The following is a 72,089-nucleotide window of genomic DNA, read 5'->3' on the forward strand; positions in this document are numbered from 1 at the left end:
TCACCACCAGGTGTCACTGTTGTTCTACATTTTACAAGGACAGGCGAGCATGCACAGCTTCGCACATTCAGATTACCAGGTCTGACTTCATTTCAGTTCAAACGTGGAATGCTGTCGTGCAGAACAAGATCAGCTTGAATAAAAAGTTGCGATGGCTGCAGTGAAGTGAAATGGGGTAAAGGAGAGCCACGTGCGATACAAGCACAGTCAGGTGTGCAGAGACACAGCGGTTGCCCATATGCATTTACCACAGTAACATTCAGAACAGCAGGGCTTGCTACAGACATTCTCCACTGATTGTCACTATGCAGCATCCTACTGTTACTCCCTCTTGCCTTGGATTCTTCAGGAGTAATGGATTGGATACATCCTCCATTCAGGGGCCATTCCATCACACTGCAATGTTGCTATCAACGCCGCAGTAAACAATGGGATGCCATATTTGTGTTTGTAGATTTCATGCATTATGTTATTTCTGTTGATTTGCTGATTTCATTTACAGTGCAGCTGGTTACAGTAAATACACATTGCATGCATTAATAACAAAATGACTTGGTGTGAATATTGTGCTGTACTTCACACACAGACATTACTCCAGGCTGGAGGGATGCTCTCTCGGAGGGTTGAGGCACGGACTGCGCTGTGCTTCACACAAAGGCAATGCTCCAGGTTGGAGGGATGCTCTCTCGGAGGGCTGAGGCACTGACTGTGCTGTGCTTCACACACAGGCATTGCTCCAGGCTGGAGGGATGCTTTCTCGAAGGGCTGAGGCACTGACTGTGCTGTGCTTCACACACAGGCATTGCTCCAGGCTGGAGGGATGCTCTCTCGGAGGGCTGAGGCACTGACTGTGCTGTGCTTCACACACAGGCATTGCTCCAGGCTGGAGGGATGCTCTCTCGAAGGGCTGAGGCACTGACTGTGCTGTGCTTCACACACAGGCATTGCTCCAGGCTGGAGGGATGCTCTCTCGAAGGGCTGAGGCACTGACTGTGCTGTGCTTCACACACAGGCATTGCTCCAGGCTGGAGGGATGCTCTCTCGGAGGGCTGAGGCACTGACTGTGCTGTGCTTCACACACAGGCATTGCTCCAGGCTGGAGGGATGCTCTCTCGGAGGGCTGAGGCACTGACTGTGCTGTGCTTCACACACAGGCATTGCTCCAGGCTGGAGGGATGCTCTCTCGGAGGGCTGAGGCACTGACTGTGCTGTGCTTCACACACAGGCATTGCTCCAGGCTGGAGGGACGCTCTCTCGGAGGGCTGAGGCACTGACTGTGCTGTGCTTCACACACAGGCATTGCTCCAGGCTGGAGGGATGCTCTCTCGGAGGGCTGAGGCACTGACTGTGCTGTGCTTCACTCACAGGCATTGCTCCAGGCTGGAGGGACGCTCTCTCGGAGGGCTGAGGCTCTCTCGGAGGGCTGAGGCTGACTGTGCTGTGCTTCACACACAGGCATTGCTCCAGGCTGGAGGGATGCTCTCTCGAAGGGCTGAGGCACTGACTGTGCTGTGCTTCACACACAGGCATTGCTCCAGGCTGGAGGGATGCTCTCTCGAAGGGCTGAGGCACTGACTGTGCTGTGCTTCACACACAGGCATTGCTCCAGGCTGGAGGGATGCTCTCTCGAAGGGCTGAGGCACTGACTGTGCTGTTCTTCACACACAGGCATTGCTCCAGGCTGGAGGGATGCTCTCTCGAAGGGCTGAGGCACTGACTGTGCTGTGCTTCACACACAGGCATTGCTCCAGGCTGGAGGGATGCTCTCTCGGAGGGCTGAGGCACTGACTGTGCTGTGCTTCACACACAGGCATTGCTCCAGGCTGGAGGGATGCTCTCTCGAAGGGCTGAGGCACTGACTGTGCTGTGCTTCACACACAGGCATTGCTCCAGGCTGGAGGGATGCTCTCTCGAAGGGCTGAGGCACTTCAGGCTTCAAGATCTTCCAAGCCTCGGCACTTCTTTTTGCCATTTGTACCAAACGACGGTTTCACTAAAGGCTGGTTAAACCTCTGAAGCACAATTCCAAAGCATGTGCTGTTTAGCTGCTCTGACAGAATGCACAATCTTCTTTAAAGCTTAGTCTTCAAGTCCACAGCGTCCCCTACTGTTTTATGTCATGCATTTTCTGCTAATTAAGTGCAGCTGATGCAATGGTGGTCTGAAAACTGGATTGCAAAGCTGCAACATGCTTGCGACAAGGGAATAGCTGGATCTGGCTACCACTGTATATCCTTATTTATTCTCGTAGTCAGTTACAGACATATGAAACACAAAGCAAAAAGCTGCAGTTTTCTTAAACATTGGATTTATTTCAGTGCCAAATGCTAGTAGGCACAAGTCAGTTTAACAGACTGCCAGAATTCAAATGTAGAACAAACAAAACATGAAACCGAATGAACCTATAATCATTAATCACTGACAATGCAAGACACTCTCTTCCAATTCATGATTTGGAAAAAGACAAACTACATCTCACGAGCTGCAAGCTCCCTGTGTACTCCTTACTGTAACTCACTGCGGCGGCAGCCCGGACCAAAGAAGGCAGTCATTCTACTGCATGTATAATCTCAGCTATGTGCACTTCTAAAATACTAACAAACTCCTCTCCAGTTAACCATTCCTTAAACATGGCATTAAAAGAATAAAGAAGCTGCTCCTAAATGTTCAAGAAGATAAAACTAGGGTTAACATAAAAAGAGCAATACAAATTTAAATATGATAACAACATTTTAAAAACCCCAACAGGAATTAAAAATGTGAAGGCTTGATTGTAAAAGTCTTTGGTTTTTAAGGCTTTCCGTGTGAAGCTGTTTCTACTGGTCAATGATCATGATGTGTACGAAGATGGAGGAGGAAGCGATGGGGTTCCCTTCCTTTGTCAGCAGAGGAACGTGGCGGTATCCTGCAGAGAGAGAGAGAGAGAGAGCCACATCGAGACCCAGCTTATAGAGAAGTTTTGAGGACTATGTAAAGCAGGGAACCTGGAGGGCCAATCCACTCCAGGTTTAACAGGTACAACGAGATCATGAACTGCTGCAGGGTTTCAATTGGTTCAATTAAACAATCCAGAACAGGGTTGGAACAAAGACCAGGAGTGGAAGTAGAAGGGCCACACCTGCTGTAAAAGCATACCCCAAGACACAGGGCTCAAAATCCTCAACATGCATGTTACCCAAAACCCCCTCCTGTAATGAACTCAGCGTTCTGTAATCTCATGAAGGGCAGTGTGTACCGCGCTCCCTCCTGTAATGAACTCAGCGTTCTGTAATCTCATGAAGGGCAGTGTGTACCGCGCTCCCTCCTGTAATGAACTCAGCGTTCTGTAATCTCATGAAGGGCAGTGTGTACTGCGCTCCCTCCTGTAATGAACTCAGCGTTCTGTAATCTCATGAAGGGCAGTGTGTACTGCGCTCCCTCCTGTAATGAACTCAGCGTTCTGTAATCTCATGAAGGGCAGTGTGTACTGCGCTCCCTCCTGTAATGAACTCAGCGTTCTGTAATCTCGTGAAAGGCAGTGTGTACTGCGCTCCCTCCTGTAATGAACTCAGCGTTCTGTAATCTCATGAAGGGCAGTGTGTACTGCGCTCCCTCCTGTAATGAACTCAGCGTTCTGTAATCTCATGAAGGGCAGTGTGTACTGCGCTCCCTCCTGTAATGAACTCAGCGTTCTGTAATCTCGTGAAAGGCAGTGTGTACAGCGCTCCCTCCTGTAATGAACTCAGCGTTCTGTAATCTCATGAAGGGCAGTGTGTACTGCGCTCCCTCCTGTAATGAACTCAGCGTTCTGTAATCTCATGAAGGGCAGTGTGTACTGCGCTCCCTCCTGTAATGAACTCAGCGTTCTGTAATCTCATGAAGGGCAGTGTGTACTGCGCTCCCTCCTGTAATGAACTCAGCGTTCTGTAATCTCATGAAGGGCAGTGTGTACTGCGCTCCCTCCTGTAATGAACTCAGCGTTCTGTAATCTCATGAAGGGCAGTGTGTACTGCGCTCCCTCCTGTAATGAACTCAGCGTTCTGTAATCTCATGAAGGGCAGTGTGTACCGCGCTCCCTCCTGTAATGAACTCAGCGTTCTGTAATCTCATGAAGGGCAGTGTGTACTGCGCTCCCTCCTGTAATGAACTCAGCGTTCTGTAATCTCATGAAGGGCAGTGTGTACCGCGCTCCCTCCTGTAATGAACTCAGCGTTCTGTAATCTCATGAAGGGCAGTGTGTACTGCGCTCCCTCCTGTAATGAACTCAGCGTTCTGTAATCTCATGAAGGGCAGTGTGTACCGCGCTCCCTCCTGTAATGAACTCAGCGTTCTGTAATCTCATGAAGGGCAGTGTGTACTGCGCTCCCTCCTGTAATGAACTCAGCGTTCTGTAATCTCATGAAGGGCAGTGTGTACCGCGCTCCCTCCTGTAATGAACTCAGCGTTCTGTAATCTCATGAAGGGCAGTGTGTACTGCGCTCCCTCCTGTAATGAACTCAGCGTTCTGTAATCTCATGAAGGGCAGTGTGTACTGCGCTCCCTCCTGTAATGAACTCAGCGTTCTGTAATCTCATGAAGGGCAGTGTGTACAGCGCTCCCTCCTGTAATGAACTCAGCGTTCTGTAATCTCATGAAGGGCAGTGTGTACCGCGCTCCCTCCTGTAATGAACTCAGCGTTCTGTAATCTCATGAAGGGCAGTGTGTACCGCGCTCCCTCCTGTAATGAACTCAGCGTTCTGTAATCTCATGAAGGGCAGTGTGTACTGCGCTCCCTCCTGTAATGAACTCAGCGTTCTGTAATCTCATGAAGGGCAGTGTGTACTGCGCTCCCTCCTGTAATGAACTCAGCGTTCTGTAATCTCATGAAGGGCAGTGTGTACCGCGCTCCCTCCTGTAATGAACTCAGCGTTCTGTAATCTCATGAAGGGCAGTGTGTACTGCGCTCCCTCCTGTAATGAACTCAGCGTTCTGTAATCTCATGAAGGGCAGTGTGTACCGCGCTCCCTCCTGTAATGAACTCAGCGTTCTGTAATCTCATGAAGGGCAGTGTGTACCGCGCTCCCTCCTGTAATGAACTCAGCGTTCTGTAATCTCATGAAGGGCAGTGTGTACTGCGCTCCCTCCTGTAATGAACTCAGCGTTCTGTAATCTCATGAAGGGCAGTGTGTACTGCGCTCCCTCCTGTAATGAACTCAGCGTTCTGTAATCTCATGAAGGGCAGTGTGTACCGCGCTCCCTCCTGTAATGAACTCAGCGTTCTGTAATCTCATGAAGGGCAGTGTGTACTGCGCTCCCTCCTGTAATGAACTCAGCGTTCTGTAATCTCATGAAGGGCAGTGTGTACCGCGCTCCCTCCTGTAATGAACTCAGCGTTCTGTAATCTCATGAAGGGCAGTGTGTACTGCGCTCCCTCCTGTAATGAACTCAGCGTTCTGTAATCTCATGAAAGGCAGTGTGTACTGCGCTCCCTCCTGTAATGAACTCAGCGTTCTGTAATCTCATGAAGGGCAGTGTGTACTGCGCTCCCTCCTGTAATGAACTCAGCGTTCTGTAATCTCATGAAGGGCAGTGTGTACTGCGCTCCCTCCTGTAATGAACTCAGCGTTCTGTAATCTCATGAAGGGCAGTGTGTACTGCGCTCCCTCCTGTAATGAACTCAGCGTTCTGTAATCTCATGAAGGGCAGTGTGTACTGCGCTCCCTCCTGTAATGAACTCAGCATTCTGTAATCTCATGAAAGGCAGTGTGTACTGCGCTCCCTCCTGTAATGAACTCAGCGTTCTGTAATCTCATGAAAGGCAGTGTGTACTGCGCTCCCTCCTGTAATGAACTCAGCGTTCTGTAATCTCATGAAGGGCAGTGTGTACTGCGCTCCCTCCTGTAATGAACTCACCGTTCTGTAATCTCATGAAGGGCAGTGTGTACTGCGCTCCCTCCTGTAATGAACTCAGCGTTCTGTAATCTCGTGAAAGGCAGTGTGTACTGCGCTCCCTCCTGTAATGAACTCAGCGTTCTGTAATCTCGTGAAAGGCAGTGTGTACTGCGCTCCCTCCTGTAATGAACTCAGCGTTCTGTAATCTCATGAAGGGCAGTGTGTACTGCGCTCCCTCCTGTAATGAACTCACCGTTTTTTAAACTCATGAAGGGCAGCGTGTACTGCGCCACAAAGTCATTTCGGGTAGCGGTGTCGTGGTCTTCCACCACAAAGCGGATGAGGGCCAGCTCCGGGACCGAGATATCAAACTGGAAGCTCTTGTTCCAGCTCGGGTTAAACCCTAGAGTGAAGGAGAAGACGATAGCAATGGAATGAAACCTGCTGTACACCCGAGTTTCCCTGTCCGTGACCTTTCTAAACACTTTCCATAGTTATCCCTAGCAAAGTGGAATACAAGCACCGTGCAAAAAAATAAATAAGAATGGTGCAGCCCCTGATGAGGTATTGGTAGATCTAAAATCCCTGAAAAAGGACTTCTTTTGAATTGGTCCTCTGCCCCTTCGGTGATATACTGTGCAGGGATTCTGACAGTCAGCATCACCACAGGCATCACTGTTAATATCGCTTGTTTCTGTTTTTCATGAAAGAGAGAGGAACAAATCCATGATGCAGACAATGAGCGAGGCCTGGCCCCCAACTGATAGAACACCTGAATCAGTACAACACGTGACATTGGAATGCCTGACTCACGGAACACCTGAAATAAACTGAAGAAACTAAAGAATATGAATCTGTGCAAATGGACTGTATTGAGAATGTTAAAACCACGCACACACACACACACGTACAGTATTGATGATGCTGCTTGACACTATTCATACACTTTGCATGCGATCTTAACCAACAGGTAATTCCAGATTGCTGTACTGGGTGTTTAAACAGAACATGCCTTTATTTGTGTAAGATACGAACTGCTGATCACGAACCCTTCCAGGCTGCTTTGTGCAAACATGACCTGCAGCAATCTGAGAAAAGCACTTCAGAATGATATGCAACAAAGCAAGCAGATCCAAGACGGTAACCAGGAGCAAAGCACTGAGAACAGCCTGTGAAACACAGAGGCACGGGGCATTGCACTGGCTCCTGTGTGCAGCTTCTTATTCTACCTTCACATGTCAATAAAACAAAGCAGGTCTGCGAGTTACAAATCAGCTTTAATTCCAATACAAGATACGTTTGCATTCATGTGGTTTAGATAAGGTTCTGCATGAGGCCGATATGATTTGCATGTGGTTCTTTAAATCAGTAGAATTTACATCATGGTTCAAATTCCTAGTGAATCGTTTCAGGTTTTAATCTCAGTAACAGCAATACAAAGACAGCTGCAAAGATTTGCATCAGCCAGAACAGAAAACTGTTATCAACGTTACCTGCACACACAATGCAAGTCTACAGATGTTGTAAGGCGGACTTGAACTGCAAAACGTTGACCATTTTCATCACCATGATACCACCACACTTGTTGCTAAGCTTTGCCCACAGCACAGCTGGACCAGGGGATATTACAATATAGAATTTGATTACTCTGTTAGGGCTGGAGTTTCGAGACTGCTTGCAAAGTGAATGAGAACAATATTGTGTGCTCTCGTGAGTCAGGAGAACTGGATGAAGCAACGCAGACACACATGGACATGCACGTGTTTAAAAAGAGCGTCCGTTTATCCCCCACAAACCACACTGGCAAAGCAGGTACAACAGAGATCGGATTGGTGGTTCATTCGAAATGCCCTGCCTTTCCAGATTGGGACCCCAGACCGCCTCTCGACTAGCCCAGATCAAAGCAATTATTTAAGAACACAAGGAAACGCTATTAACTAATGCAAACTGTAAGGCAAGCATGTTGGAACAGAATGCTCTGTCATTTTTCTTGTTCCTATTCCAGATTGTTACGTGACCACTGGTGCGTTCCTCAGACTCTCTGGAATACTACGCGCAACATGAGGAAAAGCATCAGCGCTCTCTTAACTGTGTAACAGAAGCACAAACCAGGCTACTCTGTTACGACACGCTCGTACAACTGCCTGTAGTATAAACAGTGCATCAGTTATTAACTGAGAGGAATCCTTACCGTTATCTTCAATGTGTTCAGTCTCTTCTGAACACACGTCTCGCGGGACCCCGAAGATCTCGATTCGGACCAGTGGGTCCACAATGGAATTGTTCTTATTCTTGTTCACCTTGGGGAGCTGCTGGCCTGATATGATCTGTAAGATAACAATTCAAAAACACACAGCGTTATTTGTGACAAGGACTGTTGAGGAAGACAACCAAAGATCAGGCCCTTTTTTCCTCCCTGCAATAAAATCTTCTTTTAGTCAGTCAAGCCAAACGAATAAAGCCTGTTTTGGCTTTGTCCTCTTTTGATCTGACCACAACTGTAGAGTTCAAATGTATTGGAAATCGTATGCAATGAAACGTGTTGCTAATGATAAACCAGTTTGCTGGAGGGGACAGTGGGATAATCAGAGCTGCTAAGGCAGTGACTCACTTGGCATAGATGTAGAGTAATAAAGCATATGCTAAAATGTATGGGAAGCAGAAATATGGTAAACAATTAACCACAGTAAGCTTATAAAAGTTAGTGGTTGGTTGCACCTGAGTGGAGTAACAGCTGAATAGCTAATTTATATTATAAATTAGTAAGATAACAGAAAAAAACTGTAGTCACATATACTCTGATATACTAGAGTATAAATACTAGACAGACAGAGAAGCCCCCAGTACCTCCAGATCATCTGGACCATCGGGGTATCAGTATGAGGGCTCTCTCCAGGGGTTCAGGTGATCTCATTAGTTGCCTGTCTCTGTTAATACTAGTGGCATGTCTTGTATCTAAACAATAACGTTCAATGCAGAATGTAAACGTGGGGATTTGAAACTAATAAATGATAAAATTGTTAAGATTTGACATATGGTCTGGTTTCATCTTTATAGCCTAACAAAGTAGTTAATTTCACCTTTACCTCAATTCATAACACTGACACAGCCATTCCCCATGTGCCCCCAATGGAATCCTGTGCGGGACACTTCGCTTCCCTTGCTGAACAGCTCTTACCATCAAATGGAGTTTCTTGGGAGTCAGCCACTCCCCTTGCGTGATGGACGTGGGGTTGAATTGCGTCTGCCCATCTCGCATGAACCTGGGTTTGAGAAGGTAGCCGCTAAATCCATTCTGCTGGAACTTGCCCTGGTTCAGATCCATGCTTTTGTCAGAGGTCTGGAAGTTCAAGGCAACTGCGAGCGAGCGAGAGAGAGAGAGAGAGAGAGAGAGAGAGAGAGAGAGAGAGAGAGAGAGAGAGAGAGAGAGAGAGAGAGTGTGTAACACCATCGGAACAACCCAAATCAAGACACAAACCCTGGACTGTATTTATGATAACTATAAATGCTCCCTGCGCAAAGGCTAATGAACAGAGCTGTTACTGTAGTGCCTGCCAATTGATGCCTCTGTCTCCTTGGTTTAAAATGTGACCACAGCGAGGGAATCACAAGAGGGGGTTTACAGCACAGTCCTGTGCAGTCTGGGGTCTCGCATGTTCACTGTACCTATCTGACAGCCTGCGTTCCACAAGTCTACAGGATTGTAATTGGAGGAGTCTGTCCGCGTGCCTCTAGGATAGGTCCTGCTCAGCTGCCTGGTGTTGTGAATGACAAAGCTATTCGCTGAAAAGATCAAAAGAAAAACCAGTTCAGTTAACTATTTTTTTTTAAACTGTGCAAAGACATCAAACTTCATGCTGTACGGATTTTGTGTTATTTGTTTATTTAGCAGACTTCTTTATCCAAGGTGACTTAGAGAGATTACTGTATAAACTATGCATCAGCTGCAGAGTCACTTACAACGTCTCACCTAAAAGACAGAGCACAAGGAGGTTCAGTGACTTGCTCATTGCCACACAGTGAGTTAATATAACAACCACTGTATAAATAAGGAGTTTCTCACCTGACTCCTGAGCTAACTTGAATGCCTTGCTCTCTGCGAAGGAAGACATCTCGTAGAAAGCCTGTGTCTCCCTGGCAGTCTCAAAGCCAGGGAAATGAACGCTTTTGCAGAAAACGACCAAGTCTGAGAGCTCCCTGGCCAGTTTCAGTTTGGATTTCTGCAGGGAGAGGACAGACAGCATAAGAAACAGATCCAGGTGCAGAGTCCCTTCCCCAGTGGAGCGGGAGCGCACTGTACCTTGGGCTTGCCCTTCTCCTGCAGGTCTGCAGCCTCGTCCTCCTCCGACACATCCTCCTCCTCCCCCTGCAGGCTCTCGGGGCTCGTCATGCTGTGCTCCAGCGACTGCAGCTTCTTCCCCTTCACCAGGATCTTCCCCTTCAGCTGCTGCAGGGAATGCAGACGACATGCCCTTCATTCACATGTTCATGTGTGTATTGCGTGCACCAGCACTGCTGAACACATGCACAACTAGTCACTCGGAAACAAAAATGCCCTGTTTACCCCCACTCAGCTTCCTAATCAGCTGGGTTATCCCTCAACAGAAGATTGTCCCACTTCAAAAGCATGCAAATGATTTTAAAAGGCTGGGAAGACCAGTAAGTTCAGCAGCACCCCAAATTCAATCCATTTACTGTATATCTGCACTAAATAACAACACATTCCGTCAGAAATCACGTTGGAACCTCACAGGACTCCTAGATTCTAGTCTGAACTAATGTAGAAATATACGAAAAAAAAAGTAGTGTGTCATGTGTGCATGTGTACTCAATAAAGGAATCTATTCTCCAGCTCGATTATAACAATTCAGGACTGAAAGGGTTAAAGCTATGAAGTCCCCTGTGAAATGGACAGGATGGGACTGATGGGAGGTAGAGAGCAGTGTGAAAGTCATGAAGTCCCCTGTGAAATGGACAGGACAGGACAGCTTGGGACTAACACACTGCCAGCACCAACAAACTGGCAGGAGGAAAACAAGCCCTTATCAATGAACTGTCTGAGTCAACATCAGGAAACACATGTTTATCATGTTTCAGTGCTTTAAAGGCAGGTTCACACGGTACAGCTGGAGAGACAAGCTATTTACTTCAACTTCTTTGAGTGAAGGAATGTCCTTCCATTTAGTAAACTCCCCTGAGCTTGAGCATTTGGTTTGTTTGTTGAGAACATTGAAACATTGAAGTTGAAAACAGAAAAAATAAGGTATCTTTACTGTATATTGCTTTAAATTCCCATAGCTATTTAATCCATATTGTCATTAGCACATTTATTGTCTGAAAGGAAAAGAAAACACCAATTACTGTCCTGAAACAAACAGGAAACATTTGGAAAAAGTACTCTTACAGGAATGTTTGAAAAACATGTATTATCCGAGCACTGACCACACTTCAGAACACTGGTTCAGTCAGGAAACTCATGCAATATATTATTTATTAAAGCTTAGTCTAGACAGCACTGCTACATTATACACATTTTCACACTACATTCTTTGGCCTCTGCCAAAGAATACCCCTGCCCATAAATTAGCTCGCAGATAAGTAGAGAGACTAGCCATAGGCAAGCCATGGCAGGGGGGCAGTTACCCCCCGTTAGACAAAGCCAAAAGCAGGTGGAGGCTGGGGAGAGGGAGACGAGCGCTGCCGCATGGCAGGGACATGATGGATTGAGGTATTGCTGTTTTTATGATGGTGTTCTTGTCCTGAATCCTGAATGAATGGTCTCTTTTTGCCATTGATTTTATAATGTTATCTCTTGCTTATTTCAGGGGTTCTGGCCTGGTTAAACAGATAAGTGTGGTACAGTATATACAGGCTGTAAGGGTCTCACCTCGGGGGAAGGGAAGTTGGTTGGCATTTTACCATCCAGGGGTGCGGTCAGCAGCATGCTCCCCAGGATTGTCTTCATGTGATGGGCCATCACCTTCTGCTGGTCCACACTGCAGTGAGTCTCCAAGGACAGGACCACTGGGTACTCGGAATTCTATAGGAAGTGAGAAATCCGGGAAAAAGCTCCTCATAAACAGGAAACAAGCATGTAGGTGACAAAGCCCCCATCACTGACAATGCAACGCCAGATCTGTCTCAGCATCACGGAAACGCAGAGGACAGTACGACCTGCATCCACTGCGTGCACCTGACATACAGACAGGTGTACAGCAGGCCTCCATATACCAACACACTCTCATACTCCCAATAACTTGTGAAACTCCAGGTTTAACAGGTGCAGTTTGAGGAGGAGTACTTTAGGGTCTGGATGGAGGTTGAGCTGGGACAGTTAAGGTCAGGGTTAGAACAGGGTTGGAACAAAAAGCAGGAGTGGAAGGGCCGGCTTTGGTCACCCCTGCTCGACAGTGTGAGATCTGGATAAGCAATCCCAGCAGGGACAGACAGTAATATCATTCCATACATTCCTTCAAGGCTAGAGCTCAAATTAAAACACAAGTAGCTGCTAATTGCTTCCTGTTTTGCAAACAAAGAGATTACTTCATGCAGCAGCAGTGCTCTGAATCTCATAAATAATTCCAGTGACAGTGAGCAACACACACCGATGAGCAAAACAAACTCACTGTAATCTTCACGAAAGAACGAGAGAGAGATAGAAAGACACTGGAGTCACTGCACCAGGATGTCTCTTACACAGCGACCTGGAAGATAGGGACTAGTGTTGAGTTCATCAGTACTTGAAATTAAATCGCTCTCAAGTATTTCATTACTACATGTTAAACACATTACCTAGTAGCAAGTGATACAATGAGAATAGTAGAAATTGTTCGCTACAACCAGTGAACACGTAAGGTATTTCTTTGAGGGTAAGAATCTCAATCACTCACAAAACCCAGCCCCCTAATTGTCCAAAGTGTCTGCACTGACAGGTTATCCTCAACCCCAAGGAACGGAGCGTTTGTAGTTCAAACTGTTTATTTTTAAAACACATTTGAGAGCGAGTATCACAAGGAGGAAACTGACCATGTGGATGACTTTAAACATTTCCTAGTCTCTTCTCACCTTGAAAGCGTACTCCTTCACAGTCTTGATGACGTCTTTGAAGAGTATTTTGGAGGTGAGGGTGTACCCATGATAGATCACAGGATCACCGTTGGGTCCATCCCAGCAGTCCAGCTCAACACAGCGGCACCCTTTTGTAAGAGCCCTGGAAGGCACAAGACCAGGACAGTGATGACAATAGGAACTGAACACACATGAACCCTTTTAGAAGAGCCCTGCAACACACAAGACCAGTGATGACAATAAGAACTGAACACACAATAACCCTTTTTGAAAAGCCCTAGAACACACATTAACCCTTTCAGAAGAGCCCTGGAACACACAAGACCAGTGATGACAATAAGAACTGAACACACAATAACCCTTTTTGAAAAGCCCTAGAACACACATTAACCCTTTCAGAAGAGCCCTGCAACACACAAGACCAGTGATGACAATAAGAACTGAACACACAATAACCCTTTTTGAAAAGCCCTAGAACACACATTAACCCTTTCAGAAGAGCCCTGGAACACACAAGACCAGTGATGACAATAAGAACTGAACACACAATAACCCTTTTTGAAAAGCCCTAGAACACACATTAACCCTTTCAGAAGAGCCCTGGAACACACAAGACCAGTGATGACAATAAGAACTGAACACACAATAACCCTTTTTGAAAAGCCCTAGAACACACATTAACCCTTTCAGAAGAGCCCTGGAACACACAAGACCAGTACTTACTGTCACCGCCCAATATATGAGAATAGGCATTGCATAAGTATGGGAACACACCCAGGGCAGTAAAGGGTGAAAGCCAACCAGACCAGATACAGATAACATAACACTGCAACGCCTTCTTCTGAAGTACTGACATGCAATTACCTGTTCAGTGAAGTTCAGTTTGCCATTACAATAGTTTGCCTATATCCCAGATGTATTTTAATATTGACCTATGTTGGTAAATATCCAGCTGTGTAAAGTATTGGTTCATTAGATTTTGGAATACCTATCTTGTCTTTTTGCATCTCTATTTACTGTTTAGTAAGACGCAACTGAAAACCGAATTCAAAAAGTACTTTTGTTTTTTATCACTTAATGAAGGTCGTGAAAATGTTTGCGGGCAAACAAAGTATAGACAAAGGCAGCTCTCTGTGAAATAACTTGTTTCGATATAAAGCACAACGAAAGAAAGGGTTCCATTGATTGCAATCGCCGAGCTGAATGAAGTGGTCCCCGTTACCGTGGAAACAGTGTGCCGTGTGTGTGCTGGCTCCAGTACCTGACGTAGGCCTCGGTGCTGCTGGGTCCCTTGAGCTGGTCCTCCATCAGGTAGGTGTTGTGAGAGGAGGAGATGAAGTAATGGCTGAGAGGCTGGCTCATGTCCTGGTACACCAAGGTGTGTGTGGGGTTCAATATCAGCCCGTCACTGGACTGCAGGTACATCAGGAAGCCATCTCTGCTCATCAGCTTATTTTCCTTTGCTAAAAATTAACAAACAAGAAATAAATAAATAAAACAGCAGACTAGGATTATTACGAACTTGATCTTACTTATCAGAACAGGCTTTAAATGAAGCACACAAATGTGGGGCTGTAGACTCTAGACTGGCTGTGAATCTGTGAGTGATTGCACAAGGAATAACCCTCAGTGCACTCCCCAGCTCTCTCTCTCACCTGCTTCACCCAGCTCGTATTTCTCAATGAGTGTACAAGGAATAACCCTCAGTGCACTCCCCAGCTCTCTCTCACCTGCTTCATCCAGCTCATATTTCTCAATGAGTGTACAAGGAATAACCCTCAGTGCACTCCCCAGCTCTCTCTCACCTGCTTCATCCAGCTCATATTTCTCACGAGTGTACAAGAAATAACCCTCAGTGCACTCCCCATCTCTCTCTCACCTGCTTCATCCAGCTCATATTTCTCAATGAGTGTACAAGGAATAACCCTCAGTGCACTCCCCAGCTCTCTCTCACCTGCTTCATCCAGCTCGTATTTCTCAATGAGTGTACAAGGAATAACCCTCAGTGCACTCCCCAGCTCTCTCTCACCTGCTTCATTTAGCTCATATTTCTCAATGAGTGTACAAGGAATAACCCTCAGTGCACTCCCCAGCTCTCTCTCACCTGCTTCATCCAGCTCGTATTTCTCAACGAGTGTACAAGGAATAACCCTCAGTGCACTCCCCAGCTCTCTCTCACCTGCTTCACCCAGCTCGTATTTCTCAACGAGTGTACAAGGAATAACCCTCAGTGCACTCCCCAGCTCTCTCTCACCTGCTTCATCCAGCTCGTATTTCTCAATGAGTGTACAAGGAATAACCCTCAGTGCACTCCCCAGCTCTCTCTCACCTGCTTCATCCAGCTCATATTTCTCAATGAGTGTACAAGGAATAACCCTCAGTGCACTCCCCAGCTCTCTCTCACCTGCTTCATCCAGCTCGTATTTCTCAATGAGTGTACAAGGAATAACCCTCAGTGCACTCCCCAGCTCTCTCTCACCTGCTTCACCCAGCTCGTATTTCTCAACGAGTGTACAAGGAATAACCCTCAGTGCACTCCCCAGCTCTCTCTCACCTGCTTCATCCAGCTCGTATTTCTCAATGAGTGTACAAGGAATAACCCTCAGTGCACTCCCCAGCTCTCTCTCACCTGCTTCATTTAGCTCGTATTTCTCAATGAGTGTGACAACTTCGTTCGGCCCCACGTCTTCATGCTGTTCCAACCTCAGGAAGTTCCCCAGATCCTCCACACTCATCATCCCCTTGCTGCCGGCATATTTCGAGTAGATCACTTCGATCTCATTCCTGTGGGTCAGCCGCTTGTAGAACTCCTCGATTTCAGAGCCTTCCAGCGTTTTGGAATGGGATCTGTCACACTCCTGAAGGAGCAATGGCTTTCAGATTCTATTCATTTATCATTCAGACACCCAGCCCCCCAACACTAATAAACTCCAGTACTCCAGAGCCCAGTCTTTCATCACACCTTTTTTGTTTTTACTGCAATACGATTCAATTTGGATTCTAGAAACACATACCTTGTAAACATATAAAAATATGTTTACTTCTCAGACAGCCTTGTTATTAATTTAATAAAAGCAGGTCTGGTGAAAGCTATTGCAGGTTGTTGGCAGGAGTTCATTGGACTGTATGTGTACCTGTGACCTAGCACAGGATTGGACAGATACAGAGTTAATTACCTGCCTGTGTATGTGTACCTGTAACCCAGCACAGGATTGGACAGATACAGAGTTAATTACTTGCGTAATTGCTATGCTTACATTAAAAAGCTTCTCTGTAAAGAAATGAGACAAGGAAACGCTGTGCTTCTCTTATATTAAAAAGCTTCTCTGTAAATAAATGAGACAAGGAAATGCTGTGTTTCTCTTACATTGAAAAGCATCTCTGCGTAAAGGTCATCTATTTTGATGTTGATTTCGCCCAGGAAGTGCTTGAGCTCCTTGAAAGTCATCTTGTTGTCGTTGTTCGCGTCGGCCTTGCGGAGACAGCTGTAAATCCAGCTGAGTTTCTGATGTAAGAACAAAAGAACAGGCAGCTGGAACCAGGATCAACATCCTTTCTTACAAAGAAACACATCGTGAATACAGGTCATTCAATCCACATGAATTAACAGGGCTGAATGCAAAATGAACAACTTCACAACTCAAAGACAGAAGACATGCAGGTGTTATTCCTGTGTTACTGAGCAGAGTTCATTAGGAATTTGTAGCCATTGTTTTAAAGCGTTACATTCATTTGTTTTTCTCATTGATGTAGCTTGTTATTCACAGATTAAATATATCTTACTAAGCAGGAGCTGTGAGTAAATGCATTGGAGAGAAATCCTCTTTACACTGGCACTAGCCAAAACATTTGTGCACTGCATTTATCACTCCTAGACAATCACTTATTGTGATAATAAAAATCGCTTTCTACTCAGCTTGTATCGCATTGTGAAAAATCTTGTATCGCTGGACCCTATTGCATGGTACAGCCTGCTGCACAGCATCTGAGAGAGAGAGAGAGAGAGAGAGAGAGAGAGAGAGAAAGAGATGGGAAAGGATACTGCTCCTGCTTCTGCTTGCTGTTCAGTTTGTCTGACAGGTGGATCACTTTCTTCAGGCCCGTGACCCACTGCACAGCCTCCTCCTCGGAGCTGGCCACCAGATCCAGGTTCTTCCTGTGGCCTTTGAAGAAGATGGAAAAGCAGCAGCCATCCGGGGCGTCTCCAGCGTTCTTCTGCAGGCCCTCGGACTGCCGGCCTGGACGCACTTCCTCAATGTCCTGGATAGAGACTGGACAAGAACACAAACAGCGAATGTGAATGAGACAGCACGCATTCATCTGTGTGAAAAGACAGCACGCCTTTATCTGTGTGAATGAGACAGCATGCCTTCATCTGTGTGAATGAGACAGCATGCTTCATCTGTGTGAATGAGACAGCACGCTTCATCTGTGTGAATAAGACAGCACGCCTTCATCTGTGTGAATGAGACAGCACGCCTTCATCTGTGTGAATAAGACAGCACGCCTTTATCTGTGTGAATGAGACAGCATGCCTTCATCTGTGTGAATGAGACAGCACGCTTCATCTGTGTGAATGAGACAGCACGCTTCATCTGTGTGAATGAGACAGCACGCCTTCATCTGTGTGAATGAGACAGCACGCCTTCATCTGTGTGAATGAGACAGCACGCCTTCATCTGTGTGAATGAGACAGCACGCCTTCATCTGTGTGAATGAGACAGCACGCCTTCATCTGTGTGAATGAGACAGCACGCCTTCATCTGTGTGAATGAGACAGCACGCCTTCATCTGTGTGAATAAGACAGCACACTTCATCTGTGTGAATGAGACAGCACGCTTCATCTGTGTGAATGAGACAGCACGCCTTCATCTGTGTGAATGAGACAGCACGCCTTCATCTGTGTGAATGAGACAGCACGCTTCATCTGTGTGAATGAGACAGCACGCCTTCATCTGTGTGAATGAGACAGCACACCTTCATCTGTGTGAATGAGACAGCACGCCTTCATCTGTGTGAATGAGACAGCACGCTTCATCTGTGTGAATGAGACAGCACGCCTTTATCTGTGTGAATGAGACAGCACGCCTTTATCTGTGTGTGAATGAGACAGCACGCCTTCATCTGTGTGAATGAGACAGCATGCCTTCATCTGTGTGAATGAAACAGCACGCCTTCATCTGTGTGAATGAGACAGCACGCCTTCATCTGTGTGAATGAGACAGCACGCTTCATCTGTGTGAATGAGACAGCACGCCTTCATCTGTGTGAATGAGACAGCACACCTTCATCTGTGTGAATGAGACAGCATGCCTTCATCTGTGTGAATGAGACAGCACGCTTCATCTGTGTGAATGAGACAGCAAGCTCCATCTGTGTGAATGAGACAACACGCTTCATCTGTGTGAATGCACAGAACAAACAGAGAAGACAGGCAAGTCTATCTGCAGGAAGCCTGCTCTTCAGAACAAACAGAGAAGACAGAATTTATTTTGTTAACTTAAAAATGCCCAAGTTACCAGCTAGAGGACTGGGAACTTCATTAGCAATTTATTATATATATATATATATATATATATATATATATATATATATATATATATATATATATATATATATAAAAAAAAAAAAATTAATTTTGAAAAGTGCTGTATATATATATAAAAAAAAATGGGGCTCGAGACACACACAACACACATATATATATATATATATTTATATATATATATATATATATATATATATATATATATTATATATATATTAATTTTGAAAAGTGTCAGAAGAAATGGCTGGGATGCACCATTCTGGAGGGCAGACTGTGCTGTTGATCGTCACCCTTAGCTACTCAGAAAGGACAGTCCCAACAAAACATGCGACCAGGAGGCAATGGAGTGAATACAAAACAGCTCTAGCAGAACTGAGCATGAATACTGCAGTATGCAGGGGTATAAACCAGCAATGAACAGCTGGAGTGGAGAACAAATATGAAATGTGTGTGTGGTAGGAAAGCATGCAGTTAGAACAATGTTGGTTTGCTGCCACTTGCCACTGGAATGTAAAAAGTCTCTCAAGTAGAATGTGATGTACCAGTACATGTGATGTGGCATTGTAGTGTGATGTATGGGATGTGGCACTGTGTGATGTATGGGATGTGGCACTGTAGTGTGATGTATGTGGATGTGGCACTGTAGTGTGATGTATGGGATGTGGCACTGTAGTGTGATGTATGGGATGTGGCACTGTAGTGTGATGTATGGGATGTGGCACTGTAGTGTGATGTGGCATTGTAGTGTGATGTATGGGATGTGGCACTGTAGTGTGATGTGGCATTGTAGTGTGATGTATGGGATGTGGCACTGTAGTGTGATGTGGCATTGTAGTGTGATGTATGGGATGTGGCACTGTAGTGTGATGTGGCATTGTAGTGTGATGTATGGGATGTGGCACTGTAGTGTGATGTATGGGATGTGGCACTGTAGTGTGATGTATGGGATGTGGCACTGTAGTGTGATGTGGCATTGTAGTGTGATGTATGGGATGTGGCACTGTAGTGTGATGTGGCACTGTAGTGTGATGTATGGGATGTGGCACTGTAGTGTGATGTACGGGATGTGGCACTGTAGTGTGATGTATGGGATGTGGCACTGTAGTGTGATGTGGCATTGTAGTGTGATGTATGGGATGTGGCACTGTAGTGTGATGTACGGCACTGTAGTGTGATGTATGGGATGTGGCACTGTAGTGTGATGTGGCACTGTAGTGTGATGTATGGGATGTGGCACTGTAGTGTGATGTATGGGATGTGGCACTGTAGTGTGATGTATGGGATGTGGCACTGTAGTGTGATGTATGGGATGTGTGTAGTGTGATGTATGGGATGTGGATGTGTGCACTGTAGTGTGATGTGGCATTGTAGTGTGATGTATGGGATGTGGCACTGTAGTGTGATGTGGCATTGTAGTGTGATGTATGGGATGTGGCACTGTAGTGTGATGTGGCACTGTAGTGTGATGTATGGGATGTGGCACTGTAGTGTGATGTATGGGATGTGGCACTGTAGTGTGATGTATGGGATGTGGCACTGTAGTGTGATGTATGGGATGTGGCACTGTAGTGTGATGTACGGGATGTGTAGTGTGATGTATGGGATGTGGCACTGTAGTGTGATGTGGCATTGTAGTGTGATGTATGGGATGTGGCACTGTAGTGTGATGTGGCATTGTAGTGTGATGTATGGGATGTGGCACTGTAGTGTGATGTATGGGATGTGGCACTGTAGTGTGATGTGGCATTGTAGTGTGATGTATGGGATGTGGCACTGTAGTGTGATGTGGCACTGTAGTGTGATGTATGGGATGTGGCACTGTAGTGTGATGTATGGGATGTGGCACTGTAGTGTGATGTGGCATTGTAGTGTGATGTATGGGATGTGGCACTGTAGTGTGATGTGGCACTGTAGTGTGATGTATGGGATGTGGCACTGTAGTGTGATGTATGGGATGTGGCATTGTAATGTGATGTGGCACTGTAGTGCGATGTGGCACTGTAATGTGATGTGGCATTGTAGTGTGATGATTTGTTTTTTTAAGACTATGATGCAGCGGCACAATCGCTATCCTTTCACACACCACAGACAGATCCACTGTATGTTCTGAACAAGAGAACAGAACTGTCACGGACTCTTAAACACAACACCACCCATGATTGGGGCTCTGCTTTATTAAGCCGGTCTAGCCAGCTAAAGAACCAGGATCATACGCAAAAAAATAAAACATATGCAAGCTTGTAAAATTCCTACCTAGACCTGCGTAAACTGTTACTGTTATTAGGATGCCCCCCTCCAGTTGAGAACCGCTGCTATAGGGGTATATAGGCTGTCATGACTACAATGCATACAGCTGCATGATTAAAAGCAGAATACGGTATTTATTGTCATGCTAGTTCATAACCTCATAGAGACCCATGAATAGGAGAATAAAAGACTTGGAATCTATTATCAGAGAATAAAAAACAAAGGTGTTTCTCAGTGTTCTACAAGATCAAAGGTCACATGGTTTACTGTAACCTGAACCCCAGTGAGTCATCTGTTATTGCAGAGAAGGGTCTTCTCAAATAGCAGGTAGCAGATGAGCTGTCAATGCACACAGTGTCAATGCACACATCAGTTTGAGTCTTTCACGCTTTTTGTTTGTTTTTAAATTGACAAAGCTGATCTTAATATGTTGTGCACGCCACATTTAATTAAATCTCACAGGACCAAAAAAACCCCCAAAAAACAGGAACGGCTCACACTGCTGTGGAACTGGAGGCTTCAGTTCCACCCTGCAGTACTTATTTGGAATTAACCCTAAAACACACAATAGAAAGAAATGATATGAGGCTTGTGATCTGAACAGTGCCTGATCCTAATACTGTCACTGTAAAAGAACCCTTTTTTGCGACCCTTATTTCACTGTTTTTTATTGTATGTAGTAAATCAATCTTTATTTTATATGCGCCTTTCATAGTGGACCACCATCTCAAAGCACTTCAATGATCTACAGTAGTGGTGTTTGTGAAAACACCTGAGGTAAATACCAAGCTGCAAGTGTCCCAACAATCCTGCTCTAGTTACACAGCTCGCTGGAACTCTTACATAAAACTCACTAGGAGGCTGTGGGGTCCAGTGGCTAAAGAAAAGGGCTTGGAACCAGGAGGTCCCGGGTTCAAATCCCAGCTCACTCACTGTGTGACCCTGAGCAAGTCACTGAACCTCCTTGTGCTCTGCCTTTCGGGTGAGACGTTGTTGTAAGTGACTCTGCAGATGATGCACAGTTCACACACCCCAGTCTATTTAAATTGCCTTGGATAAAGGTGTGTGCTAAATAAACAAATAACTACACCATAAAAATAGATTGACTGTTTACCATCGCAGATGATACCACTGTGATTATTCTGATTCTCACAGACAATGCATGTTTATTGCATGTATATAAAACACACAGGCAGGCTTTTGTTCTGGATTATTTCTCTGGACGAACATCTCTGTTCGAGTTAAAAATAATACTATGAACTATAAAGAAAATCCTCAACTGCAGTACATTTAAAAATACTAAAAATTTTGTTCCACAATGTCTTCAAAATGTTTGTCATTGAACTTAAAGCAATGACAAAGTAGTATTTCTGAATTGTTATGAATAAGAAATAGGCTTTGATTAAAAGCACTGTTTATTCAATAAAATAAATATAAAAACAAAATGTTCTGCAGAGGTGGAATTGTAGATTGCTTTTTTAATGAAGCGTCAGCCAGTGTTGGGATAGCCATGAAGAGGAAGGAAGTGTCAGGATCACTTCCAGGTCACCATGCTGTGGATAATGTAAGGAAGTCTGCGTGGCATCACTCAATACTGAAGCTGATTTCCTTCTTTAAAACTGGTTGATCCCTTTCCCTTTCCAGATGGGACCCTGTACACTGACAGCAGGTCTGGCTGATCTAGTTCCACTATCACTCTAAACCCTGTGCACTGACAGCGGGTCTGGCTGATCTAGATCCGTTATCACTCTAAACCCTGTGCACTGACACCGGGGCTGGCTGATCTAGTTCCATTATCACTCTAAACCCTGTGCACTGACAGCGGGGATGGCTGATCTAGTTCCATTATCACTCTAAACCCTGTGCACTGACAGCAGGTCTGGCTGATCTAGTTCCATTATCACTCTAAACCCTGTGCACTGACAGCGGGGCTGGCTGATCTAGTTCCATTATCACTCTAAACCCTGTGCACTGACAGCAGGTCTGGCTGATCTAGTTCCATTATCACTCTAAACCCTGTGCACTGACAGCGGGTCTGGCTGATCTAGTTCCATTATCACTCTTAACTCTGTGCGCTGACAGAGGGGCTGGCTGATCTAGTTCCATTATCACTCTAAACCCTGTGCACTGACAGCGGGTCTGGCTGATCTAGTTCCATTATCACTCTAAACCCTGTGCACTGACAGCGGGGCTGGCTGATCTAGTTCCATTATCACTCTAAACCCTGTGCACTGACAGCGGGGCTGGCTGATCTAGTTCCATTATCACTCTAAACCCTGTGCACTGACAGCGGGGCTGGCTGATCTAGTTCCATTATCACTCTAAACCCTGTGCACTGACAGCGGGGATGGCTGATCTAGTTCCATTATCACTCTAAACCCTGTGCACTGACAGAGGGGCTGGCTGATCTAGTTCCATTATCACTCTAAACCCTGTGCACTGACAGCGGGGCTGGCTGATCTAGTTCCATTATCACTCTAAACCCTGTGCACTGACAGCGGGGATGGCTGATCTAGTTCCATTATCACTCTAAACCCTGTGCACTGACAGCGGGGCTGGCTGATCTAGTTCCATTATCACTCTAAACCCTGTGCACTGACAGCGGGGCTGGCTGATCTAGTTCCATTATCACTCTAAACCCTGTGCACTGACAGCGGGGCTGGCTGATCTAGTTCCATTATCACTCTAAACCCTGTGCACTGACAGCGGGGCTGGCTGATCTAGTTCCATTATCACTCTAAACCCTGTGCACTGACAGCAGGTCTGGCTGATCTAGTTCCATTATCACTCTAAACCCTGTGCACTGACAGCGGGGCTGGCTGATCTAGTTCCATTATCACTCTAAACCCTGTGCACTGACAGAGGGGCTGGCTGATCTAGTTCCATTATCACTCTAAACCCTGTGCACTGACAGCGGGGCTGGCTGATCTAGTTCCATTATCACTCTAAACCCTGTGCACTGACAGCGGGGCTGGCTGATCTAGTTCCATTATCACTCTAAACCCTGTGCACTGACAGCGGGTCTGGCTGATCTAGTTCCATTATCACTCTAAACCCTGTGCACTGACAGAGGGGCTGGCTGATCTAGTTCCATTATCACTCTAAACCCTGTGCACTGACAGCGGGTCTGGCTGATCTAGTTCCATTATCACTCTAAACCCTGTGCACTGACAGAGGGGCTGGCTGATCTAGTTCCATTATCACTCTAAACCCTGTGCACTGACAGCGGGGCTGGCTGATCTAGTTCCATTGTCACTCTAAACCCTGTGCACGAACAGTGCGTCTTGCTGATCTAGTTCTATTATCCAAAAACATACAAGAGCACTCAGCAATTTGTTAATTGCTATGAAAATAAAAATAATACAAATAACAGAATGCACGTTCACTCTAAATGTTTGCTCCTATAAAGTGATGTCCATTCATACTTGGTAATATCTACTGGAATTATTTAACTCCTTTAATGATTTTTGCTAAAGCCTGAGATTTTCCTCTCGTTCAGTTTGCACTTCATGTGAGCATCATCCTCGAACTTCTGCTTCTCATCAAGTCTTGGTGGTGCGCACTGTGTTGTGGTGCCCCGTCCCTGTGTGTATTTTAGGTTTTATGTTTTCTGTGGGGTGTTCTTGTTGGGTGTGTATGTACTGGTGCACAGGGTGTAATGTGGGCTGTGTATCATCAGTGGTTTCAAATATATATATTTGTATTTAGGCACAGGGATTGCACAATCACTTCACGTGCAGATTAAAGCAGGTATTTGTTTGGGGACACGGGGAGTGCACAATTAGTTCAGACTGTGCTGAGATTCAGTTGAATGATTAACTAGCAATCCAGTCTCGGCACAGCTGCATAAAAGAGTAAGTGTTTCATGCACACGGGTTGTTGAGTTCGCAGTGGAGAATGGGAGAGAAAACAAGAAATAAATAATAATTACAATAGCAATTGCTACTCGTGCTGGAAGGACCAGCACCATACTCGTGTGGGGTTTGTCCACTGCCTGTTTTATCTATTTATTTTTGCCAACGTGCCGTTTGTTTTGTTTAGTGTTTTGTGTAAACCTTTTATTTTAGAATAAATCCACGCATCAGCGCTTTCATTTACTTCAGTCTGGTGTGTGTCCATTATCCTTTCTGGTCTGATGTCACCTCAAGCCATCCGGCTCACACTAACCAATTAAAGAGGCAACAAAACAATTCCTTCATGTATTTTGTACGAGATGTAATAAACCACATGGAAAGCAATAAAGATTGGGTGCAATAAAGATTGATCAAGATAAAATATTGCTTCCTGATTTATAGCACAGCTTGTACTGCAGATGTAAATGAAGCCAAGTATCGAAGAGTAGTAGACAGATAGTTGTGTGCGAGACGCGAGTCAGGGCTGAAGCAGTGGCAAAGCCATTCCAGTACTGCTTTCTATAGACAGCAGCGTGCAGTGGAGATGAGACGCTGTTCCAGTACTGCTTTCTATAGATAGCAGTGTGCAGTGGAGCCGAGACGCTGTTCCAGTACTGCTTTCTATAGGACAGCAGTGTGCAGTGGAGCCGGGACACTGTTCCAGTACTGCTTTCTATAGGACAGCAGTGTGCAGTGGAGCAGGAGCTCACATAATAGGCAGGCTAAGTCACATGACTCACATCTCCCACATAACTGTGCCTAGACCTGACAGGACGCTGGCTGTACTAATGGGATACATATATTAAAAGCAGGTTATCGCAACTGCCCTGGGGCTTGTTTCCACGGCAGCAAAAGATTAAGCATGGCTCGCACTGGCAGATGTTGTTTTTATAGGATTCCTACAGTGTGCCTCGAGTACTGAGCTACGGGACACTGTTCCTGCTTTCTATAGGACAAGTGTGCAGTGGAGCCGGGACACTGTTCCAGTAGAACACTAGGCAGGCTAAGTCACATGACTCACATCTCCCACACAACTCTCTGATTCAGTCAGCAGTCCTTGTGATGCAATGGAATGAGCATGAGGAGCTTGTGTTGTGAACTAATTCTTTAACAAGGCTAACAAAGATACCAGCAACAGCACATCGACTACGGCTGTGGACCCAAACACAAACAAAAACACCGACACGTACAGTAAAGCACCGTGACAAACAAACACACCGACACGTACAGTAAAGCACCGTGACAAACAAACACACCGACACGTACAGTAAAGCACCGTGACAAACAAACACACCGACACGTACAGTAAAGCACCCTTACTGACCTTTACACAGTGATGGACCATGTAAAAAACACATAGATCTTCTTACACATGCGTACTGAGCTATATTTTAGTTCACTCCGCTACCTTCTAGAACACTAAGGAAAAACTAGGAGCTTCAGGCATTGCACTGCTAACAGGGATCTCTCGCACATGCACTAAAAGGGTCTGGCTGGACAGGTCTTATCAAACTGCGGGGCACCAGCTAATCTCAACACAACCATTTCAATTGTGTTCTTGTAGTAAAAAAACAACGACAAAATGAAAGCAGTGCCTGAATGAATCTATCCAGAACACCAGCATAAACCCTGGGGCTTGCTGTCCTAACCCATATGATAAAGCAATCTATCCAGAACACCAGCATAAACCCTGGAGCTGTCCTAACCCATATGATAAAGCAATCTATCCAGAACACAAGCATAAACCCTGGTGTTCTGTCCTAACCCATATGATAAAGCAATCTATCCAGAACACCAGCATAAACCCTGGGGCTGTCCTAACCCATATGATAAAGCAATCTATCCAGAACACCAGCATAAACCCTGGGGCTGTCCTAACCCATATGATAAAGCAATCTATCCAGAACACCAGCATAAACCCTGGGTTTGTCCTAACCCATATGATAAAGCAATCTATCCAGAACACAAGCATAAACCCTGGGGCTGTCCTAACCCATATGATAAAGCAATCTATCCAGAACACCAGCATAAACCCTGGGGCTGTCCTAACCCATATGATAAAGCAATCTATCCAGAACACCAGCATAAACCCTGGGGCTGTCCTAACCCATATGATAAAGCAATCTATCCAGAACACCAGCATAAACCCTGGGTTTGTCCTAACCCATATGATAAAGCAATCTATCCAGAACACCAGCATAAACCCTGGGGCTGTCCTAACCCATATGATAAAGCAATCTATCCAGAACACCAGCATAAACCCTGGGGCTGTCCTAACCCATATGATAAAGCAATCTATCCAGAACACAAGCATAAACCCTGGGGCTGTCCTAACCCATATGATAAAGCAATCTATCCAGAACACCAGCATAAACCCTGGAGCTGTCCTAACCCATATGATAAAGCAATCTATCCAGAACACCAGCATAAACCCTGGGGCTGTCCTAACCCATATGATAAAGCAATCTATCCAGAACACCAGCATAAACCCTGGGGCTGTCCTAACCCATATGATAAAGCAATCTATCCAGAACACAAGCATAAACCCTGGGGCTGTCCTAACCCATATGATAAAGCAATCTATCCAGAACACCAGCATAAACCCTGGGGCTGTCCTAACCCATATGATAAAGCAATCTATCCAGAACACCAGCATAAACCCTGGGTTTGTCCTAACCCATATGATAAAGCAATCTATCCAGAACACAAGCATAAACCCTGGGTTTGTCCTAACCCATATGATAAAGCAATCTATCCAGAACACAAGCATAAACCCTGGGTTTGTCCTAACCCATATGATAAAGCAATCTATCCAGAACACAAGCATAAACCCTGGGGCTGTCCTAACCCATATGATAAAGCAATCTATCCAGAACACCAGCATAAACCCTGGGGCTGTCCTAACCCATATGATAAAGCAATCTATCCAGAACACCAGCATAAACCCTGGAGCTGTCCTAACCCATATGATAAAGCAATCTATCCAGAACACAAGAGTAATACTTACTCTACTAAATACTAATACTATCTCAGACCTATGTAAGATGGCTGATGCGCTAGTGTTCCAATATATAGTTCTGTGGTGGAAACACCCTGTTCTGTTGCCATGGTAGCCGTAGTTAGGCGATCCAGGCAGTGGAAACAGGAAACTAGTTTATTCAAACTGTACCTGCTGTTGCCTGGAGAGAATGACAGAATTGCCACTTTTCCTGTAACGAAGGATATTGGTATATGATAGCTGGTGTGAACCAGGGCACTATGCTGTGAATGCTAGTATACAGTATGCAACACTACATGGTGATCCTGCAGCAGCACAACGCACTGCAACAACTCAGTCCAGCTTTATCACACACTGTGCTACCACGGAAACACACCCTGTTTGTTATTTCAGATTTAAGGAAGACAGTAAGATCTGGCTGGAAGAGAAGGGTGTGTGCGAATTCTTTGCTGTTTAGGGACAGTTTAGTTGTTCTCTTTGGTTCAAGAAGCATGTCTTCAAAGTGAAAATGGGCATTGCCTTGGGATGTTACATTAAAGAGGATGGGAATGAAAAAGTGCCTCCAGTTTCTCTACAGACAAAAAACAGGTGTCAATCATTGTGCTGTATGTAGCACCTACTGGCATTTCTCATAAAAATAACCTTAATAAAAGGTAGGCAAGCCTTGCCAATGCTGTGGTGTGTCACAGTCATCATGCTTGAGCCTCCTGAAGTACATGAAGCACCATTACAACAGCCTTCACTTGGGTGCTGCCCTAACGTAAAATCATACTGTACTGGAAACTAGAATGGTCAGCCTTATAAACGTCTTACCGACAAGTTTTAAAAGAAATATGTACTGGTGCCTTTTTTTCTTGTTGCCATTAAGCCTGGACTTGGATTTAGAGTAGAACAGGAAAAGAAAACCTGCTCCTCTCTGTTGTTTTGCATCTTGTTTACAGAATGAAGAGCGAAGACACTCAATCAGATCCTACAGGTAAGTAACCAATCCTGCTGCCAACCCCAATACTGGTGGAGACAGAGTATTAGTATTATTAGCTCTTTACTTAGCAGACACCTTTATCCAAGGCCACTTAGAGACTAGCTGAAGAGTCACTTACAACAACATCTCACCCAAAAGACAGAGCACAAGGAGGTGAAGTGACTTGCTCTGGCTCACACAATGAGTCAGTGGTGGAGCCATGATTTGAACCCGGGACCTCCTGGTTGCAAGCCCTTTTCTTTAACCACTGGACCACACAGCCTCCTATCCAATTCATACTGCGTCCATTGGAACAGCTATGCTTTGAATGCACTGCTTTTGTTATGAAGTCCCAAGATGTCAGATCACTGAGCAACCAGCTGAATTATCTAGCTCAAACATTTCTCATGCCAGCTCAGGAAACCTGGAAGCAAGACTTTTTGTATGGTATCTGTGATAAGGAACTTCACTGCATTATCTGTACTTGCACCAAATTGCAAACTGTATTTGATTTATAATAATAATAATCCCAGCCTAAGCGGACAGCTCGTTTCAAAGTGCATTCACAGCAGCTGTGCTACCTGTAAGCAGGCTGCTATAGGGTCAGCTGTGTTACCTGTAAGCAGCCTGCTATAGGGACAGCTGTGTTACCTGTAAGCAGGCTGCTATAGGGACAGCTGTGTTATCTGTAAGCAGGCTGCTATAGGGACAGCTGTGTTACCTGTAAGCAGGCTGCTATAGGGTCAGCTGTGTTACCTGTAAGCAGGCTGCTATAGGGTCAGCTGTGTTATCTGTAAGCAGGCTGCTATAGGGACAGCTGTGTTACCTGTAAGCAGGCTGCTATAGGGTCAGCTGTGTTATCTGTAAGCAGGCTGCTATAGGGACAGCTGTGTTACCTGTAAGCAGGCTGCTATAGGGTCAGCTGTGTTATCTGTAAGCAGGCTGCTATAGGGACAGCTGTGTTACCTGTAAGCAGGCTGCTATAGGGACAGCTGTGTTACCTGTAAGCAGGCTGCTATAGGGTCAGCTGTGTTATCTGTAAGCAGGCTGCTATAGGGACAGCTGTGTTACCTGTAAGCAGGCTGCTATAGGGACAGCTGTGTTACCTGTAAGCAGGCTGCTATAGGGACAGCTGTGTTACCTGTAAGCAGGCTGCTATAGGGACAGCTGTGTTATCTGTAAGCAGGCTGCTATAGGGACAGCTGTGTTATCTGTAAGCAGGCTGCTATAGGGACAGCTGTGTTATCTGTAAGCAGGCTGCTATAGGGACAGCTGTGTTACCTGTAAGCAGGCTGCTATAGGGACAGCTGTGTTACCTGTAAGCAGGCTGCTATAGGGACAGCTGTGTTACCTGTAAGCAGGCTGCTATAGGGACAGCTGTGTTACCTGTAAGCAGGCTGCTATAGGGACAGCTGTGTTATCTGTAAGCAGGCTGCTATAGGGACAGCTGTGTTACCTGTAAGCAGGCTGCTATAGGGACAGCTGTGTTATCTGTAAGCAGGCTGCTATAGGGACAGCTGTGTTATCTGTAAGCAGGCTGCTATAGGGACAGCTGTGTTATCTGTAAGCAGTCTGCTATAGGGACAGCTGTGTTACCTGTAAGCAGGCTGCTATAGGGACAGCTGTGTTATCTGTAAGCAGTCTGCTATAGGGACAGCTGTGTTACCTGTAAGCAGGCTGCTATAGGGACAGCTGTGTTATCTGTAAGCAGGCTGCTATAAGGACAGCTGTGTTCATGCTTACAGGTGTGCTTGTCAGGGCTGCTCAGTAACTTCTTGGAGTCATGCCAGATGGTTTTGCAGTCTTCCTGCAGCTTGTAGAAGCGTAGCTTCTTCCAGGAGCTGGACTTCACTTTCTGGAGCCTGCTGCCCTTCAGAAGGAACTGCAGATCCTCATCATCCTGTAACCCTAGAGAGAGAGACAGAGGGGGGGTTACCAGCGGTCTGGGCTGTTTCAAGTTATCTCTGATTTGGCTACTGCAGGGTGCAAAATAACCGATGGCACCGGTGACAATTGCCGAAGTGCCCAAGCTGCTTAAACGCAGTGCCTCTCAGATTTAAAAATACTTACGGCAAAAGTTGCCTGTAAGCCCGCCCGTCACTGCCGCCGGTGTCCCTCAGCACCAGCAATCTGATCACAAACCCTTCCACAAACCTGCTCAGCATCAGCTGGGCCGTGCTCTGTCTAATCTCGACCCGTGACAAAATGACTGTGAACAGGCTGGCTGTAGGGGCGACGTGAGGCCAGAAAGGAGCACACAGACAGGCAGACATTTCAATGACTGTTGCCGTTTTGTAATTTAGTGTTCTCCCCCCAAATATACCGATGCTAAAAATGAAAACACAATAGGTAGACAATTATTAGTTTTGCTCAAATTGTTACACCAAAAATGATTTAGTGTAATACATTCTCACTACCTTACATAGTTCTGCTTTGTCACTAGTAAACAGTGTTCTTTCAAGAAACAGGTTAGAACAGTTATGCTTTAAAACAGCATGCTTTTTTTGATAATGTGCATTGCTGGGGAAAAAAAGTAAATCCTTCACAACTGTAAATTTCCAGAAGAATGAAACTATATAAAGTCTCTCAAATGTAAAGCACTGTGTACAACCAGCTGTTCACCATTGTGATGCAGAGCACTCTCCATTGCCTGACCAAGTTTCAAGGTTTTTTTTTCACCCCCAACGTCGCGTTGTTTGTACACGTTTTGTAACGGCGGTTAGCAAAACTACAGTTTGTAAACAATACCCTGCATATTTATTTTTTGTGAAATTAGCATTTGTATTTTTGTAAGTTTGTTGTTTTTAAATTTGATTTTTGATACCATTTTATTTTTACAATGGAAGTGTAGATTTTATTTTTGTAACAATTAGTGTGTCAGTCACTCAGAACATGTTGATTTGTGTTTGTTTGAATTAATTCCATCAATATAATTGGCTCTTCGTGTTTCTTTTTTGTTGTTTTATGAAGGAATATGAAATCATGCCCTTGGGTTGGAGTTATGCTTTGTCTTTTTGCCCCCTGGAACTGCCTCCGTGCCCCAGAATCTTCATGCCCAACGAAGGCAGCATTGCCGTGCCCTTCATGCCCTGCTGTTGTATCTCCGAGTGGTGCAGCAGTGTGCCACGGCAGCTACTTTTCTAGGGTTGGCATTGTGGTTACCTTTAAGATAAGGGATAGGCCTTAGCAAACATATCAGGGCTGGGGTTAGTAAATACAAATCAGGCTTTGTAAATACAGGCTGTGTACAGCACTCAATGTTACAAACCCCTGAGGCTACCAGTTCATGACCACACTAGCTTGCTTTCCTCTCTGTGGCCTAAATAAAGTGGCGTACAAACATTCTCATTTACAGATGACCCTTTGTGACTGCTAGCTGTGCTTGAAATATTTCTTCATGAAAATCCCTTCCACACCCTGACCAAATATTCCAGCAACAGCCATGGAGGCTTGCACATTGAAAGCAGCAGAGCTGTAACCTGATGCATTGCATGCTGCAGCATGTGCTGCGCTGTCTGCTGCATTGCGTGCTGCAGCGTGTGCTGCGCTGTCTGCTGCATTGCGTGCTGCAGTGTGTGCTGCGCTGTCTACTGCATTGCCTGCTGCAGCGTGTGCTGCGCTGTCTGCTGCATTGCGTGCTGCAGCGTGTGCTGCGCTGTCTGCTGCATTGCGTGCTGCAGTGTGTGCTGCGCTGTCTACTGCATTGCCTGCTGCAGCGTGTGCTGCGCTGTCTGCTGCATTGCGTGCTGCAGCGTGTGCTGCGCTGTCTGCTGCATTGCGTGCTGCAGCGTGTGCTGCGCTGTCTGCTGCAGCGTGTGCTGTGCCGTGTGCAGCAGAGCAGCTGGTATCCTGGGGAGAACCTGCTCTACATGCCCTGCTGCCTCTCCATGCAGATGGGAATTGAGGAGGAGATACACCCAGGAAGCTGAGCCATGGAGCATTCACAAGAGTAGAGGAGCAGGTAACAGTGGAATTGACCAGTTTCAAACAGCCAAGAGCCATCGGAAACTGCACAGCGGTCTGGGTGATTGTGTAAGTCAGAGGGAAGGGGACCCCTTCCTCAAAACCAGGACAATCAGCAGAAACAGGGTCAGGTGGTGACCATAACGTGAACAACGACTTCAATTCCATGAACCCCAGCCCAGACAGACTCTCCACTGGAAATAGGATGCCCCTCACAGACAGAGACTCTCCACTGAAAATAAGATGCCCCTCACAGACAGACAGACTCTCCACTGGAAATAGGATGTTCCTCACAGACAGACAGACTCTCCACTGGAAATAGGATGCCCCTCACAGACAGAAACTCTCCACTGGAAATAGGATGCCCATCACAGACAGAGACTCTCCACTGGAAATAAGATGCCCCTCACAGATAGACAGACTCTCCACTGGAAATAGGATGTCCCTCACAGACAGAGACTCTCCACTGGAAATAGGATGCCACTCACAGACAGAGACTCTCCACTGGAAATAGGATGCCCCTCACAGATAGACAGACTCTCCACTGGAAATAGGATGCCCCTCACAGACAGAGACTCTCCACTGGAAATAGGATGCCCCTCACAGACAGAGACTCTCCACTGGAAATAGGATGCCCCTCACAGACAGAGACTCTCCACTGGAAATAGGATGCCCCTCACAGACAGAGACTCTCCACTGGAAATAGGATGCCCCACACTGTGCCAGCTCAATTGGGTGGAAATGCTCACTTGAAATTCTCCTTTAGCACTACATTAAAGGGTTTGACAGTCTTTTCAGCCCATAAACACTCCTGTTCCATCTGAGTCACCTGAGCAAATAATCATATGAAGCAACTGTCAGCATGTAGTAATCTGGCAAAAGCCCATAACAGGCTACTTAAAATGTTTTAGTTGTGTTGGGAGGGCGTCTTCATGTGAAAGTACACAACACACCCACACCTTCTGGAAGAATAATTCTGTCAAACAGGCATTAGCCACTGTAGTTTCTTATACTGTAGTTAACTGGAGTACAATCTTACTGGTCATGTTAGGATTTTCTAACAGTCTTCTATACCCTTCCTCAGTCACTGTGTGGAATTGGACCAGGTTAACTTTCCTATCCATGTATCTATTTTAGAATTAGGGCAGTCAAACATATTTTTAGATTTCAACAAACAAAACCCCAAAAAGGTGGTTATTATCAATAGTTTATGCTTAAACACATCTAAAATTAAAATACAAAAGCAAACAAAAAATTATAATTTAAAAAAACATGTAGAAATGCTTTTATTACAACAAATTTGATGGCCTTTCCTTCTCGGGGGCCATCGCGGATTTAACTTTTACACTCCATTGACTTTAGTGTTCAGAATTTAAAAATAAATAATGTGTCACTAAAATATTACAACTTCTCAAAAGGAAAACAATGTGCCCAACAATCACTGTGACTGAAACTCCAGGGGCAAACCCAACCCCAAGCTCGGGGCTTGCACATGCTCTCAGATGCATTGTGAGACACTTCATACCACTTTCAGAAGCAAATTTCAACTGCAGAAAAACAAATGCTGAAATGACTTCTTACAACTTGTCATTGTACCAGACGGAGCAACCTGACAAATAACACACGAGGGTAGTTAAGATGAAATGTTACTCAAACCTTGTACATGCATGCCCACTTCAAATATTAATTTAATAAAACCTCTCCTGCAGAAATAATGTACAATCTGTGCTTAACGCAAGCACGTGTGGTAAAGACCAGGCTCATAGCTGTTTGGATACAAACTTCAAGGACCTTCAGGGACCATTTTGGCAATTTTCAAAGACCTAAGGAGTTTGGCATCATTTCCAATGCTGATAACGACTAACCAACTGTTAAAATCAAGCTTTTCATGAACAGTTTATTTAACTGCATAATAACAAAAATCTCAATGATATCATCTTTCAAGTACAGATAAGCTCTAATCCAGTGCACTTTCTTATTCAGTAACACGGAGTCAGTTTTGGTACCTATAGGCGAGTGTTTCATTCTAAAAGTAGCGCAACAGCTCAGTGCGTTAATCCAAGTCCATGAATTGTGTCTCAATCACAGACACCTACATTTGTTAAAAAGTAAGGGTGCAAACTGAAGGACTTCTTTCTCTGAATAAAACCATTTCAACAGTATACCTTTAACAGTATAGACATAGTTGTCTCTTGTTTTATACCATTACAATGGTGGTATTCCTCCAAGAAATGGTGTCTTTGCCTTTGTGCTGGCAGCTTCTAAATATCATCCATTGAGTTACAGGGCAAAATCATAATAAAATAACTTCAAACAATAATGTAACCAAGTCATTTCTTGAAGTTTTAAAATATCTATGTTTTACTTTAACTACTGGGGCAAGTTTTGCACGTGCTTCGGATCAGGTACTTTAGTTTATATCTTTAACAAGGGTCGACAGCGAGCAGAACGACGAGGAGAGCGTTATTTGTATTTTTAACTTCCTTGCTATTTCAGGTACAGGGCGTGCCTTTAAAGTAAAATGACTGCATATACACAAGTAAGCTCACCTGACTTGAAAAACGTCTTCTGCAGATTCCTACTTGTTTTGATTGAATGAGTAAAAGGAAAAGAAGACGCTTCAATGTGAAACATAACCTGAACATGCATTTCAATAAAGAACGGCAAGTTTTTAATGAAAACATAGACAAATAAATAAACACACATTCTAGCCTACTTCACTAAAGTGAAAACGGGCTTGTGTTATTTTGCAATAGCAGTGCTTCAGATTATTACCAGCGCTTAATAACAGGAACAACATTTCATTTAGAATCCGTGTTCAGCTTAAGCCTGGTCATGGACCCACAGCAACACGAACCGACTAACTGCACTATTTAAAAAAAGGTAAGTCTGCTTCACTCTGGCTTTTTTCCCCAATGGATTAATTAAAAGAATAAAAACAAACTAAACTTTTACATATTAATAATTTGTAAACAGCGTTCTCTTTCTCTCTCTCATATATAGGTCTTTCCTTTAGAGAAATTGCAAAGAAAGCCAAGGTGTCAGTGAGTACAGTTTCCTACACCATCAAAAGGCACTTGGAAACTGGAGGAAACTCTGACAGGAAGAGGTCTGGCAGACCCAAAGCCACAACAGAATCAGAAGACAAGTTTCTGAGAGTCAACAGCTTATATAATAGGCGGCTCACAGGACAACAGTTTCAAGCACAGCTTAACACTGGTCGAAGTAAGCAAGTCTCAGTTTCAACTGTGAAGAGAAGACTTCAAGCTGCAGGTTTGACAGGTCGAGTGGCAGTAAGAAAGCCATTGCTAAGACGGCAAAATATGAAAAAGAGGCTTCCCTGGGCCATGAAGCACCGCCAGTGGACTACTGAAGACTGGAAGAAGGTCTTATGGACCGAAGAATCAAAATTTGAAATCTTCTTCATCACGCAGGGTTTTTGTACGCCGTTGAGGAGGCGAAAGGATGGTTCCTCGGTGTGTGACACCAACTGTCAAACATGGAGGAGGAAGCGTGATGGTCTGGGGCTCTTTTGCTGGATCCAGAGTCGGTGATTTGCACAGAGTGAGTGGCACCCTGAACCAAAACGGCTACCACAGCATTTTGCAGTGCAGTCCTACATGAAGATAATGACCAAAACATACCTCCAGGCTATGTCAGAACTACCTTAGAAGAAAAGAACAAGACGGTAGGCTTCAAATCATGGAATGGCCAGCACAGTCTCCAGACTTAAACCCCATCAAGCTGGTTTGGGATGAACTGGACAGAAGGGTGAAAGCAAAGCAACCTACAAGTGCAACACATTTGTGGGAACTTCTGCAACAGTGTTGGGAAGAACTTTCCGAACAATATTTGATTTTCATTGTAGAAAGAATGCCACAAGTGTGTTTGGCTCTTCTATCTGCAAAAGGTGGTACTTTGAGTCAAACATTTAGATTACATTTTGTTAAACAAAACGATTCCATGATTTATTTTTTTTATCTCCAATTGTTTATTTGTTCTATGCTTTAATTTCAGAGTACATTGAGACATTAAACTGTTTAAATTTCAATAAAAACTGGAGAAATGTAGGTGATTCTAAAACTTTTTAAAACCATGTTCACTTTAATATGTTCTACAAGAACGTGCTTGATTGTAAATTGTATGAATAATGACGTCAATATGTAATTTTTCAGTCTATTAATTTATGTTTTTACATTTGTATTTGTTGTTCTTCAGAAACACGGGGTCAGTACAATCTGTTAGCTTGTATACAATACTGTGGTTGTGCTCAATTCTAAAATCATAAAACATATTCACCCCCTCACTAAGGAAAAGGTCACCCTACCAACATTTTACAAACTGACCCTCAATCTGCAAGTCGTGCAGCTAAACAATGCATTTCTGAAACTATGTTAACTAGCCTCCTGTGTGATTTTATCAGAATTTCCTTTTCTACAAAGTCAAGTTCAAGTCTGCTTCTGAAAGAGGTCGCAGACTGTCACGTTTGTAATAACGCCAGGGTCGCATACAGCGTCAGCGAGCAATTGTGATGTTAATTTAATATGCAGAGAACATTTCCCATAGTTAGCATAGACAGCAGGTAGCACAGTGACCGAAGCGTGGACATAAGAACATAAGAACATAAGAAAGTTTACAAACGAGAGGAGGTCATTCGGCCCATCTTGCTCGTTTGGTTGTTGGTAGCTTATTGATCCCAGAATCTCATCAAGCAGCTTCTTGAAGGATCCCAGGGTGTCAGCTTCAACAACATTACTGGGGAGTTGATTCCAGACCCTCACAATTCTCTGTGTAAAAAAGTGTCTCCTATTTTCTGTTCTGAATGCCCCTTTTTCTAAACTCCATTTGTGACCCCTGGTCCTTGTTTCTTTTTTCAGGCTGAAAAAGTCCCTTGGGTCGACACTGTCAATACCTTTTAGAATTTTGAATGCTTGAATTAGGTCGCCACGTAGTCTTCTTTGTTCAAGACTGAACAGATTCAATTATTTTAGCCTGTCTGCATATGACATGCCTTTTAAGCCCAGAATAATTCTGGTCGCTCTTCTTTGCACTCTTTCTAGAGCAGCAATATCTTTTTTATAGCGAGGTGACCAGAACTGAACACAATATTCAAGATGAGGTCTTACTAATGCATTGTACAGTTTTAACATTACTTCCCTTGATTTAAATTCAACACTTTTCACAATGTATCCGAGCATCTTGTTAGCCTTTTTTATAGCTTCCCCACATTGTCTAGATGAAGACATTTCTGAGTCAACAAAAAGTCCTAGGTCTTTTTCATAGATTCCTTCTCCAATTTCAGTATCTCCCATATGACATTTATAATGTACATTTTTATTTCCTGCGTGCAGTACCTTACACTTTTCTCTATTAAATGCCATTTGCCATGTGTCTGCCCAGTTCTGAATCTTGTCTAGATCATTTTGAATGACCTTTGCTGCTGCAACAGTGTTTGCCACTCCTCCTACTTTTGCGTCGTCTGCAAATTTAACAAATTTGCTTACTATACCAGAATCTAAATCATTAATGTAGATTAGGAATAGCAAACCGCCGCGCCACAGGTCTCTGCACAGAGACCGAGATTCGAGAAGCTTGCTGGAGGGGACAGACAACAATACAAAAAAGACCAAAAAGGAAACTCCCTGAACAATGTAAAGGGAAAGAGCAGGATTTTAGAGAAATCTCCGTTTGTAAAATTCAACTGAAATTCGTGTTTTTATTACAGCGTTTAACACAATATAACATAGTAGTAGCACCCGGGCAACCCTTAAAAGTATGTCTCTGCATGTCTGTTCATGTCACTTCTGTTGCAATACTTAAAGTGCTGGGAAAATACAGAAATAAAATCTTTTCTGCCGCTGGAATGCATCGTAATGTAATTATAAAACTATTTCCAGCCTGTGTACCGAAACTTGGCTGTATTGGGGAACAACGTAATATACTGGAATGCACTAACAGAGCCAAGCAACCAATACTATATATAGTTTATTTAATAAACCCCCGTAAATTGAAGAATAGCCAAGCTGAAGTGCCCCACACCGGGTTTTCCACAGTCCATCCTGCTGTTCCAGTCAGATCGCAGCTGTCCGAGTCAGCTGCACGGTTATGCTGTTTACTAGCTGTGTCAAAGCACTCACCTAGTCTCTCTCGGTTCTCCCGTGCCACTTTCCTGATGTTCTCTTGCAAGACATTTTCCTCGGATTTTGTTTTTTTCGGTTGTCGCTGTATACATTGCATTGCAAACTATCTGTATCGTCTGTTTTTATCGTGTGAAACTTATACAACATGAACTGTTTTGTTCCACGAAAACAAAGTAAAGAGGCAGCCTTGCTCCGGACCAGTGACGTGTTTTTTCCCCTGTCTTGCTGGGCGTGTGTTTTCCTCAGATTACAGTATATAGCTGTCCGCCCGTATCATTTACACTGCAGTGGAGCGCTCGCGACTTAATCTAAGTTTAATGTGATCGTATGCGAACCGGACAGATAATGCACGGTCAGTATGTGATCGCATTGCCACTTCTACAAAGCTATACCTGCAACATGGAAATGAGACCCGCATAGCAGTCTGATCCATTCCTGGTTTTACTGTCAGCTTAATAAGACACATATGAGTTTGTCACCGCTGACAAAGCTCCTAGTATAACCTGGTATGGGTGAAACTGACGTGCAATATGAATGTACCTGTGCTACCTGCATGGCTTAAAGCAGCGGCGGTCAATACATGGATCGCGATTTTCAGTGGACCTCGGGACAGATCAGAACAAGCACTAGCATATATGCATACAACAGTTTTTGTTTCGGCAGATGGGCAGAGCCAGATGAAAATCCCCCAACAGTTTCTGCATAAGAGACTATCAAAATGTGCCAACATACTTTTTAAACTTAGGCGCACGCGTGCGACTAGAAATCCCTAAAGGTTGACTATAAACAATAAACGTGATTCATTTTCATCTGAAAAGTATAAAACAAAATTCAAAAAAATCTCATTTTCTCTCAGATCTAAACTCACAGCTCAATCGTAAGGTATACTGGGAATGTAGTTTATTGGTGTCCACTGCCCACTGTTAATCACACATTAAAAACTACAAATCCCATACCGCTCGAATTTCACTGATTTATCAATGCGACGTCTACTAGTTTCGAGGCAGTTTGTCAAACCCAGATGATGAAAATAGCAAATATGTTGGTGTCTTTACAAGAAATGAGCAATGCAGGCATGCGAGGAGAGGAAAGCGAGCAGGGAACTTCGAGTTACTTACAGCGAGCTCAGTGTTCAAAATACAACTTCAACCAACAGCGGCTAAAACATTGCCCCTGGCTTAAATTTGACAATGTGGAAAAAAAAAAAAAATCCACGTTTTTCACGTTTTATCAGGATGTTGGGAAACTGATGGCAGGCAAGACTGCCTTTTTAACAGGGAGCCAGAAGTTCAAACATGAAATTAAACACACAGTGCTACAAAACGGCAAGCAATGTGCGGAGTGGCAGACCATTCTGAGGAACATAATACCAGGCAGTTAGAGGAATCTGACCATGTTAATTTTGTTGATGCAAAGTATTGAACTGCACAAGTGTTATGCAATAAAGGAAGGAAAAAAAGATCTGTAGATATTCAACAACACATTTGAGCAATATTTATTTTTCTTTTTTGTGCCTCTAAATTTCAGTTCGCGTCTATTTATTTAATTTTTCTTTTTTTCTTAGGCGCAAAACAGTTCGCGTAGAGCGCTTGTTACGTTTGTGTTGTTGTGGTTGTTTTATTATTGCTATCACGTATTGAACACTGTTGTATTAAATCCCGTTAATAATTGTTGGTCATATAGCTTGGTGGTGGGTCTCGGAGCCCGCTGAGATCCAACAAAATGGATCAATAGTAACACCTTGGACATGAAACTTCCCCATTCACCTCAGCAAGCGGGCAGATTCGCTACATCTTCTCCGTGTCTCTGGTACCACACCGCCAGCAGTTAGTAGGAAGAAGAAATCCACAACTAGAAGCAATATATGTGCATCTATATAACCCCTCCCTACCCCTTCCCTCCTCATCCTCAGCCCCGAGAAGAGACCTTGCTGTGGTCTCCTTTATTTCCAGTGCAAATCGGTTCACACCCCGGCTCACTCACTGGCTCGCTGGGTGACCCTGAGCAAGTCACTGCACCTCCCTGTGCTCCGTCTTTCAGGCGAGACGTAGTTGCGAGTGGCTCACACCCTAGCGTCTGTAAGTCGCCTTGGATACAGCTGTCTGCTAAATATAATAATATAATAATAATAATAATAATAATAATAATAATAATAATAGTAATAATAATAATAATAATAGGTCTGGGTTTCTTTAACTCATCAATGGGTTAAGACCTGGGTAAAAGATAGTGTTGACCAGTTAAGAAGCTTGGTTAATTTAAGTAATTGAGAACTCAGGTGCAGTGTAACCCAGAAGACGGTACACCCCTGCAGCAGCTTACTGAGACGGAGATAGAAAAAGTCTTTACAAATTAAACAAAATAACAGGCCGACTCGATTTGAAAACAGTGATTGGCGCCCTCTTGTGTTCAAAGCCGTACAGCGACAAATCCTCCTGCAGAGGGCGTTTGTGTCAGTATTTATTGAGCCAGTATACATTGTGTTTTTGTACAATTACCTTGTTATCACACCAGGATCAGAGTCTACTGTATGAGCAGGAGGAGTTCCATTGAAAAACACTGGCAGCCTTATTTCTGCAACAACATTAACCTTTTCAGTCCTGAATTACTGAATAAAGAAGTTACAGAATTCAAGAAAGAGCTCCTTTACTGAGCTTGAGAACATGACAAAAACAAACAACGTTTTACACATATTTCAGTGAATTGTGCTTTAAAGTCCTGTCAGTATTTTAACTGTAAACAGCACTAAGACGAGGAGGGACCTCCCACCAGGACTGAAAGAGTTAATTCACCTTCAGAGTACAATAATTACTACTGCATTCATTTGTTGTAACTAAGAGACTACCGAATAATAAACAACTGAACTGTACAGATTTGCATCACTGTGGCTCAAGAAACTATGGGATGAATCTGAAAAACTACTGGCACCTTCTGTACAAGATGAAGGAACCTTCTCACACCTTGTAGACTCCCTGTCCCGGGGGGGCCCTTAGCTGTTTAACCCCTTCAGGTACACAAACAATTAAGTGCTTGTGCAAACTGTTTCATCTTAAATACATCTGAGAGTGACTCAGTATCACAAGGAGGACACTGACCATGCTGATGAGCAGATCCAGCCTGCCAGTACATTTGAAACCCTGTTTCATGCCCCTCATTGCAAAAGGAAGGAAGCCAGCACCACTGTATTTGTGGGACACACATGCCCTTGTGCATGGAAGGGTTCAGTGCAGAAAGGCCTCACCTACACGCAGAAGGCGAGTGCAGTATAATGTATAAAACAGGGTGCGTTTATTATGGGGGTCTGGGGTGCACAGACAACAGAGTAAAAATGGATTTAAAAAAGGACAGCCCCACTACTTGGAGAGACAGTTGTGCCGAGTGAGCTGCAGCATCGTAGAGAGACAGAGCGTAGAGTCCAGCGTCTGGTATCACGAGCGGAGAACAAGTCCCACAGCGAGAGAGAGAGAGAACAAGAGAGAGATAGAGGAGAGCCCTACACTACCTCTAGAGACACCAAGCAACTGCCCTCCACAACCTCCGCTGACTGCATATAGACGACTGTCTACACGTCTATTCAGAGAGAGAGAGCGCAGCACACCAATCACACACTGTGTGGATGCAAGAGCTAGTATCCATTTTCCCCAATCCACACACAGGTGAAGCGAACCCAGGACCTCTCGCACTAAGCATCGCGCTGATACCACTGTACAACAGAGCCGGCTCCCTGCAAGAAGCGTGTATCAGGCTTACATCTTGATGTGTGATTACATCACCTACCAGCCCTGCTGCTGCCTTCCCCTGTGTACGCGCTGCACTCTCCCCTGCCAGCCTCAAGTCCACCCCGGACTTGCTCACCAGGCTACAGTCCAACGAGTGCATGCCGAGGTACCTGCATCCCACTCTAACACCAATGTAACGGTCTCGGTTCCCCCAGGCAGGTGCATCACACAGGGTGAGGCAATCCACACACAGGCAGAGGGTGGGCGCGAACCCGGGACCTCTCGCACCACCCACCAGCCCTGCTGCTGCCTTCCCCCGTGCACACGACAGTATATTTCTTTATATTACTAGAGTTACTATTATTGTTATTTGTAGTATTATTATTGTTCGATAACATTTTATTATTATTTTGTTACTTTTTTATTTCACTAAAATTAAAAAAACGTTTGTACGTTTTTGGTTAACATCTTGCATTTTTATTTTTGCTTGCCAATCATATTTAATATCAGATCTTGTTTTTAATTGAATAGAGCCCTCTGATATAACATTGACATTAATAACATGACAATGTGTGCATTGTAGGGTAGAGTCTGACATCAAGTCAAAGACAGTTTGAATACCTGATCCTCTCATGGACATGACAGTGTGTGCATTGCAGGGTAGAGTCTAAAGTCTACCTGAAATTTGAGGAAAAAACTTTCTTTTCACTGTCCTTGTATGTTTCATCAATACACGCTTCACTGTTACATTAATGGTATTCCTAACCAATCTGCTGGATTCTTAGTACCTCAATAGTGGACATTTGTATGTCAAAAATGTACATCTCCTGCTATGTTTTCAACTATTTTATGTACTGATTCTAGCCAGCTCCGCCCCTCGTATAACTATAGCACACCTGAACAAGCCTTCACTCTGGTGAGGGTGAAGGGGTTGACATCGTGAACCAATCCAGTTCAGGGAAAGAACATTCCCTCGTTCCAGTCCCAACAAGTTAGACAAGTATGACAAGTATGACACAGTGCCGGCCCTCGGTCGATACTGCCAGGTCTATACAGGCGGTCTGTAATTCTGGGCATTGCCTGGGTGTGTGCAACATTCACCCACAACGAGGGCAAGACGAGCAAGATGTCAACATTCCTCAAACTTACATAACCAAACCCTTCAACACCGCGCAACAGTAATCTAGGTTTTAACGTGTAACCCACGAAACCGTTTTAAACACTTTCAGAACCTCGCAGTTTGTTTTTATGTCTACAAGTTTAGACTCATTTTAGAGATCCTATAGAAACACTGATGATGTCGCTGCTACAGTATTGACAACAGATTCAAACTGCGCGTCTGTTGCAGCAATGTTGTGTCCTGATTTAGCCAAATTGTGCTCAATTTATGGTACAGGACTGGTATTTGGTGAAACGGAGTCGATCTAGGGCAACAGGAACCAGACCCTCGTGTAATGTCGCATAGTCATTCAAGAGCTGTCTCCTTACCCATCCAGTGTAGGACAAGCAATGAGAACTATGCCATTCTATTTGAATTCGGAGCTACACACATTCCATGTTAAACATCATTTTAATTATGACAAAACAATACACAAGGTGGTTTTTGTATCAGCAGTTGTTTCAAAACTAAAATGAGAAAAACAAAACTTACCGTGCCCATTTGCGTTTTTGTTTGATTCCATCGTGTTGCACTCCTTTGCTCTGGAGACAAGTCCAAAGTGCACTCTGGGGGTAATAAGATAATCTCAAAAACAGAAGTCACGATCTAATCCTAACTCATAAAAACAGTTGCAACAACCTGGTGCAGTCAAGCAACGACCCCTTCGTTATTAACAAATAAGAACAGCACAGGACGTGATGTTTCTCAGCAGTATCTCGACCAGCGTCTTTCTCACGTCTAGTGCAGTCAGTGTCATCCACCAGATCCACACCCATCGACTGGATTGCTGACAGCGGTGAAGCGAGTCACAGCATCAGCAGCCTGGCTTGGTAGACCTCTGCATGCAGGACGTGTAAAGAACTGGACTATATGAAAAAAAAAAAAATAGAAATACAAAAATGCAGGGGACCCTTTTCAAGTTTGTGAAACTTTTATATAATAATAATAAATAAACTAAAACCATAATCATGAAATATGTTTTAAATTTACATTAATGTTTAACTTTAAACAATAGCTCATACGTATAAGGGATATATTTATAAATAATAATAATAATAATAATAATAATAATAATAATAATAAACTCATAATAATAATAATAATTATATAATAATAATAATAATAATAATAATAATAATAATAATAATATAATAATAATAATAACTCATACGTATAAGGGATATAATAATAATAATAATAATAATAATAATAATAATAAATAATATAATAATAGGGAAATAATATTAAAATAATATTAATATTATAATATTAGTATTATATTATTATATTAATAATATTATAAATATTCGTATAAGGGATTATATTATTTATTTATTATTGTATTATTTAGTATGTAATAATAATAATAATAATAATAATAATAATAATAATAAACTACCCTAAACTACGTTCACCTACTGACAGGTAAATTGCAAGAGCAGGTAGTCAACGAGGTAAATAGTTATCACTGTTTAACAGTTACATTATTTTCACTGTACGGACAGACACACCCCATCTTGGTTATTTGCCCCACTGTTGTTAGATACGGCTTCAAAACGTAGTGATGTAGCCGCTGACTTCACCTACACAAAGACTATGTATTGTGCGGTTGTGAGCGTTCTGCGGTCACAGCCCTAGCCCTTGGCTTTTGTTTTTTCAGTGATCAGGGACAATACTTTATTTCTCTGGTCACATACCTGTATTATTCAAGCAAGGCACTGTTTTAGTCAGGATTGCTTGCATCCTTTCTAGGTATGTAGCGTGTTCCAACTCGAATATAACTTATTTCACAAAGACACACAGGAGATAGAAGCTTCCAATGAAAAAGCATTTCGTTATTTAAAAAGTGCTTCGCTTAAAACAAACTTACAGCATAATATAAACCTACAAAGCAGCCCTATTAGAGTCTTTCAAACTTGTTTGGCAAGTGACGGCCACGCCCGACCTTCAAACTAATTACCATCACTTGTTATACTGCGCATGCAGATAATGAATTAATTGCCTCATTCCCACAAGTGCGCTCCCAAAAGTGTCTCCGCTCTATACAGTACATAGCAGAACAAAGTGACTCTGTATGTGTGTGTATATCAGTGCGTCTGTGTGTGTCAGTGTGTATGTTTTATTAGTGTGTGTATGTATGTGTATTAGTGCGTGTGTGTATCAGTGTATGTGTGTGTGTGTGTGTGTATCAGTGTATGGATGTGTGTATCAGTGTGTGTGTGTGTGTGTGTGTGTGTGTGTATCAGTGGACAGGTTTATAGTGCTTTCTGGGTCAAAAAAGTCTCTACAAGGAAGGAACGTCGGACAAAACCTACCTAATGAGGATACAAGCCAATTCCTTGTAGTGTTTAAACAGATATAAGCAGTCATTGTTTTTAAAACATACTAAAAGTGCCCAAATATAGTGTTTGTTGTTGACTTTTACCCTGTGTAGAGTTTTTTTTTGACTGGAGTTAGGAATAGTAAATAAAATAGTGAGAGTCAATGTAAAGTCCTCATGAACACTATAAACAAGCATGTGCGTGTGTGTGTGGTGGGTGTGTGTGTGTGTGTGTGTGTGTGTGTGTGTGTGTGTGTGTGTGTGTGTGTGTGTGTGTGTGTGGGGGGGGGGGGGGGGGGGGGGGGGGGGGGGGTCTCAAAAGTTCTATAGCCACCAATACAGATGAGCCCGGCTCTTTTGCATAGTGATTAAGTATACTGGCAGTGTACTGTCTGCTTAATATACAGTAAGTATATCACCTAATGCAGCATTCTTGCAATGTTAATTTGACCAGTTATTTATAACAAGTGTCAAGGCTTGTTGGTAAAAAGTTAAATTAAGAAATCTCCAAAAGTATTAATTGAGCAGCTAGTTGAATCAGCTCTGAAATACCTTGTCTCAATGTGCGCAACATTTTTATAAAACAGTTTCACGTATGTGATACAAAGAATTGCAATTTGTTTTCCCAATTTAAAAATGGTTTTAAAGGTTTTCATTAAGCAGTGTATAGTGCTGCTACATTAGCTTTACTGTACTCAACTGAGAAACACTGATAAACACACTGGCACTGATAAACACACTGGCACCTGGGGCTGGGGTTAGGGTTAGGTATATAATTACTACAGCAGAAGGGATGCTTGGCGCTCTGTTGTCTATGAAACCGGTAAGCCAGTAACAGGGGTGTACTTCATTTCTTATGATTAGAAACAGATTTGATGAATTTCCAATAGGGACACACGACACAGTATGCAAAAACCCTGTCTCTGAATTTCTCTAGTTTATCACATTCGTATTCAATGTATCTAAGTTTTTAAACTCTTTTTATTCTTACAACATTTTCTGGAGTGAAGTATTTTAAGAGTCATTGATTTCACTAATTACACATTTAAAATGGTACATAACCACAGTGTCACAGCATACCTACAGCACTGTCATCGTCCTCCAACTTTCATTATTGCAATTAAGAGGTGATTTGCTTACAAACAAAGGGGTTTTATTAATTCCAGCGAAAGACACTCACTCTGTGTCTCCCCTCTGAAAAGACTAAACAGAGCACTGTCATTTGAAAGGAATGCAACACAGGTTCTTCAGGTTGCAGGTACAGAAGAAACATGTTCATTCAGGCTTCGGCTACGCCTAGTTTATTTATTTTTGGTTATTGGCATCAACACCTGAAATAATTCAAACAGCAACGGTGTATTTGGATTCACTGCAGAATATTTTTTCCCCCCATTACTCATTCTATTTTGCCAACACATAGTTTCTATTGATGGCGACAATGTCAAAACTATGGCAATCAAACCTCAAACATAATATAGTAGCGCGAGGAAGAAAGTAGGAGGAATTAGCGTGTAAAATAAATGACACACACAGGACTAGAGCCAACGAGAGAATGAATCTCACTCACAGGACTGGAACCGACGGCACTGAATCACACATGCAGGACTGGAACCAACGACAGACTGAATCAACATATCTTAAGATATCTCAACATATCTTAAGCCACAGGCCAACAATTCAATTAAAAAAAAAAAAACAGCATAAACAAAATACTTGCACATTACACTATCATCCACATTGTAAATATGTGTTTCATTTGAATTGCATATATCGAGCCCCCACCAAAATAATAATAATAATAATAATAATAATAATAATAATACAATGCAAACACATTTGTAATACATTAAGGGTGTTTTTACAGTATCACAGGGTAAACAAGTTATTTTCTAAATGACTTTATTAATACTTTGCTAATACTAGTTGCACTTACATTTTTTAAAATTTTATTATTGTGATTTGTTATTGCTATTAATTGTATATCCATTTTCTCTAACCCCAGCAGTAGTTCTAATTGTTTTGATTTTGCTTGTTTGTTGTTTAGCAGTATGATAATTATCAGTATACTCTCTACACCAGCTTGTTGTTTAGCAGTATGATAATTATCAGTATACTCTCTACACCAGCTTGTTGTTTAGCAGTATGATAATTATCAGTATACTCTCTACACCAGCTTGTTGTTTAGCAGTATGATAATTATCAGTATACTCTCTACACCAGCTTGTTGTTTAGCAGTATGATAATTATCAGTATACTCTCTACACCAGCTTGTTGTTTAGCAGTATGATAATTATCAGTATACTCTCTACACCAGCTTGTTGTTTAGCAGTATGATAATTATCAGTATACTCTCTACACCAGCTTGTTGTTTAGCAGTATGATAATTATCAGTATACTCTCTACACCAGCTGGTTGTTTAGCAGTATGATAATTATCAGTATACTCTCTACACCAGCTTGTTGTTTAGCAGTATGATAATTATCAGTATACTCTCTACACCAGCTTGTTGTTTAGCAGTATGATAATTATCAGTATACTCTCTACACCAGCTTGTTGTTTAGCAGTATGATAATTATCAGTATACTCTCTACACCAGCTTGTTGTTTAGCAGTATGATAATTATCAGTATACTCTCTACACCAGCTTGTTGTTTAGCAGTATGATAATTATCAGTATACTCTCTACACCAGCTTGTTGTTTAGCAGTATGATAATTATCAGTATACTCTCTACACCAGCTGGTTGTTTAGCAGTATGATAATTATCAGTATACTCTCTACACCAGCTTGTTGTTTAGCAGTATGATAATTATCAGTATACTCTCTACACCAGCTTGTTGTTTAGCAGTATGATAATTATCAGTATACTCTCTACACCAGCTTGTTGTTTAGCAGTATGATAATTATCAGTATACTCTCTACACCAGCTGGTTGTTTAGCAGTATGATAATTATCAGTATACTCTCTACACCAGCTTGTTGTTTAGCAGTATGATAATTATCAGTATACTCTCTACACCAGCTTGTTGTTTAGCAGTATGATAATTATCAGTATACTCTCTACACCAGCTTGTTGTTTAGCAGTATGATAATTATCAGTATACTCTCTACACCAGCTTTACTGCCGCAGCCTGGACACTTTACAAAGGCCTAACACACTCCAGACCGGGCCTTTAACAACATACCGCCCAGTAACCTGCACAAGTTACTATGGTAACAGTAAACAAAGATGGCCGACTAAGGATTCACTTGACTTGCTCTGATTATTTTGTTGAATAATAAGTTTATAAACACATTCTTCGAGATACTTGCAAAACCGTTAAATTATCGCTGATGTGAGTTTTTATTTGTTCACTGTGTTTTAGTATAGTATTTACAGAAGCTAATGCATGATGTAGCCGTATCAGGCGATACTTTAATGTATTTCTCTTGTGTGGTTTGGTCAGTGTTTTTCGTAGTGTGCTGTGTTTTTATTGTCTGAATTAATCAATGTACTGTGGTTTTAGTTTTGTTGTGAAGATGCAGCGCGGGTCGCAGGCATGCAGTTCAGTGGCTGCGGAGCCGTCGATGTACAGACACAGACCAGCTTCAGAGAAAACGCAGGTGTGGCGATTATTGTTACCTACTGTACTTTTATAAAAACACGTTATACACAACAAAGAAATTGGAGTTAGAATTGGGTATTGATTTTAAAAAGAAACTGTAATTGAAAAACATGAACTGAGTCCAAGCATGATTGCACAACACCAGTGTTAATAATAATAATAATAATAATAATAATAATAATAATAATAATAATAATAATAATAATAATACAGATCACCTTTGGGAGACTTTAAGCTCTGTCTCAATGGAAAGAACCAGAATGGTAATTAAAACAAACTAGTCATAATTCAAAGGTGAAACACATATTTCGTTTAAAAGTGGAAGCCCTCCCCACAACCCTGAATTTCATGGTGCCTAAGAAACACCAACAGCTGATGCCTTTCATTTCAGAGCTGGGCGTCCTGATTCATATTAACTTGTTGTTCTAGCGGCAGTCTTGGGGTGTTATCACATTACCACATCATGGGATTTGAATGAAAGAATCTGGAAAAACCTGTTTTGATTATAAATCAAATGAGCTGTATAGCTGAATGCTATTGTTGCATTTTCTGTACATTTATCAGTTCACATGGTGATGCTTTGTCTTTTAAGTTAATGTAATAAAAATAAATAATAAAATAGTTACACAGTTTTTATGATACAGTATATATTTGTATTAAATGAAGTACTCTGCCACGGTGGAAATAAGACTAATTGCATAGCAGTTTGATCCATTCCTGGTTTTAGTATGACTTTAATAAGACATACCTGAGTTTCTTACCATACACGGTGGCTAATCAAGCTTGTACTAAAACCTGGAATGAGTGAAACTGCTATGCAATAGGAGTCTTATTTCCATACCTGTACTGTATATTACCATAAAATATTGCCTTTATCAAATATGCTAACCTAGAGAATGCACCAACACTAACTATATTTAATCTAATAAGGATTGTATGGAACAACACTAGGGTGTTTTTGAAAATGTGGTAGCTAACTAACTAACAGTAAGTGAGTACATGCATGCAGCTTTCTATACAGTGATTATGACATGTTTCATTATCTGGTTATTAATCCAGAGTTATTTATCCACCCAGTTGTTTGCAAGCATGCTTGGACTTGGTGAAAAACTATATTTGTGGCAGCCTCTTAGTCAATCCATGTGTCATTTTTATTTTGTAATTTTTTTGTGAAGAAAATAGTCATGTGATCAGAACTATTCTATTTTAAACTTCTGTGTTTTTCCTTTTGTTCTGAACTTTAAAAAAAAAAAAAGTGCTTCATTTTGTGGCTTTCAGTCCGACTCACTGCTCCTTGTGCTAAATTTGAAACAATGATTTAAAATACTGTACCACATGTTAATAGTTTTTGTATGTTTTAACAAGCAAAGGAGATGTATACTGTCCAGTGAGTGCTCTGATCTTTGACACATGCAGTATAGGTCTGAATTGATCAACACAAGCAAGCCCTCAAACAATCCTCATGCTCTCTATATGTTTCTTCCTTGCTAGGACATCTCCCATTTATTTGCCAGCATCTTCAAGGATCTGTACACCACTGACGTTATAGGAAAGGACACTGTAGCCAACCTTGAGAAATCATGCAGGAGAGGCAATAGCTACCATGACAAATACGTGGGGGAGCTTCAGAAGGTATCTGTTTAGAGGGCTGGAGCTGGAACAGGCTTCCCATCATGTACTGACCCCGTCCTGGGGGCTGCTTCACGGTTTTATTATTGCCCTCTCTTTTCTATTTTCATTATTTGCAATAAGAGTCAAGTGGTTCAGGCTCTGACTAGGTGTGAGATCTTGACACATGAAACTTTAGTTCTTACATGCAAGACATTGGCAATTTGGGATTACTTTATTACCTGGACCTTTTTAAATAGGCTCAACAATAATGGTGCTCAACAAGCAAGCAGATGCCAGATTAGTACAACTCAGACCTGTACTATATTAGACATTACAAATACTCGTCTCAGTCTTTTAGTGTTTGTATATTTTAGAACGGCTGCCTGGTTTATCATTATCTGTTCTGTGATCCCCAATCAGGTTCTTTCGGAATACAACAGGAGGATTGCAGAAGCTGACATGCTGGAGCAACACATCATCCAGGCCCGAGCTCGAGCCGCAGCTCTGGAGGAGAGAGCTCTGAACAGGGCCATCGAGGAGGCGGGAGACATCTACCACAGGCTGGGCCTGCCTCCCGGTACAGTATAACAGTCAGGACTGTCCTCAGCCTGGGTGAAGGGGCACAGCTCTGGAGGAGAGAGCTTTGAACAGGGCTATTGAGGAGGTAGGTGACGTCTACCTCTGGCTGGGCCTGCCTCCTGGTACAGTATAACAGTCAGGACTGTCCTCAGCCTGGGTGAAGGGGCACAGCTCTGGAGGAGAGAGCTCTGAACAGGGCCATCGAGGAGGCGGGAGAGATGTCTACCACAGGCTGGGCCTGCCTCCTGGTACAGTATAACAGTCAGGACTGTCCTCAGCCTGGGTGAAGGGACACAGCTCTGGAGGAGAGAGCTCTGAACAGGGCCATCGAGGAGGCGGGAGAGATGTCTACCCTAGGCTGGGCCTGCCTCCTGGTACAGTATAACAGTCAGGACTGTCCTCAGCCTGGGTGAAGGGGCACAGCTCTGGAGGAGAGAGCTCTGAACAGGGCCATCGAGGAGGCGGGAGAGATGTCTACCACAGCCTGGGCCTGCCTCCTGGTACAGTATAACAGTCAGGACTGTCCTCAGCCTGGGTGAAGGGGCACAGCTCTGGAGGAGAGAGCTCTGAACAGGGCCATCGAGGAGGCGGGAGAGATGTCTACCACAGCCTGGGCCTGCCTCCTGGTACAGTATAACAGTCAGGACTGTCCTCAGCCTGGGTGAAGGGGCACAGCTCTGGAGGAGAGAGCTCTGAACAGGACCTATCTGCACATAAAAAGATTATTATTTCTAGAACAGTGTGCTGCTTTTTATTCTATAAGAGCAAGCGAGTATAACAGTGGAATGACTTCTACTTGGATAGGTTAATCAATATATGGAGGCAGACCTCCTTGTTGTCAGAAATGGGGAATCAGGTTATTACTGGTGTGTTCAATTGAGCTCTTTGGAATCAGCATTATTGACAAAGGACAAGGTAATTAAACGTGTCCTGTGTATCTTTCCAACTGCAGTTGAGTGGCCCTTCCGGTGGTGCGTGGATAATAAACTCTTGCAAAAACACAACTTGATCTGCCCAGAGGACTATATTAAAGAGCAGCCATTGCAGACGACAGCTCCCAAAGGTAACTGGCTCACCTTTGACTGTTACTTATATCTTGAGGAAAAGCACAATCAGAAAAGAACTATACAGTGTCTCTCAAAAGTATTCACCCTCCTTGGACTTTTCCACATTTTACTGTGTAACAACATGGAATCAAAATGGATTTAATTAGGAGTTTTTGCCACTGATCAACACAAAAAAGTCCATAATGTCAAAGGAAAAATAAAGTCTACAAATTGTTCTAAATTAATTACAAATATAAAACAGAAAATAACTGATTGCATAAGTATTCACCCCCTTTCCTATGACACACCTAAATAAGCTCTGGTGCAACCAGTTGTCTTTAGTAGTCAAATAATTAGTTGAATGGAGTCCACCTATGTGCAATTAAGGTGTTTCACATGATTTTAGGTTAAATACACCTGTCTCTGGGAGGTCCCACAGTTGGTTAGTAAATTTCCTAACAAAAACTACATCATGAAGACAAAGGAACATTCAAAGCATGTCCGGAATAAGGTTCTTCAAAAGGCATTCCAAGGCATTGAATATCCCTCGGAGCACAGTAAAGTCCATTATTAGGAAATGGAGAGAATATGGCACAACTGTGAATCTGTCTAGAACAGGCCATCCTCAAAAACTGAGTATCTGGGCGAGAAGGGCACTAGTCAGGGAGGCCACCAAGAGGCCTATGGCAACTCTAAAGGAGTTACAGTCTTCCACAGCTGAGATGGGAGCCACTGTGCATACGGCAACAATAGCCTGGGTGCTTCACAAAACTGACCTTTATGGGAGAGTGGCAAAAAGAAAGCCATTGTTGAAAAAAACTCACATCAAATCTCGGCTAGAGTTTGCCAGAAGGCATGTGGGAGACTCTTGAGACCAAGTGGAAGAAGATTCTATGGTCTGATGAGACGAAAATAGGGCTTTTTGGCCTCAATGCTAAGTGCTATGTTTGGCTCAAGCCTAACACCGCACATCATCCTGAGAACATCATCCCTACCGTGAAGCATGGTGGTGGCATCATTATTCTATGGGGATGCTTCTCTGCGTCCGGGCCTGGAAAACTTGTGAAGATAGAGGGCAAAATGGATGCAGCAAAGTACAGAGAAATCTTGGAGGAAAACCTGCTGAAGTCTGCAAGAGACCTGGGGCCTGGGGGGAGGATTCATCTTCCAGTAGGACAATGATCCCAAACATACAGCCAAAGCCACACTGGAGTGGCTTAAAAACAAAAAGGTCAATATCCTGGAGTGGCTTAGTCAAAGCCTGGACCTCAATCCAATTGAGAATATGTGGAAAGAGTTGAAAATTGCTGTTCACCAAAGGTTCCCATCCAACTTGACAGAGCTTGAGCAATTTTGCAAAGAAGAATGGGCAAAAATTTCACTGTCTGGATGTGCAAAGCTGGTAGAGACTTATCAAAATAGACTCATGGCTGTAATTGCTGCCAAAGGTGCCTCTACCAAATATTGTCTCAAGGGGGTGAATACTTATACAATCAATTATTTTCTGTTTTATTTTTGTAATTAATTTAAACAATTTGTAGATTTTATTTTTCACTTTGACATTATGGACTTTTTTTGTGTTGATCAATTAAATCCATTTTGATTCCATGTTGTAACACAATAAAATGTGGAAAAGTCCAAGGGGGGTGAATACTTTTGAGAGCCACTGTACATAATTCTATAATTAGTGCTAATCATTGGCATTCAGGAGTATAGATGATGTGTAACACTAACCCCACCATTCCCACTGTCATCTGCACATATTTAATCAGTTAATATTCATTTTGCTGATGTCAGTATATAGGTTAGGCAACCTGCTTTTCAAGTCTGATTGGTTGACCTAATGAAGACTTTTTTTAATGATAAATCAAAATGTAAATATTGCAGCACTAACATGCATAAATATGCTGTATCTTTGTTCACATTGTTTCTATTGTATTTATCAGCATTAAATCACACACACATTGTCTAGAACAGCCCAGGCCTGAAGGTGTTGGGCCATACTTGAACACCCTGGAGTGTGTGATTGTGCTTTAAAAGATGCTCTTGGTGATATTAATACCCACATTTAAAACATTAGAAATGGTTCACCTTCCTCTGGTATAGTTCCCTCAGCTCTTAAGGTTGCTGTGGTAAAGCCTATGCTTAAGAAACACATTTTGGACCCAAAGTCCTCAATAAGTATTTCCCAATCTCCAACCTACCATTCTTAGATAAGGTTCTAGAGAGAGCTGTTGCAAGTCAACTACAAACATTTCTAATTCTTAAAGGTATGTTCGAGACGTTTCAGTTTGGTTTTCATGCTGCACATGGCACCGAGACGGCCCTTGTCAGAGTTGTGAATGATCCGCTGATAAGCTCTGACTCGGGTTTTCCATCAGTTTCAATTTCAATCTAAGTGCTGCCTTTGATACTGTAGACCATTACATCCTACTGAATCGTCATGAAAGCACAGTGGGACTGTCTGGCCTTGTCCTATCCTGGTTCAAATCTTATCTTTCAGTTCATCTCAATTGGGGAGGTAAAATTGGCATTATTGGAAGTTGTCTGTGGTGTTCCACAGGGCTCCACTTTAGGTCCCTTGCTGTTTTCATTAAATATGCTACTGTTAGGTGAATTTCCATTGCTATGCTGACGATACTCAGCTATATTTGTCCTTAAAGCCAGGAATTTATTCTGCCTGGGTGTTATTATCTACTTGCCTTACAGACATCAAGCATTGGATGTCACAGAATTTCTAGTGCTGAATTGAAATAAAACAGAGGTTATGCTAGTGGGCTCACAGAACCAACTAAAAGGAAATGTGGGATTACATGAGCTCGACCTTTGCAGTCTCTCATCAAAACTTAAACTAGAAATGAAGAGTTTGGGGGTCGTCTTTGATCCTGGTCTCTCATTTGAGACTCATATTAAGGAAGTTACTAAAGTATCTTTTGAGAAATATAGCTAAACTTAGATAAATTATTTCCGTATCTGATGCCGGGATGTGGTATCCTGCTTGCAACTTGTTCAGAATACTGCCACTAGAATTCTGAGTAAAACCAGGAAAAGTGAACATATTACCCCTGTTTTGGCCTCTTTACACCAGCTCCCTGTGCAGTATAGAATTGATATTAAGATGTTGCTGTTAACTTACAAGGAACTTACCCTGAATGGCACCTAGTTATTTGCTGGGGTTACTGACCCTGTATCTTCCAAACCGCACTCTGAGATCACAGGATGCGGGGCTGTTGGTTATTCCTAGAGTCAACAAGAGCAACACTGGAGGAGGTCAGGCTTTTTCTTGTAGGGCTTGTAGGGCTTTCTTATCTAGTGGGTTTTAATGTAACTTTAAAATGGCTGATTTTGTATTATTATGTGTATACTGTTATTTAAATGGTCTGACTGTGGCAGTTATATATGTGACATGCTATATACACTACAGTGCTTTACAATGCTTTTGTATAAAAATCGCTATATAAATGCAATAAATAAATAAATACATTATAGAATGTAGAACTGCACTGGAACACCCTGGAGTGTGTTACTGCGCTTATAGAATGTAGAACTGCACTGGAACACCCTGGAGTGTGTTACTGGGCTTATAGAATGTAGAACTGCACTGGAACACCCTGGAGTGTGTTACTGGGCTTGTAGAATGTAGAACTGCACTGGAACACCCTGGAGTGTGTTACTGGGCTTGTAGAATGTAGAACTGCACTGGAACACCCTGGAGTGTGTTACTGGGCTTGTAGAATGTAGAACTGCACTGGAACACCCTGGAGTGTGTTACTGGGCTTATAGAATGTAGAACTGCACTGGAACACCCTGGAGTGTGTTACTGGGCTTATAGAATGTAGAACTGCACTGGAACACCCTGGAGTGTGTTACTGGGCTTATAGAATGTAGAACTGCACTGGAACACCCTGGAGTGTGTTACTGCGCTTATAGAATGTAGAACTGCACTGGAACACCCTGGAGTGTGTTACTGGGCTTATAGAATGTAGAACTGCACTGGAACACCCTGGAGTGTGTTACTGGGCTTATAGAATGTAGAACTGCACTGGAACACCCTGGAGTGTGTTACTGGGCTTATAGAATGTAGAACTGCACTGGAACACCCTGGAGTGTGTTACTGGGCTTATAGAATGTAGAACTGCACTGGAACACCCTGGAGTGTGTTACTGGGCTTGTAGAATGTAGAACTGCACTGGAACACCCTGGAGTGTGTTACTGGGCTTATAGAATGTAGAACTGCACTGGAACACCCTGGAGTGTGTTACTGGGCTTGTAGAATGTAGAACTGCACTGGAACACCCTGGAGTGTGTTACTGGGCTTATAGAATGTAGAACTGCACCCACTCCAAAATCTCTTGATAGTGAAGTGAATCAGGCAAAGAGGTTCCAAAAGTTGTAACACTTGTTAGCCAGTGAGATTGTTCCCTCTGTATTATAATATCACATAGACTTCCATGTTTCCAAAACAGGTGCTCAGAGTACATGCATTTAAACTACTGTGTTGTTTGTATCTAGTTTTGTAAACTAAAACACTTTTGAGAATCCAGGCCCTAGTGTCATCAGACTGATGGAATTGCATGAAACTTTGCATTTGTTGTATTGTTCCTATTAAAAGAAAAAAAAGAGAAACATTTCTTTTGTTCTTTATTTAGGGAAATCAGCTGCAGGCTTTACCAACGTAACCTTGAGTTTCCAAAGGCACGCCTGCACTGTGCTTCCACCCCCTGAAGAAACTGCCGAGAGATTGCTGGAGGGGTCAGACCTTTCTCTAACTCTGCCCCCATCTCCTGAACACATGGAAAGGACAACAAAATCATCAAGCCAAGTAAGAGCAGGAGACTCCTCCACCAATGGGGTTGGGCTCTCAGGCCAAGTAAGAGCACAGCCTCTTCCACCAATGGGTTGGGCTCAAGTTGCTGTTGCAGTTTAAACACTATTTGTTAAAAGTACTGTACGCAGTTCAGTGTGTGCTTGTGTAAGTATAGTTCTAAATAGGTCATAAAAGTGTTTAAAACTTCAATGTGTTTTCTCAGGTTAAAGAAAGCACCCTGGATACCGGAGCCCAGTTATTACTGAACTCTGCACTGCACCCGTGTTATCCAGCAGTCATCAAGTCTGTTGCAGTTAACATTGGTCTTGTTTTGGGTTGAGGTTTGCTGAAAGTGACCCTGTGTACCTTTTCAGAAACGGAGTGCGGCCAAAAAGCCTGTGTGGAAGAATGAGATGAATGAAAGTGACCGAGTTCAGGAGCGAGCAGACCTCGCTAACCTTGATGAGCGGCACAACTTTATAAAGAACCCCCGCTTCCTGCCTCCACACATCCAGCGCGGTGGGAAATCCCTGATCGTCCCCCCAAGAAAGGTGGAGAGGATGGTGGCTGGCAGGAGAGTGGTGGTGGAGGAAAGGTAACAGCGGCAAGCCTCTGATTGGATCCTTCACTGTAACAAGTGCACTGCACCTGCTAATAACTGCCTATCTGTCTGAGTGCTTATCTATCTGTTAATAACAGGGGTTTTGGGGAGTCTGAAGGAAGCTCCACTTCACACAGTATGATTTTTCAACATTTGACATTACATTAGTGGAACAACCTTTGCAGTACAAAAAAATGCTAGTAATCTAGATGTATATGTGGTTGCTATTGCTGTGAACCTGAGCAGATATATTTCCACTGAACCAAACACATTTAAAAAAAAAAAAAAAATTTGGTATCCTCAATTATTATCTGTATCCTTGGCTCACTGCTTGCAACCCACCTGCTGGCTCAGGGAATGGAGGCTGGAGCATGCGTCCTCTGAAACATGCTCCTGTCAATCCATTGTTTTACATGCTGTGGATCCACAGTGAGGCCACCAGACCTATAGTGCTGGAGGACAACACAAATCTGGAGGCTCCACTGCAGAACCACAGGTGCCCTATTGGCCACAGGGGACACTGCTGGGTGGCAAGCTGTGGATTCCCCTGCTGACCTAAGCCCTCCTCACCTGGGCAGCACTTAACCAAGTGTGTGACATTGTAGTCAGTCTTCCCCAAGTCTGCTTCCAGTAAAGACATGGGAACAGTGCAGCCTTCAAAGCTCACGCTACATTTTTTTCTACAAATTGCAACAGGAGCATTTGCAATATACCATGACGACATAGGGGTTCTGTCTTCATCTTGCTACATAAAGCAGGTCTCTCTTCTGTTGTAACCACGTGAACAGGTTAGGCGTCGGCACCAATCCCAGTGTCTATCTTTTCATATGCAAGTAGCCCCTCAGGCACTGATACTGAGCTGTGGTCTGTATGAAAGCCAGGGTTTGAAATGATGTAATAGGGGCGTACTCCGCCTGTCTTGCCATGCAGTGCTTGGGTGAAAGGTGCTTTTATCATGTTATGTTTTTTTTTTTCACCCACAGGGATCCCTATGAACCCATTCCAGTTTTTCTTGCCAATCCCCCTGTGGTGTTCTTCACAAACTATCGAGTTGGTCAGATTTATGAGGTGGGGTTATAGTGAAGGCTCATTATTAATCTTTTCATTCCTGGTGGGACTCAATTTTAGCACAATATCTCATGTTAACACATGTCATCAGAAATCACGTTGGAACCTCACAGGACTCCTAGTTCCCAGTCTGAGCTAGTGTAGAAATACATGTAAAAATAATGTCCTTTTCTCATCTATACTCAATAAAGGAGTTTATTCTTCAGCTCAACTAAAATAATTAATGACTGCAAGGGTTAACCTGAAAGGAGGAATGTGGAACAGAGTAAAGTGATATGATACGTTAAAGCACAATGGCAGTCTGTATAAACTTGAGCCTTAGAAAGATTTACTTTGGTATTCAAAAAGAACAGCAACGTGTAATAAAGCACAGTAAATTCAGTACATTGTAACTATGCATGATAGTAATTATGTGTAAGTGGACATGTATTTACACATGTAACTACTATGTAACTACAATGTAAATACACAGTAATCAGAGACACTTAATATAAAGTGTTACCGAAAATAAATAGTCAATTACAGAACAGTAATCCATCTCCTCAGTCTCTGTGCTGTTAGCAGGTCTCTGTTTCTCTGTTCCAGACCAGTGTGGAACTGCGAAATCTGACCTCCAGCAGCCGCCCCCTCCGGGTCATCCCCCCCTCCACTCCACACTTTGCTATTGGTCTTGGTGAGTTCACCCCCCTCCACTCCACACTTTGCTATTGGTCTTGGTGAGTTCCCCCCTCCACTCCACACTTTGCTATTGGTCTTGGTGAGTTTACCCCTCTCCACTCCACACTTTGCTATTGGTCTTGGTGAGTTCACCCCCCTCCACTCCACACTTTGCTATTGGTCTTGGTGAGTTCACCCCCCTCCACTCCACACTTTGCTATTGGTCTTGGTGAGTTCACCCCCCTCCACTCCACACTTTGCTATTGGTCTTGGTGAGTTCACCCCCCTCCACTCCACACTTTGCTATTGGTCTTGGTGAGTTTACCCCTCTCCACTCCACACTTTGCTATTGGTCTTGGTGAGTTCTCAAAAGTCAGCTTGGATTGGCTGAACCTGTCCCTCCAGTAGGTTTGTTACAGTCCATTCATTTCATTATTTACAGAACTGTTCTCAACATAGGAGAGTGACACAGTAAATTATCTCCATATGCATGTATAAAAGCATGGCATGCACTCACAACTGCTCCCCCCCAGTCGAGTGATTTATAAAGGTTGGCGAATCAGGTGGGATGTCAGCCTGCCCTCTTTAAACAGCACTTTGATTCTTTTCTTTTCAAAAGCTGCAATACGTTTCAGAAATGTAGTACAGCAGGATTAGGCTTGGTTCACGTGATATCATTATACTGGTGCTTGCTGATTGATATACTGCATAACGATCATCTTGTGCATGTTTGAAAATCCTGAAAGCCAAGTTGGGACTTAATGCAAATAGTACAGCTACATTTCCACATAGCAAGCGAGGTAAGAACCAGTCTGAGTTTGATTAAACCTGATTCTTTACCACTATCTGGAGCTATCAAGATGCCAGTGTGAATGTCACACTTGTATTTTTACATACTGGGCAGTAGGGTGCACAATTTTTGAAACACCAAGATGTTTCATTTATTGAGCTTTGACTCAAAATATTTACTTCAAAAAAATAGTTATTATTTTTGCAAACTCACCTTACATTAAACTAATTAAAAACTAAAAGCATAGCTGTTTCTGAAGGTGTCTTTAATGCCAATATTTAGTCTGGCCACCTTTTGCCTCAGTAACACTTAGCATATTTTTGGCATTGTGCCTGTGTACTTTCTTACAATCTCTGGGGCAATTTGATTCTATTTTTCTTTGAAGTTGTATCTACAGACTTTCTTTTGTACAGCTGGTACTAGGTGTTCTAATAGATTTGCACATACCCAGCTGTGATGAGGTTTGGTTGGGATGCGTGTTTGGTGTTCTAATAGATTTGCACATACCCAGCTGTGATGAGGTTTGGTTGGGGTGTGTGTGAGTTGTTCTAATAGATTTGCACATACCCAGCTGTGATGAGGTTTGGTTGGGATGTGTGTTTGGTGTCTAATAGATTTGCACATACCCAGCTGTGATGAGGTTTGGTTGGGATGTGTGTTTGGTGTTCTAATAGATTTGCACATACCCAGCTGTGAAGAGGTTTGGTTGGGATGTGTGTGAGGTGTTCTAATAGATTTGCACATACCCAGCTGTGATGAGGTTTGGTTGGGATGTGTGGCTGTTGTTCGACTTAGATTTGCACATACCCCGTCTGGATGACGGTTTGGTTTGGGATGTGTGTGTGGTGTCTAATTTGGTTGCGGTTTGTCTAATAGTTTGCAATACCCAGCTGCTGTGATGAGTTTGCGTTGGGGTTATCATTGCGTGTGTTGGTGTTTATAATAGATTGCACATAACAGCTTGTGGAGGTTGGTGGGACTGTGTGTTTGGGTTCTAATAGATGGCACCATACCCAGCACTGGATGCAGGTTTGGGTTTGGTTTGGGATGCGTGTTTGGTTGTCTAATAGTTTGCACATACCCAGACCTGTGTGGTAGGTTGGTTGGGAGCGTGTTTTGTCGTGTTTGGGTCTAATAGATGGCAAATACCCAGATGTGATGAGGTTTGTGTTGTTTGGTTGGGATGTGTTGTTGGGTGTTATAGATTTGCACATACACAGCTTGTGAGAAGGGGTTTTTGGTGCCGGGATTCTGTGTGTTTGGTTGGTCAATCGATTTGCAATACCCAGCTGTGTGGTGTGATGAGGTTTGGTTGGATGGTGTGAGGGTGGTCTAATAGATTGCACATACCCAGCTTGTGATTTTGAGGTCTTGGTTGGGATGGGTGTTTGGTGTTGTATAATAGATTTGCTACATACCAGCTGTGTTGAGGGATGAGGTTTGGTTGGGCGGTGGCGTTTGGTGTTCTAATAGATTTGCACATACCCAGCTGTGAAGAGGTTTGGTTGGGATGTGTGTGAGGTGTTCTAATAGATTTGCACATACCCAGCTGTGATGAGGTTTGGTTGGGATGTGTGTTTGGTGTTCTAATAGATTTGCACATACCCAGCTGTGATGAGGTTTGGTTGGGATGTGTGTTTGGTGTCTAATAGATTTGCACATACCCAGCTGTGATGAGGTTTGGTTGGGATGTGTGTTTGGTGTTCTAATAGATTTGCACATACCCAGCTGTGATGAGGTTTGGTTGGGATGTGTGTTTGGTGTTCTAATAGATTTGCACATACCCAGCTGTGATGAGGTTTGGTTGGGATGTGTGTTTGGTGTCTAATAGATTTGCACATACCCAGCTGTGATGAGGTTTGGTTGGGATGTGTGTTTGGTGTTCTAATAGATTTGCACATACCCAGCTGTGATGAGGTTTGGTTGGAATGTGTGTGAGGTGTTCTAATAGATTTGCACATACCCAGCTGTGATGAGGTTTGGTTGGGATGTGTGTGAGTTGTTCTAATAGATTTGCACATACCCAGCTGTGATGAGGTTTGGTTGGGATGTGTGTTTGGTGTCTAATAGATTTGCACATACCCAGCTGTGATGAGGTTTGGTTGGGATGTGTGGGAGCTGTTCTAATAGATTTGCACATACCCAGCTGTGATGAGGTTTGGTTGGGATGTGTGGGAGCTGTTCTAATAGATTTGCACATACCCAGCTGTGTTGAGGTTTGGTTGGGATGTGTGTGAGGTGTCTAATAGATTTGCACATACCCAGCTGTGATGAGTTTTGGTTGGGATATGTCAACAAAGCTTTAACTGTTCAAGCACCTTTTTAAAAGGTGATGGTTACAGTGCAGTGCCATTTCTTTCCATGAAAGATTTTGAACATTACGGTTACAAAGGCTGTTGTGAAGAAACAATGCTGTGAGGTTCCAACACAACCACATTGTGAGGATGCCTGACACCCAGACCCGGCGGTGTGGTCCTGAATCTGAAGCTACCAGAACGCCACGGAAATATTGACTTTTCTTAAACAAGAATTATTATAGCAATTCTCATTTTATTTCTATACCAAACTTCTAGTAACACATATATAATATGTAATGCATTTATGTAATTTCTACACACATTTCCACAAAGTGTCTTTGTCCGACTTGTCAGAATGCTTTGCTTTATCTATGTGTCTGTGTGTCAGTGGCTGCGCTTGTGTCCACACAGTCGTAGTTGATGTGCTTTTGCTGTCGTCTTTGTCAGCATTGTTAACGTCTTAAAGAAGTAGTTTGTAAGAAGAAGTTCTTACTGCTCTTCTCATTGTATCAAGAGGACTGCTGACTGAAGCAGACGTTTGTGTGGGAGATGGGAGTCATGTGACTTAGCTTGCCTAGTATGCATTCTGGTGTGCTCAGGGTCGACCTCATCCCTGCTGACACTTTGACAGACAGACAGTGTGAATCCTGTAGACTTGAATCAGCGATTACTGTAGATAAGTACATTAGAGGTGTGTGCGTAAGAGCGGGTTTGCAACACTTATATTATTCTGTGCGCTGCTTTAAACCAAAGTGTCTTCTTCTAGGGAAGTTTCCAGGAGAAGGTGGCCTTGTTGCCCCTGGAATGAGCTGCCTGTACACAATCCGGTTTGCCCCTGACTCCCAGGCGGACTACGAGGACTTCATTTTGGTAGAGACGCAGGCCCCTTACCCACTGCTGGTGCCCATTGAAGCCAGGTGCCCTCCTCCTATATTAACATGTGAGTTTTGTACCATTTCTATATTGTGCAGTTCAGGACAGCCTCCACAACTCCAGGGAGAAATGTGCTTATTCGTCTTGCCTGGTCATTGGATGAGGTAATGGATTTGGAAATTGCTTTGTACAACACCACTCTATCACATTCAGAGATTTTGTTGTCCATTATGTTATTAACTGTAATATTTTCCTTCCCAACCCAGTGCCCAGCGTGTTAGACTGTGGCTATTGTCTGGTCAGCAGCGTGAAGGTTGTGGAGTTTCTCTGCAGAAATGAAGGGCTCGGTGCCGGGAGGTTCTGCATCATGCCAAAGATCATGTGGCCAGCTACTAACTTCAGGGTAGGAGCTTCAGAACTGTCTCTCTTCCTTTGCTTGTGCAGGGTCACAGTGTGGACCTGCAAGGAGCTTCAGAACCGTGTCACTTTCTTTGCTTGTGCCAGGTCACAGTGTGGACCTGCAAGGAGCTTCGGAACCGTGTCACTTCCTTTGCTTGTGCAGGGTCACAGTGTGGACCTGCAAGGAGCTTCAGAACCATGTCACTTTCTTTGCTTGTGCAGGGTCACAGTGTGGACCTGCAAGGAGCGTCAGAACCGTGTCACTTCCTTTGCTTGTGCAGGGTCACAGTGTGGACCTGCAAGGAGCTTCAGAACCGTGTCACTTTCTTTGCTTGTGCAGGGTCACAGTGTGGACCTGCAAGGAGCTTCAGAACCGTGTCACTTTCTTTGCTTGTGCAGGGTCACAGTGTGGACCTGCAAGGAGCTTCGGAACCGTGTCACTTCCTTTGCTTGTGCAGGGTCACAGTGTGGACCTGCAAGGAGCTTCAGAACCGTGTCACTTCCTTTGCTTGTGCAGGGTCACAGTGTGGACCTGCAAGGAGCTTCGGAACCGTGTCACTTTCTTTGCTTGTGCAGGGTCACAGTGTGGACCTGCAAGGAGCTTCGGAACCGTGTCACTTTCTTTGCTTGTGCAGGGTCACAGTGTGGACCTGCAAGGAGCTTCAGAACCGTGTCACTTTCTTTGCTTGTGCAGGGTCACAGTGTGGACCTGCAAGGAGCTTCGGAACCGTGTCACTTCCTTTGCTTGTGCAGGGTCACAGTGTGGACCTGCAAGGAGCTTCAGAACCGTGTCACTTCCTTTGCTTGTGCAGGGTCACAGTGTGGACCTGCAAGGAGCTTCAGAACCGTGCTCTTCCTTTGCTTGTGCAGGGTCACAGTGTGGACCTGCAAGGAGCTTCAGAACTGTGCTCTTCCTTTGCTTGTGCAGGGTCACAGTGTAACAGGAAGCCAGTGCAGTGGTTTAAGAGCCACAGTGCTGTGTTGTGAACGACGTGTACGAGGCAGAACTCTGGCTGCAGCATTTTGAACCAGTTGGAGCCGACATAATATAGAATCAGGAAGGCCAGCAAACAAAGCAGTAACCCAATCAAGACATAACATATCACAGCATCACTGGTTATATCACTGAGTTGTCTGGTTTATGTTTTTGTCTTGCAGCCTGTGGCCTCAGCTGGTTTTGTTGAGCAGCTTCCCTTTGTGATCAGACCGAATGTGTTTGAACTGCACCCAGGCCAGGCTACAGCTATTGAGGTTTGTTTGTGCTTCTGAAATTAATTTTTTCAGTTGGTTGTCTTGTGTGTAATACACAGTACAGTGCACTCGTGCTGCACGTGACTGCAATAAATAACAGAACCCTATCTAACATGTAGAGCCGTCCATACATCCTCCATACTCTGTTCACATGTGTGCGTGTGTTTGTCTTTTAGGTCCTGTTTCTCCCGTCCTCATCTGATGTCTTTACGCAAACGTTCACCATTGTCTGTGACAACTGCCAAGTCAAAGATATTGCAGTCACAGGTAAAGTATGTTTGTTTTTAACAAACTGAACATCCCTCATTCTAGTCTGTGTGGAACTGGTGGGGCTTATATAAAAGCTTATTGTGAACAAATCCAAACTCTTATTTACAGAGGGGTCTTAAAATAATAATGAAAGTGAAATACAGCACAACCATCAATGATTACATAAGAACATAAGAACATAAGAAAGTTTACAAACGAGAGGAGGCCATTCGGCCCATCTTGCTCGTTTGGTTGTTAGTAGCTTATTGATCCCAAAATCTCATCAAGCAGCTTCTTGAAGGATCCCAGGGTGTCAGCTTCAACAACATTACTGGGGAGTTGATTCCAGACCCTCACAATTCTCTGTGTAAAAAAGTGACTCCTATTTTCTGTTCTGAATGCCCCTTTTTCTAAACTCCATTTGTGACCCCTGGTCCTTGTTTCTTTTTTCAGGCTGAAAAAGTCCCTTGCGTCGACACTGTCAATACCTTTTAGAATTTTGAATGCTTGAATTAGGTCGCCACGTAGTCTTCTTTGTTCAAGACTGAACAGATTCAATTCTTTTAGCCTGTCTGCATATGACATGCCTTTTAAGCCCGGAATAATTCTGGTCGCTCTTCTTTGCACTCTTTCTAGAGCAGCAATATCTTTTTTATAGCGAGGTGACCAGAACTGAACACAATATTCAAGATGAGGTCTTACAAGTGCATTGTACAGTTTTAACATTACTTCCCTTGATTTAAATTCAACACTTTTCACAATGTATCCGAGTATCTTGTTAGCCTTTTTTATAGCTTCCCCACATTGCCTAGATGAAGACATTTCTGAGTCAACAAAAACTCCTAGGTCTTTTTCATAGATTCCTTCTCCAATTTCAATATCTCCCATATGATATTTATAATGTACATTTTTATTTCCTGCGTGCAGTACCTTACACTTTTCTCTATTAAATGTCATTTGCCATGTATCTGCCCAGTTCTGAATCTTGTCTAGATCATTTTGAATGACCTTTGCTGCTGCAACAGTGTTTGCCACTCCTCCTACTTTTGTGTCGTCTGCAAATTTAACAAGTTTGCTTACTATACCAGAATCTAAATCATTAATGTAGATTAGGAATAGCAGAGGACCTAATACTGATCCCTGTGGTACACCGCTGGTTACCACACTCCATTCTGAGGTTTTTCCTCTAATCAGTACTTTCTGTTTTCTACATGTTAACCACTCCCTAATCCATGTACATGCGTTTCCTTGAATCCCAACTGCGTTCAGTTTGAGAATTAATCTTTTGTGCGGGACTTTGTCAAAAGCTTTCTGGAAATCTAAATAAACCATGTCATATGCTTTGCAATTATCCATTATCGATGTTGCATCCTCAAAAAAATCAAGCAAGTTAGTTAGGCACGATCTCCCTTTCCTATAACCATGTTGACTGTCTCCCAGGACCCTGTTACCATATAGGTAATTTTCCATTTTGGATCTTATTATAGTTTCCATAAGTTTGCATATAATAGAAGTCAGGCTTACTGGTCTGTAGTTACCTGGTTCAGTTTTGTTTCCCTTTTTGTGGATCGGTATTACGTTTGCAATTTTCCAGTCTGTCGGTACCACCCCTGTGTCAAGAGACTGCTGCATGATCTTGGTTAGCGGTTTGTAAATTACTTCTTTCATTTCTTTGAGTAATTGTTGTAATATTGGAAAAACATTTTGGAATTGGTTTTAGCTCCCTTAGCAATGTTCATTTCTATTTCTCTCTTGGCCTTTCTAACTTCCTTTTTGACTTGCATTTGCAGTTCTGTGTACTCTTTCTGTGTTACGTTTGTGCCATTCCTAATCAGCAAACTGGGCATTGATCTCTACATGTGTTTCTGGCTTCATTCTTAACAGCATGTTAATCTGTTAACTCTAATAAACAGTGGACACCGATCACATGTTAGCTCCCAACCAGACCCACGCTGCTTCGGAGATTTTCATTGCCTTTTTTTTTCGGAAAAATGGGGGTGAAGTGAAAACAAACAGTGCCCTAGATATATATATATATATATATATATATATATATATATATATATATATATATATATATATATATATATATATATGTGTGTGTGTGTTACATGTTTGCTGGACCCTTCTACAAGTCTACCATGGGATTTCTGCAGTTTCACCCCATACTTCTGCCACGGCCATACTGTGCATTTACGATAGGTAACCCTGGTTCAGCGTGTTTCTTATAATGCTTTACTATACCTTGCTATTCTTTACAATTCTTACCTACGCTTCAGCATGCTTTCACTTTGTTTTTTATCGTGCTTTCGCTTAACTTTTTTTTGCTGTGCTTTTACTATTCATGCAATTCCCTCTTTGAAGTGCATGTTTTACATGAGAGCCCAGTTTGAGAGGTAGTGTCTGGGAGAATGGCTTACTCATTGTTTGCTTCTGTGCAGGGACAGGACAGTTGATCGCACTGCAGTTGATATCTGTTACCGGAGGAGAGGACACCCCCACCTCAGGGGAGCTGACAGACTTGACTGCTGAACACTTCATACGCTTTGGAGCACTCAACCCCCACTCAGGGGAGCAGAAGAAGGTGGTCATCAGGAATGCCACGTGAGTCCATTTAAACATGAAGAGAAACTGAGCTGAGGCCCTGCCCAGGGAGTATAGGATTGTATGAGTGGCATGGTATACATTGAAGTGAATAGAAATGAATATCAGTGTATATGTTGAAGAGAGCACTGAGGTGAAGCCCTGCCCAGGGAGTATAGCTTGTATGAGTGGCACGTTTGGCACGGTATACATTGAAGTGAATAGAAATGAATTCAGTGTATATGTTGAAGTTGGCCAGTGCAGGTATATGTTTTCTTGAGTTGCATCTTCCTGACAATGGTACAGTAGTATCAAGCCCATATAGTTTGATTCTACCACTACATGTTCACTGGGACAGTTTGGGACAGTTCAGGCTTTTTAACTTCCATCCCATTCAGAGCAAAAACCTGCAACTCCTTCATTCAAACACTATGGCGTTTTTATTTACTTCTGTTTCAGACACTTGGAGCTGCCTTTCCATTGGCAGATAATGAAACCAAATCTGAAGCCTTTAATGCCCGGAGAAGCCACTGAACCAGACGGGATTGAGTACAACCCGGCCACGGACAAAGCATTCGATATGAGTCCTGGGCAGGGGATCCTAGCTCCCCAGCATGATCATGACTTCATACTGAGCTACTGCCCGCAGGAGGTAATGTCCAGGGAGGACTCCCTTTACAGCGTCTGTCCTAGCTCCCCAGCATGACCATGACTTCATACTGAGCTACTGCCCGCACAAGGTAATGTCCAGGGAGGACTCCCTTTACAGCGTCTGTCCCTGCTCCCCAGCACGACCATGACTTCATACTGAGCTACTGCCCGCACAAGGTAATGTCCAGGGAGGACTCCCTTTACAGCGTCTGTCCTAGCTCCCCAGCACGACCATGACTTCATACTGAGCTACTGCCCGCACGAGGTAATGTCCAGGGAGGACTCCCTTTACAGCGTCTGTCCTAGCTCCCCAGCATGACCATGACTTCATACTGAGCTACTGCCCGCACAAGGTAATGTCCAGGGAGGACTCCCTTTACAGCGTCTGTCCTAGCTCCCCAGCATGACCATGACTTCATACTGAGCTACTGCCCGCACAAGGTAATGTCCAGGAGGACTCCCTTTACAGCGTCTGTCCCTGCTCCCCAGCATGACCATGACTTCATACTGAGCTACTGCCCACACAAGGTTTTGTCAAGGGGGGGATTCTCTTTACAACATCTGTCCTAGCTCCCCAGTACGACCAGTACTTCATAGCTACTGCCCACATAAGGTAATGTCCGGGGGGCTCCCTTTACGTCTGCTTTCAATTTCAACCTCTTATCATCCTGAAGGGTCTACAGAGCTGGTCAAGCCAGTGATTGAATGCCAGCTCACTGAGTGGTTCAGAAAATGTACAGGAAATTGCAGCTGCAGAAGAAAAAATCCTTATGCCAGTTAGTGTCATTGAGTCTACAAGTAAATATTTTTACCAAATTATGATTTTCACATATTAGATTGCTATCATAATTGACAGCATGCTTTTAAAGCAGGCTAGGCAAGGCACACCCAGTGCACTCTGTTTCTACTGTGTATGAATCTCCCTGATACCTGCTGTCGAGTTCCTGGGTGTAAAAGAGGAAGCTGGCTTGATATCTGCTGTCGAGTTCCTGGGTATAAAAGAGGAAGCTGGCTTGATATCTGCTGTCGAGTTCCTGGGTATAAAAGAGGAGCTGGCTTATTTTCTCCTGTCGAGTTCCGGGTGTAAAAAGTTGTAAAGACTGACAGCTCAAGGACCCACATAGATATCTCATTCGACCGAACTATAGACGAAGCTCAAGGACCCACATTTTCTCCTAGGACTGGAACTTGAATATCTGCTGTCGAGTTCCTGGGTATAAAAGAGGAAGCTGGCTTGATATCTGCTGTCGAGTTCCTGGGTGTAAAAGAGGAAGCTGGCTTGATATCTGCTGTCGAGTTCCTGGGTGTAAAAGAGGAAGCTGGCTTGATATCTGCTGTCGAGTTCCTGGGTATAAAAGAGGAAGCTGGCTTGATATCTGCTGTCGAGTTCCTGGGTGTAAAAGAGGGAGCTGGCTTGATGACATCTGCTCTCGAGTTCCTGGGTGTAAAAGAGGAAGCTGGCTGATATCTGCTGTCGAGTTCCTGGGTGTAAAAGAGGAAGCTGGCTTGATATCTGCTGTCGAGTTCCTGGGTGTAAAAGAGGAAGCTGGCTTGATATCTGCTGTCGAGTTCCTGGGTATAAAAGAGGAAGCTGGCTTGATATCTGCTGTCGAGTTCCTGGGTGTAAAAGAGGAAGCTGGCTTGATATCTGCTGTCGAGTTCCTGGGTGTAAAAGAGGAAGCTGGCTCTGCTGTCGAGTTCCTGGGTGTAAAAGAGGAAGCTGGCTTGATATCTGCTGTCGAGTTCCTGGGTGTAAAAGAGGAAGCTGGCTTGATATCTGCTGTCGAGTTCCTGGGTGTAAAAGAGGAAGCTGGCTTGATATCTGCTGTCGAGTTCCTGGGTGTAAAAGAGGAAGCTGGCTTGATATCTGCTGTCGAGTTCCTGGGTGTAAAAGAGGAAGCTGGCTTGATATCTGCTGTCGAGTTCCTGGGTATAAAAGAGGAAGCTGGCTTGATATCTGCTGTCGAGTTCCTGGGTGTAAAAGAGGAAGCTGGCTTGATATCTGCTGTCGAGTTCCTGGGTGTAAAAGAGGAAGCTGGCTTGATATCTGCTGTCGAGTTCCTGGGTATAAAAGAGGAAGCTGGCTTGATATCTGCTGTCGAGTTCCTGGGTATAAAAGAGGAAGCTGGCTTGATATCTGCTGTCGAGTTCCTGGGTGTAAAAGAGGAAGCTGGCTTGATATCTGCTGTCGAGTTCCTGGGTGTAAAAGAGGAAGCTGGCTTGATATCTGCTGTCGAGTTCCTGGGTGTAAAAGAGGAAGCTGGCTTGATATCTGCTGTCGAGTTCCTGGGTGTAAAAGAGGAAGCTGGCTTGATATCTGCTGTCGAGTTCCTGGGTGTAAAAGAGGAAGCTGGCTTGATATCTGCTGTCGAGTTCCTGGGTGTAAAAGAGGAAGCTGGCTTGATATCTGCTGTCGAGTTCCTGGGTGTAAAAGAGGAAGCTGGCTTGTGTAAAGACGAAGCGGCTTGGACCCACATTTTCTCCTTCGACCGAACTATAGACGGAAGCATCTGCTGTCGAGTTCCTGGGTGTAAAAGAGGAAGCTGGCTCGATATCTGCTGTCGAGTTCCTGGGTGTAAAAGAGGAAGCTGGCTTGATATCTGCTGTCGAGTTCCTGGGTGTAAAAGAGGAAGCTGGCTCGATATCTGCTGTCGAGTTCCTGGGTGTAAAAGAGGAAGCTGGCTTGATATCTGCTGTCGAGTTCCTCTGGCTTGATATCTGCTGTCGAGTTCCTGGGTATAAAAGAGGAAGCTGGCTTGATATCTGCTGTCGAGTTCCTGGGTGTAAAAGAGGAAGCTGGCTTGAATCTGGCTGATTTTCTCTTCGACCGAACTATAGACGACAGCTCAAAGGCTGTCGAGTTCTCTTCGACCGAACTATAGACGACAGCTCAAGGACCCATATTTTCTCCTTCGACCGAACTATAGACGACAGCGTCGAGTTCCTGGGTGTAAAAGAGGAAGCTGGCTTGATATCTGCTGTCGAGTTCCTGGGTGTAAAAGAGGAAGCTGGCTCGATATCTGCTGTCGAGTTCCTGGGTGTAAAAGAGGAAGCTGGCTTGATATCTGCTGTTGAGTTCCTGGGTGTAAAAAAAAAAAAGGGGACTTCGACCGAACTATAGACGACAGCTTTATTTTCTCCTTCGAAAAGAGCTATAG

The 72,089-nt window shown here is 43.6% G+C and overlaps 1 protein-coding gene across 2 annotated transcripts; it reads right to left on the reverse strand.

The window, feature by feature from the left end:
* Window positions 1-2,291: 2,291 nt before the first annotated feature.
* On the reverse strand, window positions 2,292-44,355 carry LOC121309844 (1-phosphatidylinositol 4,5-bisphosphate phosphodiesterase delta-1-like). Of its 2 annotated transcripts, none has more exons than XM_041243002.1 (15): window positions 44,040-44,355; window positions 30,310-30,474; window positions 16,961-17,189; window positions 16,286-16,415; window positions 15,548-15,776; window positions 14,180-14,381; window positions 12,916-13,060; window positions 11,738-11,890; window positions 10,151-10,297; window positions 9,914-10,070; window positions 9,517-9,633; window positions 9,029-9,207; window positions 8,042-8,177; window positions 6,104-6,253; window positions 2,292-2,905 (listed from the first exon to the last, which is right to left on the reverse strand). In XM_041243002.1, exons 1-15 carry the CDS (start codon window positions 44,068-44,070, stop codon window positions 2,817-2,819), a joined length of 2,259 nt encoding a protein of 752 aa, XP_041098936.1. In that variant the 5' UTR covers window positions 44,071-44,355; the 3' UTR covers window positions 2,292-2,816. The 2 variants fall into 2 exon arrangements, with proteins under 2 accessions (XP_041098936.1, XP_041098928.1); XM_041242994.1 differs by lacking the exon at window positions 44,040-44,355 and adding an exon at window positions 38,667-38,887.
* Between the last annotated feature and the right edge of the window lie 27,734 nt (window positions 44,356-72,089).

Source organism: Polyodon spathula, chromosome 3, assembly GCF_017654505.1.
Source record: "Polyodon spathula isolate WHYD16114869_AA chromosome 3, ASM1765450v1, whole genome shotgun sequence".
Taxonomy (NCBI): Eukaryota; Metazoa; Chordata; class Actinopteri; order Acipenseriformes; family Polyodontidae; genus Polyodon; species Polyodon spathula.

Excerpts from the sequence above, each read along its gene's own strand:
- LOC121309844 (XM_041242994.1), bottom strand. The coding sequence starts at position 38,766 with ATGCAATGTATACAGCGACAACCGAAAAAAACAAAATCCGAGGAAAAT. Across the intron at positions 11,891-12,915 it reads TGAAGGAGTACGCTTTCAAG|AATTCCGAGTACCCAGTGGT; the intron begins GTGAGAAGAGAC and ends CACTTCCTATAG. Across the intron at positions 9,634-9,913 it reads CAAGTTAGCTCAGGAGTCAG|CGAATAGCTTTGTCATTCAC; the intron begins GTGAGAAACTCC and ends TGATCTTTTCAG.